Source organism: Chiroxiphia lanceolata, chromosome 15 (assembly GCF_009829145.1).
Source record: "Chiroxiphia lanceolata isolate bChiLan1 chromosome 15, bChiLan1.pri, whole genome shotgun sequence".
Taxonomy (NCBI): domain Eukaryota; kingdom Metazoa; phylum Chordata; class Aves; order Passeriformes; family Pipridae; genus Chiroxiphia; species Chiroxiphia lanceolata.
The window spans coordinates 9,961,774-10,032,868 of NC_045651.1; the positions used below are offsets into that span (position 1 = coordinate 9,961,774).

The window sequence follows — 71,095 nt, forward strand, 5'->3', positions numbered from 1 at the left end:
ATGTATGGAAGAAATTGTTCCCTGTGAGGGCGGTGAGACACTGGCACAGGCTGTCCAGAGAAGCTGTGGCTACCCCGTCCCTGGGAGTGTTCAAGGCCAGGCTGGACAGGGGTTGGAGCAACCTGGGATAGTGGAAGGTGTCCCTGCCCATGGCAGGGGGTTGGAACTGGATGGGCTTTAATGTCCCTTCCAACCCCATTGCCTGATTTTATGAATTATGTTGAATCATGTGAGTACTTTGTTGAATTCCATTGCAAAGAATGCTCAGAGAAAAACAAATCTCTACCAGCAGCAGAAGGGTGGGGCTTATTCAGGGAATCACTGACTGTGTGTGCTGCAATATCCCATCAGCTTCTTTCTTCCTTCTCCTTGGCATGAGCTGTATGTTTGCTACCACCAAAACCTGCCTCATTTTGAAACCTTTGTAGGGGTTCAGAGATGAAGGTACATACTTGGCCAAAGTAAAACTGAAACAATGGAATTCAGGAACCAATGTAAGTTCTGAGCTGGAGGAGCTGACACTGGAATACAAAACAAACTCGATGAGGTGCAGACTGAAAGCTGGAATCTGAGCTATTTTTAACTAGACAGTTGCAGCTGTGGTGAAAAGCTGAGATGTTTGTTCAGTGATAAATACAGAGATAGTGGCCAGCTGGTAGTCAATTCACACGTGTGGAAAGGTGGATGAAGAGCAGCGTGCAGTTAAAATAGCTGAACTTGACAGATCTGCAGATAGATTTTAGGTGACGTTGATTTTTCTGAGTAGCAACAGATCCTAAAAGGGATCTGAGCTGAATTTGCATTTGAGATCAAAGTCCTGGCAATGTGCTGTTGGGAAAAGTAGACAGAATGTGCCACACGAGGCATGTGTGTTTGCATTAGCAGGGTGGAAGCGTATTCTATAAATACAGGTGCTGAGAAAACCACTGATTTGGCAGCTGTGATGCCCTGACGAGGCCGGAGGAAGGAAGCATCCTGCCAGCTGGCAAAGGCAGCTCCTGCCCGGGAAGATAAAGCAGCAAGTGTCCCTGCACAGTGTGGGGACAGTCAAGGAATGAATATGGGGCTGGTCAGGTTTATGTGTGAGTATTCAGTGGGGGGTTGTGGTGTGGACTGGGTTGTATTTCAGCTAAAGGAGGGATTTCTTGGCCAGGGCTGTGTGAGTGAAGGACTTGGGGAAGTTTGTACACCAGGACTGGTTTTTGATGAAGGTTTTGGGTTGCTTCTCTCTGGGTTTAATCCCCCAAATTGAACTTTATGGCTGCCACCTCACTGGGACAGTTGGTTAGTGCAGGTCTTTGCAGAGAAGGAGGGAGTTTTGGGATTGGGGAGGGGTGGAGTTGAGAACTGTAGAAGCATAGAATATCCAGAGTTGGAGGGGACCCACAGGAATCTTCGAAGTCCAACCCATGGCTCCTGAGTCCAACTCAAGGCTCCTGACTCGGTGGCTGTGTCATATCTCTAACCTCCTTTTTAGTCTGTACCCTTTGGAGCCTGCAGGAGATGCCCTTTTATAATGGGGAAATAACAAATTACTCAGGCGAACTGTCAGGCTGTGCCTCTGCGAGTTGTTTTTTCTCTTTTCCAGCTGCATACACAACATGCCTTTTTATGACAGTGTGTACAATAGCTGGGAATCCAGGGATACTTGGCAGGACGGTGCCGTGGGATTTTTCCCGGCCCGGAGCTGCGGGACCGGGACAGCGGCGGGTTCCGTGGGAGCGGCCGCCACCTGGCGGGGCCCGCCCGCACTGCACCCGCCGGCCGGGAACACGGGATCTGGGAATCACGGAGTCACTGGGGCTGCAAAACACCTCCGAGATCATCGAGTCCAACCTGTGACCCATCCTCACCTTGTCACCCCGCCCAGAGCACTGAGTGCCACGTTCCTGGAACACCTCCAGGGATGGGGACTCCACCGCCTCCCTGGGCAGCCCCTCCCAATGCTTGACAGCCCTTTCCAGGAAGAAATTCCTCCTGATGTCCAACCTGAACCTCCCCTGGCACAGCTTGAGGCAGTCTCCTGTTGTACTCTTTTCTGCTTCCCTTGTTCCCTGGGAGCAGAGCCCACCCTCATCTGGCTCCCCCCTCCTGTCAGAGAGTTGTAGCGAGTGAGAAGGTTTCCCCTGAGCCTCCTTTTCTCCAGGCTGAGCCCCCCCAGCTCCCTCAGCTGCTCCTCATAGGACTGACTCTCCAGACCCTTCCCCAGCTCCCCTGCCCTTCCTGGACACACACGGACCCTCAGCCTCCTCAAAGTCTGGGAAGGACCTCAGTTTGCCTCGTGGTCTCTTGGGATCCATTCCCAAGGGTGACCCATTGTCAGCACCACTCATATTGCTGGTGCTCTTACAGCAATTAGAAAAAAAGCGTTTTCATAGAATTTATTGTTTCTATTTCGCAATGCTGCCCCTCCTCCAGGCAGCCAAGGGTGCTGAAACTCTGGGAAATAATCCACAGCAGTATTTCAGTGTCAAAGAAAATGTAAGTGGGACTTGATGTAAATTCTTTGCTGTGAGGGTGGTGAGGCCCTGGCACAGGTTGCCCAGAGAAGCTGTGACTGCCCCATCCCTGGAAGTGTTCAAGGCCAGGTTGGATGGGGCTTGGAGCAACCTGGGATAGTGGAAGGTGTCCCTGCCTGTGGCAGGGGACTGGAACGAAATGATCTTTAAATCTCTTCCGACCCAAACCAATCTATGATTCTATGACTTGTGCTCTTAAGTGGTTTCAGAAATCCAGTTGTCATTGTCCATATCCAGCAAAACCCCACTACCGCAGTGGGACATGTCTCTGTCGAGCACCTGCGTTGGTGGGCTGACCACGCCGGGCGTCCTCTCGGTGTCGCGCAGCTGCTGCTACCTGAAGGACAACACGACAATAGGTATTTAATGTTTCATTACTGTTCAGCAAGCGGCTGGAGCAGGCGGACTGTCTGGGGTGCAGGATCTGCAGCAGCACCCGCACCAAGGAGGTGCCGCTGGTTCCTCTGCTGTAGAGACCAACCATGCACCAACCAACTCTCAGCCCGGAGTCCGCCTGTCACTGGCAGGAATAGATCAATATCTTGCATGAAATGTGTCAATACATGGCTTCGGGCAGCAGCACTATGTGCTAAACCCTAGCACTGGCCGGAGGAAGAGGGACACCCACTCCCCCAGCCCCGGCTCCCCTCACCGACCCCCCGGCTCCCCTCAGCCCCCAACTCCCCTCACCACCCTCAGCCCCGGTTCCCGTCGCGGACCCTCAGTCCCCGGCTCTCCTCAGCCCCGGTTCCTCTCACCGCCCCTCGGTCCCTGGTTCCCCTCACCGACCCCCGGCTCCCCTCAGCCCCGGCCCCCCTGGCCGCCCCCGCCGCAGATGGAGCGCGGCCGCCGCAGCCGCCCTCCCGTGCCCCTCGTGTATGTGAACAGCTTCGGCTCGCACCGCTGCGGCTCCGTGATCCGCCTGGGCCGGGGCTCCCGGGGAGGCTCCGGGCAGAGTCCCCCAGGCTCGGCCAGGAGCCCGAGGGCCGCCCCGGAGCCGCAGGACGAGCCCAGCCCCGGCCCGGGGAGCTGCCGTGCGGGGAGACCCAGCAGCCGCCCCCCCGGTAGGTATCAAAGATCCAGGGCCCGGCACAGCTCAGGGCTGTGCCCCCGTGTGTCGGGAACTCCTTTCCCAGGGGTGGCCTTTGGATATTGTCCCACCGGGGCTCCCCTCGCTCTCTGAGAGGTGGAGGTGGCTCAAGCATTGTCTCATTGTCTGTATCAGCAATAGTGGGACTGCCTCAAGCTGTGCCAGGGGATGTTCAGGTTGGACATCAGGAGGAATTTCTTCATGGAAAGGGTTGTCAGGCATTGGAAGGGGCTGCCCAGGGAGGTGGTGGAGTCCCCATCCCTGGAGGTGTTCAAGGAATGACTGGATGTGGTACTCAGTGCTCTGGTCTGGGTGACAAAGTGGTGTTTGATCAAAACTTGGACTAAGAGGTCTTAGAGGTCTTTTCCAACCTCAAGTGTTTTGCAATTCTGTAATTTAATGTGCCCAGCACAGTCAGACTGGGTGTTAAACTTACATCGGTGAAAAATTTAATAGGAATGTACAATCACAGAATGGTTTGAGTTGAAAGGGACCATAAAAATCATCTCATTCCAAACCCTTGCCATTTGCAGGGACACCTCTCACTAGACCAGGTTGCTCAGAGCTGCATCCAACCTGGCCTTGAACACTTCCAGTGATCAGCTGCTTCCTTAGGTATATATTGTAAGTTCTCAAAAAATGCTTTCTAATTTCTCTTTCTAGGTGACCAAGAGGCTAAAGCTAAGGCTCACACCTTTGACTTTCCCATCCCTTCAAAACATGTTGATAAAGTCATAAAACGAAAGAAGAAAAAGGTATAAAATGGGGAAGCTGAATTAGTTGCCTTGGCATTTGAGAAAACTGCTTCCTGCTTATTCTGTGTGTGAGAGAGCATGAGGGAGATTAAAAGATGGAATTGGTAGCCTGTTACTGAAATCCTTACTTACAGAAAAGAAAAAATGGTATTATTTTCCCTCTCTGGAGGCTTTAAAATCCTGGCTCTTATTCAATAAAGCACTTAAGTGTGTGCTTACCTTGAAAAATGAGAGTATGCTGTTGACTTAAAGCCTGTGCTGAAATGCTTTGCTGGATTTGGGCCAGGGCACTGCACACCTTGTGGGTGAAACCCAGCAGGAAAAAGCTCTGCAGCTCTTCTTCCTCTCATGTTTTGAACAAAGAACTCCCACAGGTTACAAATAAGCGAAGGCAGGAATCAGAGGTATTAACACCATCCTTGTAGCAATGCAAAATTGCTTTCTGCTTCACAGATGTATTTCTGTTCCTGTTCATTAGTTTTTCAAATGCTTGAAATTTTGAAAGGGACATTTATTAAGCAGTAACTTGTTATGAGATTTTGTAATGTGTGAAGTACAAGTAATCAGCCAGACTGGAATAGAGTAATGTCATAGATACTTGATTTGAAAACAGTAAAATGCTACTGACTGCAGAGGAACAGCTAATAACATCCTAGAATATCGCTCTGCTGGTACATCAAATAGTCTTCAAAAAGAATGAGGAATATGTGATATGTTTTAGCAATAAATGTCCACGAGAAAGGAATTATCTTTAAACTAGTTTCACAAATGGGGTCCAGCAAAAGTCCAAACTTCAGTGTATCAACAGCTATTTCTGTTTGTTAGGCCACCTCTGTCTGGGTGCCTTTATCAACAGTTCCAATTTAATCTTTTCAATGCACGAGTTTGAAATGTGCCGACTACAGACAGAGCTTTATGCCTCTAAAATAAAGGTTATCAACATCTATAAAACAGATTAATATGGATTTGATATGAAATAAGCAACACCATTCTGGAAGCTGAGCATGGGGCCTGAGTTATGCTGCTGTTGAAGGATCACATGGAAAAGGTTTTGCTCCTGGAAAAATAAACAATCTTATTTTTCCCACCATTTTGGGTGGCTTTGAAGAGAGCTTAATGGCTCTACACACATTTTCCTAAGCTTTACTTACCTAGAAGGGTATTTCACAAGTCCTGGATAAACACTGAGTTCTAGGCAAGAAAGGAGGAGGAGATCTCATGTGGAAATTTGTGGAGGAATTTATGGCTTTAACTTATACATAGAGGCAATTCTTCCAGTATTCCACATATATATCTGTACTTCACTTCTCCTTCCCAATCCTCAACAACAAAACAAAGAAACAACAGCTGGGCTTCATAGTCATTGTGTAGAATTTAAAGTTCTGCCCAGTAGATGTTTTAATGCAAACTTTTTATATGCTTCACATTTTATCTTTCAGTCCAAAGTCTGGCACAAGGTCTGGAAAGTCATTTCGAGAATGCTTGAAGAAAATGAAAGGTTCAGAAGTCGACTGTTGGCCTGCAGTCAGCTGGATGGAGAAGGTAGGAAATAAACTAGAAATAAACTAGAAATAAACTAGTGTTTTATTTTACTAGAAAAAACAAATTATTAATACAACTGGTTTGACTCAGGATCCCAAGGTTTAAGGTCCATTCAGCTGTTTGTTTTGGGTAGTAGGTTTTACAACTCACAAATGGAATTCATTGCATACTTTAGACACTTCCAACCTTATTTGAAAAGCCCCTTATGTTTCATTGAGGGTCTTTTATGCATTAATTTGGAGGAAGGATGGTGGAAGTGTTTGCTGCAATCTGACATTAAAGACATGGACATAAAACATCTGCAAGTTTTACTGAACATGTGAAGTGTGTAACTGAACTTATTCAGAGATTGGTCCAAGGCACTACTTGTGTGAATAACAATTTATTTTTCCACGTAGGAAAATAGCAGTTGGTTTCATACAGACAATAAATAAATGAGATGCTCCCCAAAGGCTGCTGTAACACAATTTGACATAACCAGCGAACATGTTCTCACACTGTGCACTGAATTCAGCTGTTTCATTACTGGAAAATGACTCGGGAATTAAAACTGGTGCTGTGCATTGAGCCAGCGTCAATTAGAGACATTGTAGTTGCTGCACAATTTAAGATAATACAGTGTATGCTTACAAATGGAATTGGAATTTCTGGCCTCACAGTCTGATGAATTTTTAGGAAAAAGAATATGCTAATCCATGAAGAGTTACCAGGCAAGTTACAAAATGACATGTTCACCCACAACACTTCTGCTTAGCTCGCATTTGTGTTGATGGAAGTTTTCCACATGGAGTTAGGGTATATCCCAAAATGTAGGCCAATTTCTGCCAGTATCTTATCTTGTAAAATGTTAGATTAGATTTCCATGTAGGTGACAAGAAAATATTCCCTCAAAAATTTTCTTCATGAGAACAAAAGAAGTGCAATTCCGGTTCAGAACAGAAATCTCTACCCCAGTGAATGTCCCCTGCAATCCACAGTGGATGTTGTTGGAACAGGTGAAGAAATTCCACAGTACTTCGACAATGTATTCTGCAATTATTTTGTAAATATTCTGCATTATGTGGAAAAGCATTTCTTTGTTGGCTTTAAAACCAATTCCTGATTAATTCTGGAGTTATGACATGCTGGGTGTTCATTATGTGCTCTTCATATTCTTTATATCAGTTGAGATTCCATTGGCCTCTGTCATATTTCTATGCTAAGAAGTCCCAGTCTACTAAAATCTCTCCTCGTATGGAAACTGTTCCACATGCTTTCTCCTACAGCTTAGATCATTGCAGAAGTGTTTGTGCACAGCTATGAATGTATATGTTGGACAAAGACATATATGTAAGACACACACATCTATGGATATGTAGGATAGTGAATTAAAAAAAAAAAATCTTCCTGGATTTTTGTTTGTTTACTGTCAAGAAAAAAGAGAACAAGGGACAAGGAAAAAGGAGGAGAAATCTTCAACAGGTTATTGCCTCAAACATTTCAAATTATTGTAAAAAAAAAAAATCCAAACCAAAATTCTGCTTATATATGACATCCTGGGTGGATTTACCATCTTACCATAACGGTTTCTCTGTTTGTTATGGATAAACAATGTGCTGCTTAAGCTTGTATTTATGGACAGGGCCTGTTCCCTTCTCAGACATTCATTTCTTTTTCGAGGGAGAGCATTTTCTTTATAGATAATTTCCAGTGACTTAAAAAACCCCACCAACCAGCCAACCAACCCTTTCCCCTCTCCACTTACTCTGTCCTTAATTGTAATTGTAATTGTATCTCCTTTTCCTGGAGCTTCAGCTGAGAATTAAGCCCTATTTAGGTGAAAAGCATCAAGTCTAATAACTTCTTTCTAATTAGCAGATTTTGCACAACATCAAATCTAGGAGATAGTTCTCCTATTGATCTGAGTTTTTCATTAATCAAGAAGCAAATGGAATCATACGAGCAGACACTTAGATATGGATCAACAAATTTAAATAAAGTGGGTTCATTTTTACCTTTTTTTTTTTACTGGATTAATAACACTTGAAAATTAATGTTGCATTTTACTGTCTATATAAATGGTTTTCTTGAGGACAAAAACAAAAAGTCTACTTGAATTCTAATGCTCCCTATTTACCCCTCGGAATGTTGCAATTAAGATTAGATTCAATGTGACTGAAAATGATGATTTGCCTCCACATAATGTTCTCCCACAGGCTCTGGTATGAACCAAACTTCACAGAATGGGGTATACCTGGACAGGGTATGTATACAGTCCATTAACTGCCAAGCAAGCTTAAATACTAAAAGAAATAAATTAATATTAAAAGAGATGCATTGATCTTGTTTAATGTTATAATAATAATTGCCAGTTAGAAAATTATTATTGACATTGAACTCAATTTTTTTTTCAAGATTTCAGTGGTGTTTGGGGACTAGAACAGCTCCATCCTCACAGGAAGGACTGTATGCTTTGCCAAGGTGGGGAGGTGGATTTTGTCCTATTATTGTGCTAAATCCTAAAGTAAAATCTGAGGAATCTGAATATTCTTTATTTGACACACTTTAAATAGAGACTTTTTTTCTATTGAAGGGAATGCACCACTTCACTTTTGTCACTTTTTTCTACAGGAGGAGTCCATCTTTGGCTGGGTGTAGCAAGAAAATAAAGGAAGATAGAGTTGAAAAGGAAATGTAAAAGTACTGAAAGCTCTTATTTTGATCTAGTTCTTTCTGAAGTCAATGGTGAGTCTGCAAGTGACTTCAGTGAACACAGGTTCTCTGTTGTTTGGTTGGTGTTTGTGCTTCTGCTGTTTCAGAGGTTTGTTTTTACAGTGGCTTAAACAGCTCTGTTGCAAGATATTTATTTCAAGCCATTAAGTCTAGTGTTTCACTGAGCTATTACTTTTCAAAAGCTTTTTAATGAGCATAATATTGTGACAGTTTTCTTGCAAAAGAAAAGATACACATTTAGTGTTGTCTCTGTATTTATAACTTTTATTTTTGTAGCTTGTCAGAATAATAAACAAACACAAATTCAGTAAGGCAGAACTCCACACATGATAAAACCCTACTTTTTTTTCTTACTGATTTGAATAAATTTGACTTTCTTAATATTAAAATATTACACAATAACCCTCTCTGTTCATTCAGCCATTTATACATGAATCTCAGCAAGTATTTTGAATATGAAACCAGGTGAATGTTTTCTGTGTTACTGTTCACTGTCAGGCACACAATGGTATCATCATAATCAGAAGGTGTTGTTCATCTATCTGACTTCAATAACACAATATAATGTTTTTGTGTTATGCAGTTTAGTACTTGAACTCTTGATTGACCGTTAAAGCCTTTTAAACCAGCAATTTGTGTAAATGGAACATGAAAGCTGCATAAAAACAGTTATGTATATGAATTTCACCTCTCGAGCTAAAACATTCACCTGTCACAATTAGACATCCTTAGTTTCAATAAAAGAATTGTTTTCTTATGGCATAATATCTTGGTGTTTACAGATGTAAAGACTGGAATGTCAGAGTGCTGAGCTTTAACAACATGCTGGTGATTGTGTCATTAAGCAGCAAAGCATTTGGAAGGGTTTCATCTCTGCTTTTTAATAGTAAAACTGAAGGTGTACAACTGAATGTGCCTTTTTTGAGGACAGCTTTGGCATCAAGGTTCTTTTCTGATTTGTGGTTGAGTAATATTCTGATTTTACTTAAAATAGTTGACATTTCAGCTTGGAAAAGGAAATGAGAAGGCAAAGTATTCAATCAAGATGTGATCATTTTTCTGGCAGAGCAAAAATGTCATAGTTCTTTGGTATTTTCAAAATACATGTTTGGAGTCACACATGGGGTTTCAGTGTTTTGGTTTTTTTTTTTTGACTAAATGAGATGGTTTCCCTGTCCCCACAGTTCTATCAATGAAATATTTGTGTGGGGAGTTTTTAGTTTATAATCCTGGTTTGTAAATTGGAAAGTTGTTGCTCTAATGTTTCTTTTCTTGTAAACCACAGCTGCAGATGGTACTTTTACTGGCACAGACTTAAGGGGCCTTGGAAACAGAGCTTTTCTTCCAGATGCATAATTGCTACTTTAACAGGATAGATGAGGTGCATTAACCTTAATCTCTGAATGAAGTTTAGCAAACACATTAAGATTCTTTGGATAAATACAGACCTCTATCTGTGGGACTATGCTAAATCATTTTAAAAGGAAGAAATTATAAAAGATGGATATGGCCCTAGATCATCCCTATCCATTTACCTCTTGCAGTCTAAAAAGGTCTGTACAGTGATGATGATATAATTAATTGGTTTGGATCTATTAATTGAAAAGAACTTTCAGCTGGCAGTACTTTGAAAGGACTCTTACATTTCAAATCACTTTGGGCCACAAAAGCTGTTTGCAGTGGGGCAAAATGCTGATTCAGGTTCCATTTCTAACTTGTGCAATGAAATGCAGCTTTCTACTGTAGTGACCAGATTTCAAAGGTGCAGTTGGGAACAAGGGTAGTCAGAGCAGTTAAACTGCTGAAAAAAGGGTCTGGAGAAGAACCCAGCTCAAGCTTTACAAACCAGCCAGCCATCCCCATCCACCTGGACCCCTGGGCATTCTTTTTTTAATTCAGGTGACCACTGAAGTGTAAACTGTGAAAGAAAAGTAACTGTAATGTAGCATTAAAATATTGTATATGGTCCAAGTAAGTAACGTGGTTGACAAGGAAAAAAAAAGGTTGATGAAAAACTTTATTTAAGCCCTCTTTGTTAAAAGGAGTCAGAAATAGATAAGGGAACCTGAGGGCATTGGATCATATAGCAGAGATTCAGAAAACAACTGTTTCTCCTCTGAAGTCCTTAATCATCACTGCAGAACCAAAAGCAAGTGTCACATCATACTGTCCTGCTGCGGTTCCTGGGCAGCAATTGTTGTTCCTTCACATTCTTCAAAACACAGATCAGTCACCTGAAGTTTTTAATAACAAATCTCACTTGGAGTGTGAACTGAAGCAGATGTGCAAATACAGAGGTCACACTTTGTCTTTGCCTTGCTCTCAGTGCATAATTTACCTTTCTACAAGGAACACAAACTCTAACTTATTCTAAAAGTTTGAAATTTTTTCATCTCAGCTCAGTGAACAGTTGCCAAGAGGTCTGAGGAGGTTCCTTGTGGTACAGAGTGGGGGAGGAAGTAGCCAGGGCACACAGAGGAGCTGAAGGCATTGCTGCTGAATTCTTGTTATCCATAAACAATGGTGTCAGTCACTTGTCTCAAGGTCTAAAAATTGGTCTGGATAAGTGCTTTCTTACCTGTGTTTCATAAATACAAATGACTCTGTATGAAGGTAAGCAATGGAGAATAAGGCCTTTGGGGTTTATATCCCTATTCCCTGCTAGTTAGAGATTTATTGGTCACAGTTTAGCTGGAAATAGCACATCATCTGGGCTTCAAATATTTTGGTTGAAGTTATCCCATTTGGGGAGTTCTTGCCAAACTGAGCTCCTCTGGTTCCTGGAGCACTTCTTGGCAGGTCAGCCCAGGCAACTCAGTCTTGGAGTTCTCTGTCCATTGTCACCAAGGACTGTGGCTTGGTGGCTTTTAGGCTTGAAACTCCAGCTGGTGGTCTTGGGCTACCACTTCCAACCTGCTGTAAAGATAAAAGCAAAAAAGTCCTGGGAGCTTTAACTCCATGCTGATTTCCATGCCTGGAAGTGGTAAGAGGCTTGGCTGAAGCAGGACTGCAGGAGCTCCTGCCCTCCCTGACATGGAGCTGTGACTTTGGGCAGGCTTCCCAGGGTGTCCTCAGCATCCAGGCTGCGCAGGAGCCAGAGAGGTTTGGGAGCTCCCACAGCTACTGTGTGGAGCTGGTGTTTGCAGATGCTGCTGCTGTTGCCAGAGACTATGTCACTGATCAACCACAGGCTTGGGAACTTGGGAATTGTGTTTTGGAAGTGTTTGGATGTTTCTGAAGTGACCTTTCTGGGAATTTCCAGTTTGTGGGCATTTTCAAAAGGATTTGTTTCCTGCTTGATTTGGACCAAAGCCACCAATTCAGATAAAACCACATTTCCTGCAGACTGGAGGCTTGGCTTGCCAGGCAGTTCTTCTGCTCATGCCCCATCTGCTCTGGAGTTGGGATGAAACAGATTTCTCTGCCCCAACAGTTGAGGTTCTGCCATCTCATGGCCACTGAGGTTATCATAACTTGGCCATTACAACATAGTCAATCACCAAGGTTAATAATATTTCCCTGCTGATTCCTTCAATGAAAAGATTTCAACTCTAAAGCAAAACTGAGAACAGGATGTGGAGTTTCCAACATGGTCAGATTTTGGGAAAGTATAAAGTGACCTTTGTCTTCACTGAACATTTACATCCAGTCTTTGTCTTTAGGGCCCTCTCTGGTAGTCAGTGTTCATGTTTTAACTTCAAAGCTTCTAATACAATTTTGCATGGACTCTGACTAAAGAATAGCCTTCAGCAGGCAGTTGAATTCTAGTTTTCTTTTTTTTTGTGGGGGAAGTGGCTGAAAGCAAACTTTGGGCTTATATGACATTTTGTATGTGCAGTAGGTCCTTAAATATAAAGCAAAACTGGATGAAACTTTGATTTATAGCTCTTGTAAATAATTCTCAGTGACATGGGCAGGTTTGTGTATCACGTATATTTTTATTGCATAAGCACTTATATAACTGTGATGGTAGGAATTTGCATAAAAACCAAAGCAACCATACTTGGAGGGGTTTAACATGGGCTTTCCAGCAAACTGAAGTATCAGGAGAGCCTATCAGTTAAGTGGAAGTTTACTTTAGGGGGAAAAGAGCAAATTTTATTGAAGTATATTAAAGCCACAGTGGATTTTTAATAAATAATCACAGGAAGTTTCTCATTTATTAGTGAAAGCATCAGGAGCCTCTGATCTGATGCAGAAAAATCCACGTTTGAAAGTTACTGCCTGGTGAAAATTAACGTGTGAAGCTGCACTTTCATTTTGTTGGAAGCAAAAGTTATGGAGGCCCCTAAGGAAAAAGGGAGGATGCCTTGATCCAGGGAGGCTGAAGGTGCTGAGTACTTTGACCTCCCATTGACTGTGGCACCTCTTAGACTGGGCTAGGTCATGTCTCTTGTGCTGAGTTTATGGAGCAGATTAATGAGAGGATCTCCTCTTCTTCCAGGAGGAAAAGAGGCAGATCCAAAGAGCTGTGCAGGAAGGTTCAGTAAGGCACTAACAAATTCTCCTTCTCTTCTAGAATCTCTGTAATCTCTTGTATTCTGAAATGAATAATAAATTAACATGACTTTTTCTTTTTTTCCCCCCTGTTCTGCTCTATGATTATTTTCTTGTTCCTAATGAGCGTGTGATGGGAAGTCAATGGTGCTGATGTAATTCTGTAAAATGGATGAGCTCCTCACAGCAAGGACTACGAGTAGTTAACCCCACCTTAAAATGGACCTGATCACTTTTACACCCCTGGATATTCTAAATTCCTTCAACTACATAGAAGGTGAAAAATTTTGGCTATGATGTTAATTTGTCTGTGAAATGATCTGGAAAAGAACATAAATGCCCTCCTCGCTTGACTTTTTTGTCCTAAACTAAGCCAAAAATGGGGGATGAGCAGTAAGGAGCAGTTTGGAACATGGACAAGGATCAGAGACTTCTCCTTTTACAGCTCTGCAGTTCCCTCAGGCAAACATTTTAGTGGCAGTAGTCTCATCTTTTGGGTTTAGGTTGAGCTTGTGGTGAGATTCATTCCCATGTTGCTGTGCTCTGTCTAAAGTTACTTTCCATCCACATCATGGTGTTTTCTCCAGGAAAATCTGAATTCTGACTGTACATATTTGTTAAGTCATGGAATTAAGAGCAGGGCTGGATTTGGCTTAAACCATCTCCTAAACTTCTGTTCTGGTTTTCACTGTTACATTAGACTAATTTTGAAATGAATTATTGTGAATGTTTGAGGAATAAACGAGATTTTTGGGATAGAATAGGCCAAGGTGGATAATGTTACTCCTAGGATTGCCCTACCTCAACTACTGGGACTTCCTGAATTTTGTTCTCACCTGGTGTCTTCAAGTTTTGTAGTTGCTCTTCTTAGTAATTCCTACTTCCTGTTCACACATTTTCCAATTCTTTCACTGAAAGCCTGATACCAGTATTTCAATATATCAAAACAGACAAAAATATTGTTTCTTGTAATAATGAACAGGAACATTATAGGGAAAAATGCATAGTGTGCAGGAAATGTATTTTATGAAGTGAGACTGAACATAAGAGTCTCATAGATCAAGGAGCAGGTAAGTAAAATAATATTCATTAATGCTGAAGAGAAGTTGATTTATGTGTTCAGGCTTAGAGTGGGGAGAGGCTGAACTCACTTTGACTGACATTTTGTTTACAATAGAATTGTAGAATTTACAATACAGTGAAATGTTGTACCCAAACCCTGTTACCCTCCATTCTTCCTGTGCTCAACTTCACTCCCGAATTCACTGTCTTCTCTCCCCCAGAGGCCCAGGGGCACAGAGAATGGGGGCTGTGGTCAGTTTATCACACTCTCCTTCCTTCTCAGGGGAGAACTCCTCACACTCCTCCTTCCCTCCTCCAGCATGTGTCCTTCCCACGGGATGCAGTCCTCCCTGAACTCTAACGTGAGTCCTTTCTGCAGTTCTCCATAGACTGCTCCAGCATGGATCCCTCCATAGTTCAGGAGGGTTCAGGAACAGGCTGCTCCAGTCTGGGTCACTCACAGGGTCACAACTCCTTGCCAGCAAACCTGCTCCAGTGTGGGCTCCTCTCTCCATGGGGCCACAGGTCCTGCCAGGACCCTGCTCCAGCATGTGCTTCCCATGGGGTCACAGCTTCCCTTGGGCATCCTCCTGCTCCAATGTGGGGTCCTCCAGGGGCTGCAGGTGGATCTCTGTACCCCCATGGACCTCCATGGGCTGCAGGGGCACAGCTGCCTCACAAGGGTCTGCACCATGGGCTGCAGGGGAATTTCTGCTCTGGCACCTGGAGCACCTCCTGCCCCTCCCTCTCCACTGCCCTGGGTGTCTGCAGGGTTGTTCCTCACACATATTCTCACTCCTTTCTCCTGGCTGCAGTTGTGCAGCTTCCTCCTCACCCCTCTTCTTAAATCTGTTATCCCAGAGGTGCCACCCCTTGGAACCGGTCTGTTGGACATGGGGGAAGCTTCCAGCAGCTTCTCACAGAAACCACCCCTGTAGCCCCCTCCCCCTGGCCACACAAACCCAATGCATTAATATATTGTAGGAGACTTATTAGAGGAATAAAGAGAGGCATATATTTTTGTTGACAGAAGAAATATATTGTTTATTCCTCTGGAGTCTCATGTTGCTCATATTGCGGCTGTGTCTTATTGCCTGTCACCGAGCTGTGCTGTGTGGGCGGAAATGTCAGACCCTGTATTGGCTCTGCAAGAAAATCTGTGTGTTACTCTGATTTCTCACACTCAGTTGGGTTTGCTTTAATGTTGTCCCTACAGAATGTTCACTTTTGCTGGCAACTTTAGGTATCTCTTTTTTCCACGAAGCATCCTGCTACGTAAATTTACTCCCGGTAGTTTGTTTGTTTGTTTGTGAAAGAGGGACTTTGCAAAGAGGTATTTTCAAACTGAAATGGGCCACACTGACCCTAAGTAGTCACAGGGCTGGTTCAGTGTTATGTAGGACATGGAAGTTACTGGAAGGCTTTGAAAGTTTCAGTATCTCCCTGCACACCTCCCTCCACCACATTGCCAAAATTCTCAGATGGTGCCACTGATACACATTGCTTAAAATGTGCTTCTACTGTAAAAAGTCATAAGGTAAAATGAGCAGCCCCTGCTCATCTCTTGCAGGTTCTTGCTGCTGGTGCTCAGAACTAAAAGCCTTTTAGCAGGAAAGTGGCTCCAAGTGCCAGTGCTCGAGTGCTGGCCCTGTTGAGCTGCTTTCTCTGGGTTACGTGGAGTATCTCCAGCAGAGTTAAGCTCTGTTTAGTTATCAGTAGATTTGCAGCTACATGAAAGGTATTTTACAGTGGTAGCAATGCACAAGAGGGAAGGGGATTCACCTCATTGCCCCTTAGCTTTGTTACTCTGAAGAGTATTCAAGTATAACCAACAAAAGTTAATATACTAACTCTGTGAGCATATCAGTGTGTTCAATGGAGTAGGGATGTGGAACAAGCAGGTAACCTTATTTACAGCTTTATTTTTCATTGTGTAACCACAGTTTCCATAGGTTTGCACAGGTGATTCTGGAAATTTCACATCAGTGTGTTTGTGAATCGTTGCTCAAGATCTCATGTCAAAGGATCTGCTTAGGTGTCACTAATGTAATATTTTGGCTAAGCAGGATATTCATTGCCAGTGTTGATGTGGATGAAAATGATTTGGTTTTCAGATCACAGATGCATCTGCAAGCTATGAAGGACATCACTTTGTTTTTCAACAAAGCACTCATTTGGTAATTACCAGATAAAGGTGGAAAACCACAATGCAATTTTTATGGAGTTGCAATGCACGGATAGCGATAGATCTGTGATTCTCTTTGGATGGTCAAATCACTTCAGATGATATAATCTGTAATATATTGAGACTTTGGGAAAGAGTTGCTGCAATTGCTTGGATCTGGAGAGCTGACAAAGCCTGGGATGAGACTGGGCTTCTGTCATCATTTGCAGAGTCTGTGCTTTTGGATTTTCTTACAGCCTCTGCATTTTGAATGATGACTCTGAGCCAAACCATCATCTCTGTGCAGAGCACGAGACAAGGACTTTGCAGGGTGTGTAACTTGCTGTGTATTTGCACAGATCCTGGCCCACGTGGGCATGGATGGATGATTTCTGGTATTACTACAATATTAAAACATTATATTGTAGTAATTTAATCAATAATTTTTAGTGAATGGGTTTTTTATGTAATTCCTCAGACCTACAGAGCACAAGTCCTACACTTTCCCATATCTGTGGGATGCAACCTGCCATCTTTCTTTGCAGGCCTCTACACCTGGTCTAGTCTGCAGCAACCTGGAATTGTAGTTTCAGTGGAAATTTTGTTGAGCTGAACACACCTCTGATGGATTAGATCTGCAGGAGTTCCTACTACCGAGCTAAAGAAATCTTTCCTGGATGTGAACTCCCAAAACCTAATGACATGATTGATTTTTTTCAGATGATTCTGAGAACATCAAAAAGCTGCTTGACAAAAATTTATAATGTTCCAAGAAAAAGTTGTTCAAAGTTGAGTTTTATATATGGCAGAGCCTTATTCTTAATCCCAGAAAAACTCTCTTGGATGAAATTTACTGCAGAGGTTTGGTCTTAAGCAGAAATGTGGCAGAGAAAATTCCAACCCATTAAATTCCAAGCATTAAAAACTGGCAAAACTATTGGAAACAGGGCCTTTAATGGACCATGTAAGGTGATGTTAGTAGCAAGTAGTTTTAGCTGCCTCTCAGCTCTTCCCTCTGTACTGTGAGCAAGCTTTACGACTGCATTCAGCACTTCCCCTTGCTCTGCCAAAATATGGCTTTAAATGAGTTTTCACGAGTCAGTTCTAAAAGGCTTTATTATGGAAACAGTTCACACCTTAAAGGAGTATATTTAGGTCTTGTGAAAGATGCCAAGTAGCAAGCTCTGGAGGCAAATTCTATATTTATAAACAAATCAGGCTAAAGTCATCCCAAAGTATCCTCTATCTCCAAGTGAAGTGTTCAGCCTCACACTGCAGGGGCTGGTGTTTGGGGGGATGCTGGTGGTGGGACTGTGACTGCTCATGGTGATTTCCAGTCTGGCTGCTGGAAATTGGAGTGGAATCCAGTACAAAGCTGAGCAGGGCTGCGGGCTTGGTCCTGTCCTGCTATTCCATCATTTGAGAATCATAGAATCATTAAGGCTGGAAAAGACCGTCAAGATCATCGAGTCCAACCATTAACCCAGCACTGCCAGTTCCGCTGCTAAACCATAAGTGCCACATCTACATGTTTTTTGAACACTTCCAGGGATGGTGATTCCCTGGGCAGCCTATTCCAACATTCGATCAGCCTATTCCATCATTCTTTCAGTGAAGAAATTCTTCCTAATATCCAATCTGAAGCTCCCCTGGTGCAACTTGAGGATATCCTCTTGTCCTGTCTCTTGTTGCCTGGGAGAGGAGACTGATCCCCATGTGGCTTCAATATCTTTTCAGGTGTTTGAATGGGCATCAGGGAGAGAGACTGACCTTTGAGTGGGCACTTGGGAGCCGTGACTGAGGGCCATGAAGTTCCTAAGGGGATTGGGGAACCTTCTCTACAGGGACATGGGGCTGTTCAGCCTGGAGAAGAGCAGGTTGTGTGGAGACCTCACAGCCCCTTCCAGGATCTGAAGGGGCTGACAAGGAAACTGGAGAGGGACTCTGCATTCAGGAACTGGAGTGACAGGACAAGGAGAAATGGGTTCAAAGTGAAAGAGGAGAAATTTAGGTTAGCTATAGGGAAGAAATTCTTGGCTGTGAGGGTGGTGAGGCCCTGGCACAGGTTGCCCAGAGAAGCTGTGGCTGCCCCATCCCTGGAAGTGTCCAAGGCCAGGTTGGACAGAGCTTGGAGCAACTTGATCTAGCGAAAAGGTGTCCCTGCCCATGGCAGGAGGGTGGGACTGGATGATCTCTAAGGTCGCTTCCAACCCAAATCATTCTGGGATTCTATGACATCGAGTGATGCCCCAGTGAAGCACACAGTGGTCATTGTCACCGGGGGCCAAAGGGCGGCAATGGGGACCCCATCTCCGTGCAGCCGCCCTGGGTCATCTCCACCCTCAGTGCTCTCCGTGCCCAATCTCTGTGCCCGGGCAGCGCAGTGGAAGTGTCCCAGCTCCCACTTGTCCCTCTGCATCCTTTGTGCCACCGGGACACGACCCGTCCCTCACGTCCCCCCCCTCCCGCCGGGGCAGCCGCAGCCCCTCGCGCGGCCTGCAGGGGGCGCCCCAGGCGCGGTGCGCGGCGGGGCCGCCAGGGGGCGCGCGCTGCCGCGGCGGGCGGTGCGGGCGGTGCGGGCTGAGGGGGGGGAGCCGCCGCCCCGCCCGCCCTCAGTCGCTGCCGGAGCCGCACCGAGCGCAGGGCGCAGCGCTGTCCCTTCAGCACCGCTCCCCCCGCGGGATCACCGCACGGGAACCGGCCCCGCCGCCGCCTCTCGCCGCCTGCTTTGCAGTAAGTAGTGCCCGCGGAACCCCCCGCCCCGACCCCCAGCCCCGCCGCCCCTGGGGGGAGCCAGGAGGGGGGACCCCCGAGTGCCCCCGGGTGTGCAGGGGAGGGGCTCGGAGCCCCTCAAAGGGCTGCAAAAATTGGGGGTGGGTGGGTGGATCAAAACCACCCCTAGGGTCAGTGGGGGATGGCGCCCCGTCCCCGTGTGCCTGTCTTTCCGTGTCCCCTGTTCCCGTGTCCCCGTGCATGTCTGTGGCAGGGGTGGTGCTTGGTGGCACTCCTGGCAGTGCTGGTGACATTCCCGGTAGTGCTTGTGACATTCCTCCTGGTGCTGGTGACATTCCCAGTGGTGCTGGTGGCTCTCCCCGTGATGCTGGTGACATTCCCAGCAGTGCTGGTGGCATTCCCGGTGGTGTGGGGTCCGCCGTGTCTGTGCTGACAGCTCGGGGGGGCTCAAGGAGTGTGTTTGGGATGTCTGTGTAAGGCGTGTCGGTGAAGTCCTGTTCCCTGGAACCCAGGGACCGATGCATCACCCCACAGCGAGCAGGGAAAGGCAGGAATCCTCCCCTTCCCACTGCCCCCGTGACATTGATCACCTTCCTGGTTTTAGGTCTGGAAAGCAAGGTCCAAGGATGGTGAAGCTGGGGAGTAATTTGAGCGACAAGAACAACAAACAACCATCCAACGAAGATGGTTTTCAGACAGTCCCTTTGATCACACCTTTGGAAGTAAATCACCTGCAGTTCCCGGCTCCGGAAAAGGTAAAGCAGAATCAGATGCTGCTCCTGCATGGTTGTGCACACATATGTGCCCCGTGGCTTTCAGTGGGCTCTGGTGATAGAACTGTGGCATATTTATTCAATAAATAAAAAGGGGCTATCTTTCATAGTGTGTTTACCTGTTTTTACATGGCAAATAAGCACACAACTATCCCCCAACTCCTTCCCTCTTCAAACCCTCCCTCCCCTCCCAAATATTCTTAAATACAGCTGGAAAAAGCTTGGCGTGTTTCTCTTGCGAGTGCTGAAGAAACTGAGGAGCAATTTAAAATGTGTTATTATCAGTAAGATTAATGGCCTGCACTGAGAGTAATGTGATAACTCTTCCGAAATAAGCAGCTGTTTTAATTATCTCAGTTAAGCTCCGTTTTCTTCTCCGTGGCTTTGCAAAGCTTATTTGGGCACTGAGGATGCTGATTTCTCTGGGGAGAGTGGTTGAGATCCTGAGGAGCAGCCCTGGCCAGAGGACACGGTTCTCCCCTGCCCTCTCAACTCTCTCACACCTGAATGCAGCATTAAGATGTCCAGGAATGTGTGCTGGCAATTGGCTGTGGGTTGTGGTTGGGATTTTTTGGATGCAGCATGTACTAGGAAATCTTTTGTCTCTGTTGGTGCAGGGATGATGCACATCAATATAACCTGGTGAGGACATGATGAGACTGTAAAAATCCATATGCCCCAACAGTCCTTACCAAAACAAAGCCTGTCTGCAATGTAGTTCCCAGATACCACAGAGGTGGAGCCAATTCACCTCAAAGTACAGACAGAATGATTAGATCTCACAGGATAATGGAATAACAGCAAAATTAACACTGATGTTTATTGAACATATATCCTGTTTTTACGGTGGTACAAAATGAATTTTCCCTAAATAACATTAGGAGAACATGATGATGGATGTGATAAACCTGCCTAGGTAGACAAACTGTGTTTATTTTATGGTAGAGCTGAGTCAACTGCCTTGAACCAGAGCTGTGCCAGACAAAGGAGCTGGTTTCGTTCTCCATGTGCCTCATGACAATCAGGTGCAACTTTGCTGCATTCAGGGGAGTTAGATTTCCAAAGCTATTGTGAATGAGAGGCTAAACCAGCCCTTACCTATGACTGATAAATAAGATTAAGCAAAATAATTCAGGCAAAGCAGTATGATTTGTCATAGATGTCTGAAAACCTCAGAGGCAACTATACGTGTGTAAAAGTAGCTCCTTTCATGCCACTACAAATGGTGCACTGAGATCACCCAGTGTCACAGGGTGTGAAATTTAAATGACTCCTGGATCAGGTGAGACATGGATTACCCAACAAGAATTCTTTCAGCCTGATAAAGTGGTAATGAGTGTTCTCACAACCACCATGTTCCAATTGCCTGTTGGTGAACAAACACTGGAGTGTATTGGTCTGCTGTGATTCCTTGCTGATTTTTCTGTTTAAACATGCCTGCATCAATAATTCACGTGTTGTTAGGTTACATTACCTTCATTAGCATACATTACTGTCAGTGCATCTACTGACATCCATATTTTTCTTTGCTGGAAGAGTGGGATGTATCTCCAGGCGTGCTGAGCATGATTCAGAACTCATTAGAGTCAGAGGTATTGATTTCTGCAGGCTGTGGTTCAGCTCCTGTGTGCAGCAGGCCTGGAGTTAACGGGCTGGAGATCCCTTCACTAGGAAGAGAGGTTATTTATGATAAAAGCAAAATAATTCACAATCTGTTTCCTTTGCTCTCTGTAGAGCAGGTTCTGTTGGGGTGAGTTCACTCCAGGGCAGAGGGGCTGTTTAAAGACCTGCTAATAAGGAGCTGAGCCTCAGGTGAAAAGCTTGGGCAGAGGTTAAGTGAAAGGGGGAAATTGCAGCTTTGTACTTAGGAAAGCAAAGCTGCTGCTGAATTCAGTCAGGCTGTGAGTCTGAGGAGGAGTCGACATGGATTTCAAATATTTCAGGGTGTATTCTTGCTTGGTAGTCAGGAGGCAAGGTTAAAAAAACTACCTAAAATTGACTTTTTTTCTGTCTATTCCTGAAACCTGTCAGCAATTGATTTTTAGCCTGGGAGAGTGAGAGCATAAGGTAAGGTGTTTTCTGTGCCTCCTGCATGGGATGCTGCAGGAGTGACCAGAGCTAAACCAGCCCTGATGTTGGGGTCTGTGGGTGACAGCTCAGCAGGGATTTAAAGGCTCACAGGTTTTCTGCAATGCAAACCCAATCCTGCTGACAGCAGCCACAGGGAGGCAATGCTGCCGGCCAGCTCCTGCCTCGGCACTCAACAAAGAGCTGGGCATTGTCCTGGCATTCTCCTGTGAGTGAAACCTAAAAAGGACCCCAACCCTGCTAAATACTCCCCTTTCTGAGCTTCTCTTTGCCCTTAGAAGGGATCTTCTTTTATGAAACTGTGAGCTCTCGACCTGGATCTTAACCTTGGGGTCAGGGCAATCCAGGGTGCATCAAAACCAGGGCAAGGAGGTTTGGGGCTCTGTCCTTGCTTTGACTTCAGTCTGTCATAAAGGAGGAGTAGTAACAGCTTCAGATGGTGATCCAAGAGTGTACAAGGTCTATGCTGAGCAACCCATCTGCTGTTACTGCCAGTGTGCAATAATGCCTTCACCTGCTGTATATTTGCAAGCTCTGTTCATTTATAGACTTTTTTTTTTCAGTTGAGTTTTAGACAGCTATATGCAGGTTGAAGAAAATCAAACCTGTTATTTGTCAGATCCTTAAAGCACCCCACAAAGCCTATGGCATTTACAGACTGAAAATTGTTGTTGAAGGGCTTTAAATACCTAATTTTCCTTCATTTTAAGGATATTTCTGTACCTTGAGTGACTCTCAGCATTAACCTCTGTAGGTGTTTCACCACAGCTTCCATGATGTCTTTCAAAGTGTTTTCTATGTCTGGCTCCCCTTTCAGAGAAAGGATAGGCAGAAAGAACAAAAATAATGAGGCTTTTGCTTATGTGATGTAATCCCTGAAGCCCATCTGTTTTCAGATAGTTCCTTGATTCTAAGAAGTGGGGGGTGGGAGGGCAAAACACTTTCTTAAAGGTGTGCTTAAATTTACTGTCTGTCCTTTTGGAGGTGCTTTCCTAACAGGCTTGTTTCTCAAAGCACTGTGAGCTTAGCAGCTCCCTCTGACTTCCACCTTGCTGCTGCTGGAAAAATGCAGGGAGGAATTCATGAGGGTTCAATTTGGGAATCTTTTGTTTTTAAATTAAGGGCCACTGGACTGTTTCTTTTTCCACCAAATGAGGATGTTCCCTCCCAAGGCTCGTGCTGTTCCTCCTGCAGCATCAGCATTCTCGTCCTTCTGTCAGCAGTTGTGTGACTGCGAGGGGAGAAATGTACCCAGGATTGTAATTTCCCCCCTAGGGTGCTAAACCTGCTGTGTATTTATATTTATTGACTATCTTCAATCATTTCCCTTGTCCCCTGTTCTCTTGCTGGGGCAGAAGGCAGAGACAGGTGCTCTTAAATAATTTTTGCACGGCCTTTTTGCTGAAATCCATCCGTGTAACACCAGTGACAAGCTCTTGACCTGGCTTTTTATGTATCTGAGTCTCGTTTCTTCTGATTCAAAAAGCAAAAAAACCACCAAGCCTTTTATCTTTTAGGACCAAAGGGGAAAAGACGAGGTGTTGCCTTGTTTTCTGACAAAGTGCTTCAGCTGTAATTGTGTCTCTGCAATGATAATGCTAAAAGATGTGCAGCTTTTCAGGGACCTTTCTGTTTAAATGAGACCAACAACTGGGAACCCCTTGGTCTCTGGGCTCACTTCAGTGTAATCCACCAGGAAATGCCTCAGTTCTGGCAGAAAAATCCTAATTTTACATAACACAAAAGTGCATGAAAGCTATTGTCAGGGCTGGAAAAAACATCCGGCATCTCTTTTGTGGTGAAGACTGCAGAAGGCTTATCATGTGGTCCATTGTTCTTTATTTTGAATGCATCAGGAGGCTCGAGAATTAATTTCTCTAGTGGCAAATTCCTGCCATCCAACCCAAGAAAGAGAAAAATAGATGTAACTGCTCTCTTCAAATGCCTTTCCCGCCCTGTGCTCCTGCCCTTGGCTGAGGCCACGCGTTTACACAGAGCAATCAAGAGTTCCTGAAAATCAGGGGGGTCCCTTGTGTTCACAGCCTGTCCCTGTTGGTTTAACAGAAAATAATGTTTGGTCCTGGCCAGCTGAGCAGGAATAATTAATAGTAGCTGGATGAGTGCTCTTGTACCTCGGGGACTGCTTGGAGCTCTGTCCTGAAACACTGATGTCAGCCTGCCCTCTCTGAAGCCCGGCCAGGCTGAAGGCACACGTGGTCTGGGCAGTGTAGAGCTCGTTTTGGAGCGTGTGGGGCTGTTTTCAGGGTGTGTGAAGCTGGTTTTGGGGAGCTGCTGCACATGGTGGAGCCAGAGGCAGCTCAGCCTTCCCTGCCAGTGTCTGGGAGGGCTTGAGCTATAGCTGGGGACAGGCTGCTGTGCTCCTGTTCATCTGCTGGTGAGGCTGGAGGGATGGGGCAGGGATACTAATGTGGCAGGTGGAGAAAGCAGGAGTGAAAGGGAGGAGGAGGATGCAAAGGGAAAGAAAGTGTGAATAAAAGAAAGGAAGGGAATAAAAAGACAGCATTGCAAATATAAAGGAACAGGCAGGCTGTCTTGCCTTTCCCCATCCTTTCCTTTCTCCACTTGGGATACTCTACCTAATCCCCACAAAGGCCAAAGTCTGAGCTTCCTCTCCTGTGACATTGTCCCCCTCCTACACTATGCAAATCCATTTGTCCTCTAAATGTGTATTTGAACGTAAACACCACCTCTACTCGTTAAGCTGCAATAAATATTTGCAGCATCGAACTGTCTGGCAGAGCAGCGTTTCTGGGGGAACCTTTTTGATGTTGTTTGCGTGTTTTGGACAGCCCTGCTTGTGATTCTTGGCAGTTCATGCTCCTCTCTTTTGGATATCGCTGCTGCTGTTCTGGCTTTCCCCTCACGCACCAGCCCCTCCGCTCGCAGGTGATCCGGGGCTGTGCCACGATCCAGGCACTTGCTCACAGGCACCTGGGGCAGCATCCGGAGGCCTCCCTTGCATCCAGATAACATGTTGCTGCTGCACAGCTTCACTTTGAACATCCCAGGATTTCTGTAGCCTGTGCAGAAGTCTCCCTCCTTAACTGCACTGCCATCAGTGTCCGAGTGAGGGGCTTTAAAGCCGCCTGGTTTTGTGAGCTCCATTGCCTCTCTTAAACTCAGTTATGTCTGCACTGCAATTCCTGGAGCTGCATTCTGCACAAACAGCAGGAATTGACACAGGGAAAGTGTGTGAGGGTATGGAGGTTTGGCCGAGCCTGTTGCAGTCTATTCTTTTCTCTAACATGAAAGCCAATTACTTAGGGTGGAAGCATTTCAGCAAGACTGTGAAATGAACCCCACATACCAGTTACTGACTGGTCTGGAAAGGAAGACTGGGCTGCATCCTTGACTAGTGTAAATCAGGGCAGTTTAGAGGAAATCAGTGGAGCTCTGCTAATTTACCCCGGCCAATTTGCCCTCCCTACAGTTGAGAGATTGATTCTTTTGTCTGCTTTGCTAAACCTTCTCCTGGATGAACCTACTGAAATCAATTTTCGTCACCCCTTCCCAGCCTCCTGTGGGTTCCTGCTGGTTACAGTCACCTAGGGATTTGCAGGGAGACTTAGCTGGATAAATTCCAAGCTCCTTTTGTGCTTGGAGCCCTGCCTTTCCCTTCTCAGCTTCTTTCAGCTCCCAGCGCAGCCTTTGCATTCTGTGCTGCCTTTCACTGGTGATGCCAGGGCTGATTACATTTGCTGTCTTTGTCCTTTTGTGATGTTCCTTATGCCTGGAATATCCTCCTGGCACTGATTCAGGAGACCACTTTTTTCCTACCAGCCTCTGTGAAACTCATTTCCAGCACAACACCCATTAGATGAAGAGTAAAAACAGCAGAGTACTGACCCTGGCTTTCTCTAGTGACTAAGGATTTGATCCAGGGGACCTTTTTCTTAAATTTTCTTCCTTTTTTTGCCTTTTGCTGCTTGATATTTCAGACATGTTATGTATTCAGATAGTGACTGGGATGCTGTGGGCACATACATCCCAAATGCCAATTTTAACACTAACCTTTGGGAAATCTGCCTGCTGAGATGTGTCCATCCTATAGATTTGGAAGCATAGCTGTCTATCCCATGGGAAGGGACATGACTATAATTATTTGGGAAAGCTTTTAAAGACCTAATTCTCTAAAAATCTGGGATTTTGCAGCATGGTGTTTGCCAGGGAGTCTGAGAATACTGTTTCACCTTTTCCAGTGTGTCCTGTTTCTAGCAGTAGCCAGGGCAACAATCAGAAGGAGGTACAGGAGATGCTCCATGGAGCTGCTCATGCCTAGCAATGTTTCATCCTAAGCCTGCAAAGAAAAGGATTGTTTTAAGCCCTGAAACATGATTTTTCCATCTCTTCTCCTACATTCTTTTACTGCTAAGTATTTTAACTTAGCAGTATTGTGTATATCTCATTTGCTCTTTGAAGCTGGCTCTGTGTGAGGATTAAGGCTTGCAGGTCACTGGAGAATTCTGTGTGAGCAGGTGGTGAATTTTGGCCATTCCTTGTCTTGGAGCTCCAGGGGAGAGAACTTGCCTCAGTCCCAGTGGGTTTAGTGCCAGACTGGAGGTCACGTTTTGCTGTCACCAGACACCTTGGGCAGGTGCTGCATGGGGGACTCAGGCTGAGGTCCTGCTCAGCTACTGATGCTCAGTTGGGTAACAAAGGCAAAGGAAACCATGACATTGGTGCCAGTGAGGAGTTTATATTTTTCCTTCTCTCTCTGCAAGGAATGAAGAAAGGTGTGGAAAGGAATGAAGCTGAGTCTTATTTTCATTTAAAAGAGAGCCTAATCCACATGGATTCTGAGTGGGGGTGTTACAACCATTTTGTGGGACTACAAAGTCCAGCTTTGAACTCAGAAGAAACCTTTCTCCTTGGTAGCAGAAACACATTTTGTTTATCTCTTCTGTCAATCCGACAGCCACTCCGAGTGAGAGACTCTTCATTATTAATAATCCCAGGAAGTAGTATTTTAAATTTTTATGGCTTGTGCTTTGCAGCACCTGAACCACAATATATTACATGCACTGTGGCAGTGAAGTGGGAATTACAGCAGGGCAACATGTCCTTTTCCAAATGAATAATTTAAAGTTTTCACAATGCCTGTTATGTTAAATATTATTACTCATTTCTTCAGGGAAAACCATAGAGCTCAAACGCAAATATAAAGTGGCAATAAATGATGTTAAGTTTAGCCAGTTGGACACAAGACCCAGAATTCATATCAGTTCATTTTCTGAAACACTTACTTCATCCCTTTGCAGGAAAATCCTTTTTAAGGTTCCATGCTTAATGCGATATTTTTCCATTTGTCACATTTCACGTCTACTCTGCTCCTTCCTCCTCAAAGCAAATGCTTTTAATATAACCCACTTGGTTAGAAGCTTGCTTTCTTTTTCATTTCAGAGTCCCAAATCTCTAGACTTCCCAGCACTCTCCTACTGTTTACCTTCTCAAGGTTGTCAGTGATGGATTTCCTGCTGGTGTAGGCAGACTCTCATCTGTTGTTTCTCATCTCAGCACACCTATAATTTTCCAAAGCATCACTACAGAGAAGATGCCTGGTCCTGCATTCATTAAAGCCAAGGAAAGGTTTCCTATTGATTCCAGTCATGGCACTAGCATTAAGCCTGGAATAATAAGTGCATTTAGGTTTAGGACTCAATGAATGTATTAGCAAACAGTATCATTACAAACGTCTTGCTTGTGTGGAGCAGTGTGATGGATATGGCTTGTGGTCCTGTCGTGTTGGGGTTTTATAGCTTTCACAGGCCATTCCCTACAGACTGCTCTGAGCTCTTCCAGAAGAATGAGGGATTGGAATGAGGAACCAGAAGATGCAAGAAAAAGAATAGAAAGTCAGAACCTTTCCAGATATGGGGAGTGTTATTACATCTGCTGACCTAGGATGGCTGAAAAGGACAACTCTGCAGAGAGCTGCCATTTTCCATAGAGCATATGACTTCCTTCCCACTCCAGTCATACTTTGTTAATCCCAAGAATGTTATATTTGTATGGAAAATCTGCTGGAACTATTATTGTCAGTCATTAATGAAAGCCTGAGAAACACGGTGCACTGTAAGTAGTAGCAACCTGTGGTCGGAACTCCTGACTCTGCCACCAAATGCTGGTGTGACTCAGCACATTATTGAGGTTCTTTTTTTGTCCTTTTTTCCCCTCCTCCTCTATCAGTAATATGGGATCTTGGGGTCATGCTGGTGTGCACAGCACCTTGAGCACTTGACTAAGAATTCCCAGGATCCCCAGCCAGCAGCATTGGAACTGGCTGTGGGAAGGTGCCTCAAGCCAGTTGAAGCTCTGATCAGGCAAAGCACTTGAATGCACACTTAACTTTAAATATCCAGCTAATCCTGCTGATGTTAATAGGACTACTTGCATGCTTAAGTGCTTTGCTGAATTGGTAATTAATTAGTTCGAATACCAGATAAACCTGGTTAAGGAGGAAGCTTCAAGGACTGCAGTGTGGATTCCTGTCATTAGATTCCTCTTTTTGGTGGTCCATGGAAGCCCTTTTCTCTCCTCTTGTATTCTTACAGTCACTGGGCAAACCTCATCTCGGAGGCAGCTTTCAAAGAACAGTTTTATATCAGATGTAAAATGAAGAAAGTCACGGGTAATTTATTTGTGTCCCCTTTATTGCATCTGCCATAAACAGCACAGTCTCTGCAACCTAAAGGTAGAGGATCTCTGGGAAATAGTGTGAAAACTTTTAAGAACAGGTCACAGCAGCAAGTTAATTTGCAGGGAGATCCCCTGAGCTATATTCACCTGGGCTCCATCCCCAGTACAGGCTGTAAAGCACTACAGAAGGGCTGGACTAAGCTGGCAGGGAGGCTGCTCTCTTTGGTGGACAATGACAGCACACCAAGTGGGGCACAGTTATGAGCTGGTGCTGAATCAGAGCCTAGATAACAAAACACAGAGGCTGACAAGTGTCCAGAAGGGTTCTAAGGGTTTTTATCCAGCAGTCGCAAAGGCTCAGACAATTCAAAGAGCTGTTGGGACTGCTCTTGCTTTTTAATATTCATTTGCAGGTGTGCAGGTTGCTTCAAAAATAATAAAACAATAAAATAAATAAATAATAATAATATAATAACACAGTAATTCTCTACTCCAATAAGCTTATGGTTAGGGATGCCAGCTTAGACCAGCCAGAGCCTTCTCACCAGGAGGACTGAGTTAAGACAAGCCTGGTGGAGCTGGCAGCAGGAGCTGAGAGCTGAAGGAGACAAGTGCAGAGAATGGGCAGAGAGGTGTTTCTGCAGTGGGAGTGGAGAAGGGGCTAATTGTCTTTTCTGTGAGTATTCTAGAGATTTCTTGACCATTTAAGCACTGGTTTGATTCAGTTTCTTGTCAGTACTCAGGAGGCCCGAGCACAGCCAAGCTGCTGCCAATTCTGGAAGTTGCCCCCTTACAGCAGCTTCCAACAGTGAGAGCATCCCAGGGAAGGGAACGAGGAGACGAGCATTTCTTTCACTTCAGTTGGAATTGCAGCCTACCCAGGAGCCCGGTTTTATGTTCACTTCCACTGGTTTCAATCCAGAGTGACTCTGCCCAAGTCAGCAACGCTGCAGAACCCACAAGGAGAGGGAATGGGGGTCAGTGTGTTTGCTGTGGCTTGTAATAAACGCCGGTAGCTCTCCCAGGAAGGCTGTCGTGCTGTGAGATGAATGTACCTTGTTTGCATGGAAACAGTGGGATCCTGGGCTGGGCTGGAACTGCTCCGGGGCAGCCGGTGATGAATGAACGCTGATCATTGCGCCCACCGTGGGGTCGGGGGGTTTATTACTCCACAGTCAACAGCAATTTGGGTAGCATTTCTGGAACTTTACTGCTAGGAATTTTTTTCTCACTGACAAAATGGAAAGAAAAGGTGAAAAAGGAGTGATGGCAGGGAACGGTGAGGGTGGGGAAAGCAGAACCTTCCCACCCAACTCAAACAGAGAACTGGAAAATGAAAACAGATCAACCAAAAAATTAGTAAAAAAACCCAGTAACGCTTAAAATACAGAAAAGTTTCTTTATACGATTATTATTCCTTTTCTAAATTTGCACTTTTAACTTTGTAAGAGTTTGCTCAGGGTGATTTATTTAGGCTACAGGGGACTGAGCAAGAGTTCTGTTCTTCTAAATGTACACCCCATGCCCTCAGCAAAATTGCATTTTTGTCATTACTGGCACAATATTGAATGCTTCCCCCCCCCCCCCCGCAGGTTTTCAGTTTTCTCTTTGACCTTTGTCATTTGATTTCTGTGCTCTCCTTTAAAGAGGAGACCTCACCGACTGCCCTGTCTTTCTTCCTGCTGAGTAGTTCCACCAGGTGTCTGACAAAGATGCTTCTGGAGAGCAGACTTTTAGCTTTTGCAATGCCAGAAGGCATTTAGCAAAGGTACTTCTTACCTCTTCTACTAAAGGTTTTTGATACCTCTGCAAATTTCTCTGAAAAACACTGACCAGCAGGATGACTCTGGCTCTGTGCACACACATTTTGCTGCTGGCACAGTCAGCAGGTTGTGTTTCAAGTAGCTTCTGATCTGGCTGGGGACTGAGCTTGGTTATTTATTCACAGACATGATAGAATTGCTACTGGACCTGAATCGGATGCCTTGTGAAGGGCTGTGTGGGTTTATTTTCAGTCTTGTGCTGTATCCCTGCAGACAGCATAATTCAGGCTTTCCTGCTTGTAGGGTATTGGTTGAATGTAACAACAGTGGGAAAAATATCCATAAAAAAACTGGTGTTGATGGCAGAGAATGGAAAAAAATTAAATTGTATGTAGAAACAAGTAAGGTTTTAATCTGATTTTCTTTCTTTTATTCTGGCTTCATGGTCCTTCCTTAAGACCCAGTGTTAGAGTTTGTGAAAAAGCCCTCATGTAAATTTAAAAATTATGTCTGCAGCTAAGATTTATACCAAGCAGGAAGCATGAATTTGGGGGAGTTGGATATTGTTTGAAAACAGAATGACTGCAATTTCTAAACACTGGTTGGCAGGTGTTGTTGGCTGAGACTCTGTAATTTTCTATACTGGGTTTACAGAAGGCCTGCAAGAGGACTGGAAAGCTGGCCAGCTGCATGAGTCCTGAGTGCACTGGCCTCCTTTTGAGGGAGAAAATGAGGTTATTGCTTGTTTGAAACTCGGAGCTGACCTGGGCCAGATGGTCTTGGTTGGAGAGTGAGCTTTGCCTTATTTTGGCTGCAGCGTGCTGGACATAGTGGGCAAAATGGGGTTTGATTCAGTAGTAGGTTCAGAGTGTAGTGCTAGGATTTATCCCAAACCTGTCAAATCAAGCTTGTCCCCATTTGTCATTTCCCGTCATCTGTGTTGTGCCATCTGAAACCCTGAGCTACAAAATGCTGATATAAATGTGGCTTTTTGTCCCCCCTTCTTCCCAAGTCTTAATATTGCAAATGCTACTGTAATAAATACTGTTGAGAGAGATTCACTGAAGGATGTAAATATTCATCAGTCTTTAATGATTTGCATTTGAATCCAGAAAATTGGCTTATGACTCCTCACTGGTTTTCTGTCACTCTGATTTTCACATGCATTAAGTGCAGGAGGATTAAATACCTGGGGTTCTCTTTGGTCCAAACCAGACTTTGCTGTCTTCATTTGGAAATAAATCCTTGATTAGCTGGGAACTCAACCTTGTGCATCACTTAATCTTTTTCAATCCTTCACAGTGTTTTTGTTTCTAAGTAAGGGCTTTAGGATTAGTCTTGTCACTAATGTGGACCAGCCACCACTCCTGGAGTATTTAATTTTCACCAGGCTGCACATCCTGCAGCTCAGAATGGGGGGCCAAAAAGTGGAAGTGTTGGCCCTGGGATTGAGAGCTGCAATGTTCTTTCCATCCTTTTTTAACCTCTCCAAACCTTGCAAACCACACTAAAGCATCAGCTGCTTTGTGGACCTTGTCCCTGGGTTGGGAATCCCAGGCAGAAGCTCAGCAGTAGTGTCTTCTCCAGGGATGAGCTCCAGGTCTTGGCAGTGCATGAACCTGTTTTGTCTTCTTTTGCATTTCCCGGCTGGAGTGAGACCATGTGGATCTGCTGGAATGCTCTCCAGACACTCTTTAGCTGCATGGGCTCATGGATGGGTGGTCTTTCAAGATTCTCCTGCATAATGGGTTGGATACACTCACTCCTCTGAAGGGCTGTTTCTGAGTACAGCCCTGACACTCATCCCCTCTGGGAGCAGTTGGAATTAGCTGTTACCTTCACTGTGTTTGCAGTGGGTGCATTTCACCAAAAATATTTAGGGTCATTCTAGATCACAGTTAAATTCAGTGTAGATTGACAATGCAACAGAGGTAATTTGACCAAACCCTTTTAAGAGCCATTTACAGTTTCTCCATTGGCAGAAACCACCTCATTTTTAAAAGATTAATAGAACCTGGATTAATCAGCAACTGACACAGATCTTCAGGGGAAAACCCAAGGTGATAATATCAGATTGATATTGATAATCTGGAGCCCGAATGAATGAGACATCAAATGGCCTAAATTTAAATTGGCTCCAGTGGAGCTTGATAGGTTGGAGCTTTTAATTAGTGAAGCTCTTCTTTAGGATGGGCTGTTACTGTGCCTGTTGAACACGATATAAAAATTAAATGCCTAGTCCTAAACAAAAGTGGGTGTGAAACATTTTGCTGTCAGCTATTTTAAGACTCAGTGTGATAAGCTCACTGTCCTAGTTCTGTGTATCTGCCTGACTGTTTATCTGTCGCTCTTATTCCTGAGGCTATGATGAGTTTGTGTTAATTTATGGTGCTTGTGTAAGTCCAGGGGATGGTTTATATAGGAAAGCTTAGATAACAAATCCAAAATGTTTTGTTCTGTGGGCAGAAACCTTAAAAGTGTTGATATTTTCCAGGTAATTGTGAAAACAAGAACAGAGTATCAGCCTGACCAGAAGAACAAAGGAAAACTCAGAGTGCCCAAAATTGCTGAATTCACAGTCAGCTTCACTGATGGTGTAACAGAAAGACTAAAGGTAAGAAATGGTTATTCTGCTGCCTTCTGATGCAAATGCCATTCATTGTAAAACAACTGAATCAAAGTGACAGTAAAGACATAACAAATTTAACACTCCACTCATCACTAGGGTCAAAGAGAGGTTTATCTGCATGAGTATAGAGCTTTTTTTTTTAGGCTGGGCATAAAAATACCTTCTTAACTACATCTAAAGTAGGAAATCCTTTTCTTTCCCAGGAAAAATTATAAAAATATTTACAAGCCCAAACTGAAAGTAAAACAAATTCGAATCTTCTTTCTCCTCAAGCTTTTGTGTTTAGAAAGAATTTTAAAAAATCACAGTGAATGTTGATTGAAACAATTTGTTTCACCTTTTAATTACAACCCTCTTCACATTTAAAAAGTTATTATTAGAGATTTAAAGCCACTTGAGACTGCATAGAAGAAGAGATATTAGAGAAGTATCCAAGCATAACCTGCCCTGTAAGCAATTTTGATTCACAGGAATTGGAATTTTCTGATGGAAAATGTTTCCTTGAGAGGTTTTCAACAGGCTCTACTCAAACGTGGAAAGAAACTCATGAATTATTGAGTGCCCTGAGTTCCTGTTGACTGCAGCATATTAGAATGGTTCAGTTCCTCCTAAAATTAGACTCCAAGTGTGTAGCTGCCAGTATTATCTCCCTTTCCACTGGAAGACCTGATGCTTTTCCTAAACCCAAGAGCATGGCAGTGATAAAAATGCGAGACCTAATTTTACATTTTCAAAGTCAGAGGAAACACCAGTGATTTGAGTAGAAAACACGGGAAGTAGGCAATGCCTGGTTATAGTCCTGCTCCTTGGAAAGCTCAGATTTAGAAATTTTTGTGAAAGGGTGTCATTCTCAACAATTAATAGGAATTGACTCAAGGAACTGAATAGTCTTTTATTTGCCCAAATTGTTCTTAGTTGCAAGAAATAAAGAAGTTTATTATAATTATTTTCTAGTAATTTAGAAGAAAACCATCGCTTTTAAAATTGCAAAGTGATACAGGAAAAATTGTTCCCATTCATCCTTAATAAGCTTCAAGATAAGGTTTGTTCAGCTTATTACAAGGAGAAATGTTTAGCTGCTCTCTCCTGAAACACTACAGAACTGTACCATTTCTGTTTTTTCCAGAAATTCACTTATATATATTTCACAAGGATGACTCTTTTGCTTTTATCCAGCATACTTAAAGCCATAATTTATTCTTAAAAAGTGTTCTTTATTCTTAAAAACCTATTCTTATAGGTTCTTGGAGGGTTTTTTTAGTGGATATCACGTTTTGATTTAAATTTACTTACCAGGGCCTTACATGCTTTTGATTTTGACTGAATTCTTCACTGATCTTATTGTGTGTGTACTGTCAATTTACCACCAGTGGTAACTCTCCATTGGTGTCACTAGTAAAGGGAACAGTGAATTAACCACAGTTAAATCCCAGTCTTGGAAACCACAGCAGACATTTTCCAGTGTGAGCAACATACAAATCAAAACCAGACACAATGTGCCTGAGAAACAACAGTAAATGTAGAGTCTCCTGGAAATGATCTGTTGGTTTGGGAGCTCCAATAAACAGCATTGTTGATGTTGTAAGTAGTGGTGCCTCACTGGGTGCTTAAAACTCAATCCTGCAGCCCTGTAATTTTCAAAAAGCAATCAAGAACATCTCGTCCTTACACACTGAGTTAATATATAGCTCATCCACTGCTATGGATAAATCTCATTTCTTCTTCTATAGAGTATCTTATTTTTCCTATTCTTGAAATGTCCAACTTGCTGTTGTATTCAGACCTCTGCTTTCATGTATTTTTTCCTCTCCCCTTCCTGTTTTGGGTGCAGTTCTCCCACCGCTCTCTCCCGGAGGCTCCAGCTGGGAGCACAGCCCTGGCAGAGGTGTGAGCTGCCTTCCCCTCCCTGCACACTGGGAGCTGCCAGTGGGAGCTGGGCCTCTTCCTCTGCAGCCTGGCAGCATCACAGTTTCATTTTTAAACTATTTCCTTTCCCTGAAGTCCATATGATTTTCATTCTCTGCTCTTCAATGTCAACTTATTAATCAGTCAGCCTCCCGTCTAATACTGGATAAGACCATAAGCCTCTCCCAGCCTGCTTTTCATAAGGCTTCCATGTATCCCATTAAGTTTGTAGTATTATTTCCTGACAAAAGTCAACTAATAGGTAATATTTATTACCTTTTGTACTTTTTTTTTTTCTTACTGCACCACATTTTGGTGCCAGTGCATATTGTTAGTGAAGTTATTAAAAAATCCTGCCCTCTGGTTATAAGCTGGCCTATTAGCTGATACTGATGAAATCATTTTACATTTGTTTTCTGTAAGAGGGAATTATAGTAAATACTTAACTTTTATGATCTCAGTTTGGCTATACTTTTAAAAGCTTTGAAAAAGATGATATAACTGTGATCATCAAACTTGCTTTTTTTGGCTGGTTGCTTTGTATAGGCTTCTAAGTGTGTGGTGTGTTGGAAATACCATCCACAACGTCTTGCTTACACACTGAGGAAAATTATGAGCTGGGCTGTTGGTATCTGTACACTGGCAGAAATAGGGCAACCATCCCATTCAATTTTGCAAGAGAGATGATTTCAGAGAATTTCACAGAATCACTGAGGTTGGAAAAGACCTCCAAGATCATCGAGTCCAACCTGTGACCCATCCCCACCTTGTCAACCAGACCAGAGCACTGAGTGCCACATCCAGTCATTCCTTGAACACCTCCAGGGATGGGGACTCCACCACCTCCCTGGGCAGCTCTTTCCAATGCCTGACAACCGTTTTCATGAAGAAATTCTTCCTGATGTCCAACATGAACCTCCCCTGGCCCAGCTTGAGGCTCTTTCCTGCTGTCCTCTCACTGGTAGCCAAGACCAGAGCCTGACCTCCACCGGACTCCAGCCTCCTGTCAGGTAGAAAATGCTGGAGGGAAAGGCCAACAGTCCATCCAAGTGTAGATGAAGTATAGATGGTCCACTGGTTTGGTGCATTCCAAATGTGTGAGACCTGTATGGGAAATGATGTACAACTGGTGTGAGTCCACAGCAGTGATTAATTAAGGGTTTTCCTGGGGACCTGTTTTGCTTCTACAGCTCTAATGATCTGTGTGTGAGAAGCAACATCTCAGAACATGGTAATTGTATGCTGGGGAGAGACAGGACAGTAAAGGGATGCAAAGACATATCCAAGAGGTCCTCTCCTATCTGCTACTGGAGAACACAAAGTGAGATGTCTCATATTTTATTTTTCACCCAAACAGTAGAATTATCATCAATTCAAACAGAAATGTGGCAGATTGAATATCATTAATGAGTGTGTGTGTAAAAATGTTGCTGGACTACTTATGCCTGTGCTCCCCACCCACTAGTAACCTCTCTGGAGAGGTCTTTAACGTTTTTGATTCAGTCTATGAATTGCCTTTCTCTTCTCTCTACTTTTTGTCAACTGGTATGGGAATATTCTCAGGGAAGAAGGAAACTCTCCCCAAGTTCTTGGGGGTTTTTTTGAGTCATGTAGTTGGTGACCAGAGGCAGGATCCAGGGAATGGCTGGAGCTGTGTCAGGGGAGGCTTAGGTTGGATATCAGGAAAAGGTCCTTCCCCCAGAGGGTGGTCGGTTCCCCAGGGCAGTGGTCACAGCCCCAAGGCTTACAGAGCTCAAGGAGTGTTTGTACAATGCTCTCAGGCACGTGGTGGGATTGTGGGGATGTCCTGTGCAGGGCTCTGATGATCCTTGTGGGTCCCTTCCAACTCAGGATATTCTGTGATTCTGTGATATAAAAGAGCAGGATATCTGGGGGACATTTTGGGACCATGTGAACCTGGCAGCAAAATCCACAGATGCCCTTTATTCTTCCTTTTGGGTATCTTTTATTGAAGAGACTAATGAATTATTAGACAACTTTCTCACATGAACAAGCCAAAGCCAGAATTTAAGCTTATGCATGCATATTTTTCAACCATCCAGAATAGCACAGATCTGAGCTCTTTAATTATCATAAAGAAGAGACTGTCCCTAGGCAACGGTTCTTATTCCACACTAGCTCTTCCAGGAATTTGAGATAGCTCCTGCATCTTGTCACATCTCCTAATAGATGAGATTATGATTCTCTATAGCTCAGCACACAGTGTCCTGAAATTTTGACCAATTAGGCTGATTCTTCAGCTGGATGAGTCACCCTATGCATACTTTATAACAAGTGTTTAAATAGTTGTGTGTAGATGGGTTACAAGAAACTGATGTTAAAATAGCATTATAGTTGAGCCATCCATACATAAAAGAAATGCCTTTTATCTTTTTACTTCTCCACAGAGAAGCAAAGACAACATTTTTTCTAAGCTGACTGGCAGTGATTTGTAGACCTTGCCTTCTCCAGAGTGTTTATACCTTTAGAGTGTGTTCCTCTCAGAAGTTTTTGAACTGCAAAGATCTTTGCAGTCACGCTATATTCCGAGGCTTCCCAGTCTGAAGGGGAATGGTGCCTGGTGTTTGCCTTTCATTCTGCTTGCTTTCAAGGCAGCTCACGTCCCTCCTATTCTTTGCCATCCAGTGACAACACCGAGGTGCTTTAGAGAAGGTCTGCAAATGTGATGACTCTCTCTATGATTCCTTTGTGGGATGACAGGTCTAACCCTTTGCATCTGAGGTAGGGCTTACTGCTTCTTTTCGCCAGTGATATCCTATTTTACAGCTCATAAGAACAGTCTCTCATATGTGAGTATCATCATTCCTGTGAGTTTCTGCCCTTATTTCTTTCTCTCAGTACTGAAAAGAGATCAAATGCTCTTTTGCTTTTCAAGCAGATTATCCATCAAATGGAGTCGTGTTACTTCTGGAGAACAGGATTTCCAGGGACTCCTCTTCCAGCCAGTCCAGATAACACAGAAATGAACCAGAAGCATTTGTTTATTCAAATAGCAGTAGAAATGGTACTGGAATGGTCTTTAAGTATAGGCTTATGGAGTATTGGGTTGACACATGTAACTGCTGGTCCATTACTGGTTTTGCATAAATTGGTCCCTTTATTACACAAGTAAGTGCACATACAACCAGTCTGAGTCCTTTATCACTAAATGCCACAGAGCTGTTCATTATTTTCAGGGAGACAATGATTTCCTGGCTGTTAGCTGGATGATAGTTACCTACCATAGTTACCTGACTTCACAAGTCTTCAACAGTTCTTTCCTTTTCGTGGATCATTTTTCTAAAGGAAGTTGAAATTTTCAGTCTTTCGGAGTTGGAATAATTAAACTCTGTACTTGTCTTTAACAGAGCAAGTTGGGTGTGGGTGTACGGGGGAGAAGTTGAGATATTTAAGATGTTTTCTTACAAGCAGTTTATCTACCTGGAAAAATCATCTGCAAGTATTGATCATTACTTCAGTGAAGAAGGCCGTGAACTTCATTCTTCTTGCTACAAGTTGGCAAGATGCATTTTTAGAGTCACCAGCTGTGTAATCTGTTCCTGTTGAGTGTGCTGTGACAATCTATCTCTTATCATTAGATCAGCCCTCTCCTCCCTCCACTCTGAAACTGCTCTGACCCATGCAGATCCAGGAAACAGTGGATGTAATTATTCCCCACACTTTTCATCAGGTTCTTAAAATATAGCAGAACCCATTCAAATGTTGCTGTTATTGAAATGCTCATACTGAAACAATTATTCTCCTCTGACCTAATGTGAAGGATTTAGAAGAAAATTGGTTTGTGTCCAGCCACACCCTGCAAACCAGACATTGATGCAATAATTGTTCATAATCAAAACCAAGCCAATATCTAAACACTTGGCTCCTAACTGAGAAGGATTTTTCTGGGCCAGGGCCAGGCCTTGATTTCCTGTTGGTATCAGCTTTGCTCAGTGGAAGATGCTTCCTTTGCTTCCCCCACTGGAAGGTGACCCAGCAAACCCCCAGGTAATTCAGTTAGATCTTGTGGAAGGACTTTCATATGACAATTTAGAGGAAAGGAAGGTCCTGGGCATGTGTGGAGGAAGGTGGGGAGCGGGTCTGGATCATGTTCTTCCCATCGGTAAGATCTGGGACGTAAGCACAAGGAGTCTTGTACAGTGTCTTGTGCAGTGTGGTGAAGAATTGCTGTGTGACCCCTGGCCTGCCAAATGCCTGCACCTGAGCACAGCTGTGGGAAACACCTCCTTTCCCTCAAATCCATGCATTTCTCTGCCTTCCCACCGTGCCCTTGTTTTCAACAGGCACATCACTGCAGCTGTGTGGGTGGCAACTGTCCCTTGCTCTGCTGCACACACACACAGAGCCCCAAATGTGGCATTCCTCTCTTCCTGCTCCTACTTCCAAAACTCCCCTTCCATGCCCTGGTTCCTGCAAACTTCTCCATGGGGTGTTGTGTTTTCACCTGTAGACTGTTGCTGTATTCTGATAGTTCTTCCTCTAACCTGCAAAGAAACGAATCCCGGGAAAAAAGGTGTGGGCCTTTTCACTGTGCCCATTCAATAGCCAGATAAATTTAAAGTCTCCTATAATTGTTGAGTTACCACAGGGCAGGAGTAACTCATGGAGAAAGGACTCCTCTGAGTATGAGCAGGACAATTTTCTGTACTGCTTTTTAATACTAACAATAACAGTGTTACCATGGCGACTGCCACATCACATCGGTTATCTGGGAGATGCAGAGTGGCTGCTGAAGGATCCCATTACACTCACTAATGTGAGTGGTGCTCCAGGGAGGGAACATGGGCTCATGCACAGAGATTTTTCTCACTTTCATGATAATTGCTGCTGTGGCTGAGGTGTTGTTTCTAGGTTGCACAGCACTCGGATGAGCCAAGTCGGGAGAAAAAGGGACAAAGCAGAGGAAACCCAGAAAGGTGGCAGGCACAGGGGAGCAGTGGCAGTAGCATTGGGGCTGGTGCAGTGCTTTCCTGTTGAAACTTGCATTCAGAGAGGGGCTTGGAGAGGTGTCAATATGAAAGGGTTAATTTGAGTCCCCAGGGAGTGATTTGGAGGCTTATTCCCTCCCTTTGGGAGTTCTCAGCTGTCATCAGGAACCTCCTTTCCCACGGGCTCGGAAGCAGTGGGCATGTTCTTGCGGGGGTGTCAGTCAGCTCTCACTGCACCAAAGTCTTCTCAAGACAGTGATGGAGTCACTTGTTTCTGGAGCCCAAGTTTTGCCTTATCTTTGGAGGTTGAATATTTCCCAGTGCAGTGCAGAGGGTCACAGTTTCTCTTTTCTGAAAAAAACACTGCTCATCCCTGCCTGGCCTTCTGTCTGCTTCTGTCTAATGCAATGTCACACCTGTGTGGATTCAGACTCTCACTTGTGGTGTGTATGCTAGTGAGAAATGTTGCTCATCATCTTTCTGCCTGTGCTCAGAAATCATTCTTCTCCTCTGGCTGTAATGGGAAGAGAAGAGAACAGGTCATATCTGTCCCACTTGGCCTCACAGGCTGCATGGAGGCAGATTGATGGAGCCATTTGTGATCATCAGTGGCACTTTGGAGCTGTGAGGGTGAACCGAATGTGGATTTGTGGCTCAGCTGCCAGAGAACAGATATTTCTGATCACATCCCCAGGTATGACACTATAAACCCTTCAAGGTTCCCCCTGTGGATTTTGTAAGAGTTCCCAGCTAATACCTGGCTTTGTGGTACAGGCAAGGTCCCAAGAATGTTATGTCCATGTCTAAAACATATGCAAGAAAAGTATATTTTGATATAACTACAATGCTCTATACAACTGGCTTAGGGACCACCTAACAGAGCAAAGAAAAAGCCCAAAACGTGGTTTTTATATGAAATGGATCATTCCTTATAGTGCATTCTTGTTTTATATTAGATTTTACAGAAACACACACAGACATACTTTTTTGCAAAGTCAGGAAAACCCTCCAAAATATGTTTTATTTCTGCCATCTGCAAGCACTACCAGAGTAATCAGCTGAAGAGATTTATTTGTGGGTTTGTTTTTTGTTTTGTTTTGTTTTGTTTTAATTTAATTGATTTTTGGAGAGAAGAAGAAAGTTAATTGTTATGCAGAAAATGTCTAAAAATGGAAGTCACAGAGAATATTCAAATGCCTATGGGTTTGTGGGGTAGACCTGCTGGAAACCCTGCTTGTTGGGTAATTTACTTGTCAGCATTTGAGGTGAAAAGAAAGATGCTTAATGCTGCTCTGGCTAAAGGGACTGAACAGGATAGAGGAGGAGGAAAGAGTTTTCAGCTGATGAAACCAAGGCAAAGTTTATTGAGTGTTGTGAAGTGTATTTTGAAGTGCATTTGTAGCCAAACCACTGAATGCTAAAAAAATAAATAGTCAGGGAAGTGAAATGCTTTACTCATACATATTTTTCCATGTAATGTTTCACTCTCTATTTCTAAAGCAGCACCAGCTGTGATTGAATGTTAAACAAACCTGAGCTCCCTCTTGTCGGTACTTGCAGATGTATTAAAGCCTGTTGGGTCAGATCCACAGCTAATGGAACTGGCCTCGTGCCTTTGAAGGCATCATAATCAGCTCGATTGTTCATTTTTGTTGTTCGCTTTTAAAAGAGTAGATCTTGTAAGTCATTTGCAGCAATAAAGCTTCATATTTCTAATTCAAAATGGAAAGGCTTTTAATTCTCAAGTTACCCAGGGACGTTGCTCGCCAAGTCCTCACTTTGTCCTCGTATGAAGCACCCACATAATAAGCTTTTTAAGAGAGATGGGTGTACCAGACCATGAATGCAGGCATATTATTAGCTCTGTTTTCTACCCATGATGGTAGACACAGATGCTGAAATACAGGTGAATTTGTTGGCCCTCTTGAAGAAACAAACTTCCAAGGGATTTTTTTTTTAACCACAAGACTGCACTGAACAAAGAGGTTTTAATTTGCGCAAACCTGACCCTTGATTTTATTTTATTGATGTCCAAGGGACTGGGGATTGGTAGGGGAAAGATATCTTGTGCCTTGGCATATAAAGAGCTTAAATTATTCTGGACATTTTTAAATCCAGTCTTCTGTGGTTGATGGTTCATGAGGAAAATGGAAAATCAAACTATAAGAAAATGATGGGAGAGGCAAATACACAAAAACCAGGGCTGGAGGATAAGGCTGTTACATCAATACTCAAGTTTGAAATTGTTTTGAAAATTGCCCTGCCTGTGGAAGAAGATAATTTCACAAAGCAAACTCACCTCAGCTTTTCCCTAGAGCCAACCTGATCCTTGGCCGTGGGATGGTGTTGGTGTTTGGGTGGTTTTGTCCTAGAAAAAGCCAAGATTTGGGGAACTTAAATGCTTGCAGCTTTGGGTGGCTCTTTCTGGAGTGTCTGTGAAGCTGGACTTGGGGGTGTGACAGGTGTCAAAAAAATCAGTGGCAGAGCAAGGAACACAAGCTCAGGTGTGTCCTCTGTGCTAATCCCTGAACCCATTCTTATTCAGGGCTCCTAATGCTTTCCCCACACCAATTCCAGCATGAGAAAAGAGGGAGAAGGGAGGATATTGTATGTAGGAGACTCTTCAGGGGGTTGAGTCTTGCAGGCAGAGACTTTACTGATGACTTGATTTATCTTGTATTCCTGTTAATGCATTTAAAAAAGGCCCTTGATGAGCCAAGGTATCCATGGTCATGTCCCACGTGGAGTGATTGGAGGAAATGTCACAGCCAAGGCTTTGCACATTGCAGTGGGAAATGGCAGCATGTCCCTCTGGAGGGGTTGGAGATGATGTTTCTGTCTGCTGCAGTCCCACTAATTGCAAAACCATCACAAATTAGTGATCTGGGAGGAAGTGTCTCCCAGCATTGCTCATCTCCTGAAATGGTATGCCAGGTGTTCTTAGGGCCGTGGGTTTGGGAAGAAAAGCACCTTTATAAGCAGTGTTCTTGGGTCCCCCCACTTTAATTTGGGGTGTTTGCTTCTTTTCTTTTGAAGGTAGCAGAGTCAGACATAGAATGGCCTGGGTTGGAAGGCACCTCAAAGATCATTTAGTTCCAGAGGGAAGGCCTAGGACAGTTGAAAAAGAAAGAAAAAGACCTTTAAACACCTGTATGGTCTGCCAAAAAGGTCGTATATTTATTTGGTGTTGCTAAAACCAAAATTATTCCATCTCACTATACAAATCTATTTGATCAAGGAATTTTTTTATGGCATTAAATGGCGGAAAAGAGAAAGGAAACCAAACAGAGCTTTTTATTTACCCAAGTGGAAATTCACTAATATTCACTGGCAAAAGCATCCTTATTGAAAATGACATTTAGAACTTCCATAAGGAATGGGGGCTTGGAAACCGAGCCATGAATTTTCCATTCAAGGGGTTTGACTTGGCACAGAGAGACGTCATGCAGACCGCAGCTGGCACCAGACACAGTTAAAAAGATCTGAGGCTATTAGTGCCTAAACAGCCACTAGAAATTATATTACATGATGGAGACTGGCTAATATAATTGAGCCAGCTAGTTATTGTGTGCATAATTTAATTATTTGACAAATTGCTTAGAAACACGGTGTTCTCGTTCCACACTCGAGCTGCACTCACAGCTTTATAAGGCACAGAGCAGAGGAATTGCTGGTGGGTACATGGTTATCTCGGGAAATAGATATTTCTTTTTAAGATTAACAAACTTGGAGAGGTTCACTGGTGGTGTCATGGTGGGGTGGGGTGTGTAGGAAGGGTAGAGCCAAATGGGACATGGCTGGGAGAGCAAACTGGCTCGGAGACAGCCAGTTCTGTTACAAGTGGATACCCCTGAGTTGCTCAGAGCTCCATCCAACCTGGCCTTGGACACTTACAGGGATGGGGCAGCCACAACTTCTCTGAGCAACCCGTGCCAGGGCCTCACCACCCTCACAGGGAAGACTTCTTTTTCTAATGTACCATCTAACCCTGCTCGCTGTCAGTGTGAAGCCATTCCCCCCTGTCCTGTCACTCCAGACCCTTGTAAATAGTCTCTCTCCATCTCTCTCATTGGCTCCCTTCCGGTACTGGAAGGCCACAATTAGGTCTCCCTGAAGCTTCTCTTCTCCAGGCTGAACAATCCCAGTTCTCTCAGCCTTTCCTCATAGCAGAGGTGCTCCATCCCTCTGATCATCTCGGTGCCTCCTCTGGACTCACTCCAAGCTCGTGTCCCAGCTGGGTCCCAGAGCTGGAGGCAGCTCTGCAGGGGGGTCTCACCTGAGTGGGGCAGAGAGGCAGGATCCCCTCCCCTGCTGCCCACACTGTGGGATTAGCCCAGGAGTAGATGTAAAATGTGTTTAATCCCATCCTCACAGATGGTGTTCAGTGTCCTCATGAGAATTGGGGCCAAATATTTTAATGGTTATGAATTCTAAGATACAGGACCAAAAAAAACCCATCCATGGTAAAACTTCATGTAAGAAGCCTCTCAGCACTATGGAGCATTTTCCCATAGCCCTGAACATTTAGATACATGACTAAGGACATTTCCCTCTCACAAAGCATCACCTTAAAATGCTTCTTGAGAATCTGGACACCATCTGGAATAGAGCTGTGCTGTAATAATAAAGAGCAAATCCTACATCTTCTTGAACAGTACTAAGCAAATCTGAAGACCCAATTGTGTCACTTTTTCTCAGTTAGCCTTTCAAAATTTCAGAGGCAAAGCTGTTGCCAGAAGATCAGCAAAATCAGCAACTTATAACAAAACCATTTTTAACAATGGGGAGTGAAATGTCATGTTTAAAGAAGTGCAATCAAATAATTTTTACCATCAGGATGCATCAGGCTTCGTAACAGGGTGCTGGGCGAGGCACCACACCAGTTCTTTGGGTCTGAACAGTGGGGCAGCTCTTCCTGAGGTGTATTTCAGACTCCTCATCCCCCTGCTCGATCCATCTGAGTGTCCTCTCAGCCTGTGGCTCCCTCCCTGCCTACATACCAGGGTTTTCTTGGAATAGCAACCTGGATTCAAATGATGGGGTGGTTCACACTTGGATTTCATCCTGGAATACAGATGGGAGGCAGCCAGGATAGCTGGATCTAGGAGCTGGGAGGTGCTCCTGAGTCTTTCACTTTAGCTGTACCTTTCCTGTCGAGAGCTAATGGTGTTGATCTTACATCTGATTATCAGCTGGAAGAAGTTATGGGATGAAGGGGAGAAAATTACACTCCTGAGTTTTCCACTGTCAAGCAGAAATCCTTAAAATGGATTCACAAATGTATAGATGTATATTGGGATGCCCTTGGGTGATTCTGTGGGTTTTTTTAGCTTGAATGCAAGTTAACTGGGTTGTCAATGGACTGAGAGGCTTCCAGGTGTGATGGCATTGCTAGAAGCTGTAGAAAGAGCCTTGTTGCCAAGCACAGCTCTTGTGCTCATCTCTGAAATAACCTTGACAGAATTTCTGCCAATTTTGTTCATAACAAATTTTGCCTCATTCTTTGCCTTTCTTCTTCTACCAAGAGCTAATTAAAACCAAGGGAGTTTCTTCAACTGAATTCCCTACTAAAGGTCACAAATTACCCAGCAACACTGAAGGTATCTTGTGGAATGAGAGGCGGCATCAGCAGTGGAATCCTTTCCTGACAAACTGGAATTTTGTGAAGAGGGTGAGACTGCAGTGCAGGAACGGACAGAGGTGCCAGATGCCTCTGAGGCCCCTTATTCACATTACAGCTGCTGAGACTAGGAAAACTGTGCAGAATTTTGTAGGGATTTTCCCATGGTAAATGATCTTTACCTGGGAATTAAACTGATCTCCTTCACAGTAACACACAACTCTACACTCTGAGAGCATTAGCTTTTCTCTGGGTGCTGCTGGCCTGGCTGGTTTTCCTGTAGGCAGCAATGCTTTTCCTGGTTGTGGCATCTTCTTGGCTCTGCTCCTGTTTTGAGTGTATATAAGTGTACAGATTGTGTGCTCTGAGCGGTGGGAAAGGTGTCCAGAGTCAAACATTTATTTACCAGGCTTAGAAAAAAAAAATCATGCCTGACATCTAAGAAGTGGCACCCACACTGACCTGAGCATGGAACAGGTAGTCTGTGCTGTTTCAGACAGACTGATGGAGATCACATCCTCTGTTTGGATCCTGAGAATTGCCCTCCTTAGGTGGCAGATGGAGGGTGGTTTCAAACCCCTGGGCAGCTGCAGTTTGCCTGATCCACAAATAGCAGGTGGTACTTGTCTAGTTCCTCCAAAGCTGTACTGAATGGAGTACTTTTCCCCTCAGAGAAAGGTAAGCACAGTGATTTTCCAAAGGAATTTTACACAGCAGAGGATAAGGCTGCTGCCTGAGTATGAACAGGGACGGGTTTGAGCATTAGCAGGGAAGCATGAGGATTGCAGTTGTACCAGACTAGGTGATCAGCTCATTTAGAAACCATTTTTAGTGACCCAGAGGCAGAGCCAGAGCAATGAACACTGGAAGTGCTGAAACAGGACTTTGGGATATGGTTTAGTGGTGAACATGGGGGTGCTGGTTAATGGTTGGACTCAATGATCTCAGAGGTCTTTCCAACCTTAATAGAGAAAGACTTTACAGGGACATGCAGTGACAGGACAAAGAGCAGTGGCTTCAAAACTGAGAGAGAAAGAAGAAAGAGAGTAGGGATAGATTGGATATTAGGAAAAAATTCCTCCCTGGGAGGGTGGTGAGACACTGGCTTGGGTTGCCTGGAGAAACTGTGGCTGCCACATCCCTGGAAGTGTTCAAGGTCAGGTTGGACAGGGCTTGGAGCAACCTGGTCTAGTGGGAGGTGTCCCTTCCCATGGCAGGGGGTTGGAACTGGATGGTCTTTGAGGGCCCTTCCAACTTAATGATTCTATGATCAGGAATAAAAATGTAAAAACCTTGCAGTGGAAAAGGATATTAAATAAATGCCCTGCTGTTTGGATGTGGTTTTGTTGCCTGGTTGGCTTTTAAATATGGCTTTGCATTGTAGTGAGAGAGGGAAAAAGGGAATCTTTGATGAAAAAAAATCTTGGGCAGTTGATGAAATCAAAGAGAGCAGGAAGGATGGTTCCATGGGCAGCATGAAAGCCAGGTTAGCTGCAATTAGGCATATCTCCCTGGCACAAAAGTTAGTGGCAACTGATGTCCTGTTGCCTGATGAGGATGGATCTTTTTATTCATCCATGCTGTTGTGATAATGCAACGTGTTCTCCATCTGTGGGGAAGGGGGGAGGAACTAAGGCCAGTGTGCTGCTGTTGATGGCAGGTTGACATCATCGTTCATGGATGTTAAGGGCCTCTATCCACATTTTGGGGAGTATGGGGAGTTTTTTGGTGTGATAATGATGTTCTCTGTTCCAGCAGACACACCTCTCTTAAGGGAACCTTTGGGAATCATGTAAGATTTTGAGGAGAGGGCAGGCAAATCCCTCCCTTCCTTTACCCACTCGAGCAGTGGCACATGACAGATTCATGCCTGCAGCACTTCTAGATTTTATCTGCTCACTAAATTTTATTTCCCCTCTGTGAGTGTTTATATTGCTTAGAGACTGCCAAGGTTCGTGTTAATCATAAAAAAAAAAGTGGAGGTTTATTAGGTATTGCAGCTCTGTGATTCTTTGGTTTTTGAATGTTAATGAAGCTTTGTATGCTCTGGAATAGCTGGAGAGGTGGATCTTAGCTCTGGCGTGGCAAAATATCTGAGGGTGGATTTTTCTTCCCTTTCCTCTGGGTTTTAACATCTTACATGGCATTTCATCCAGAGCAATTTTACACCATTTATCATCGTGTGTAATATTGTCATGCTGTAATTTTGCAAGTGTATGAAAGGCAGGAGGAGGGTGAGGATGGGCTCAATTACCCCCTGGAGGGAGGGGAGGGCTCCACGGAAGGACCTGCTCCTGGGACAGAATGACTTGGATGTCAGCACTTTGCCAGAGCAGAGCGACAGAACAGAGAGGAATTTATTATTTTTAGGGACTCGGTGGGCAGACAAGGAGAAAGGAACCCCTCAAAATGCAGTTCTAATGGTCATTTCCATAGGCTGTGCATGTACGTGGAATTCAACAAAAGAACAGACATTCATTCTCACTCCAGACAGCTCAGTTCTGTCTTCTGCTGAAGGCTGGGTTTCAAGCAACGTTTCTTTTTTCGTTGTACATTGTATTTGGGACAGAGTAGCCAAACTGGAGAGCTGAGCATTTCTTTTTTTTCTGAATTTCTAGCCAGGGCTGCCCTTGAGCTTTGGCTTTGGTAGAACAAGATGTACTTCTGGCTTCAGTGCCTCCAGACTGACCTCAGAGAAGACTCGTGTCATTGTCATCGTTGTGTTGGTACCTACATTGTAATTTGAGGAAGTACCAGGCCTGACACACTCCCCTCTTAAATGGAGAAGAGTTGATGGACATGTGTGCTGTGCTCTTCCACATTGGTCTGCCAGAGCAGGGATGTGGTGACTCCTTATAGGGAGGGGCCTTTTTTTTCCAGTTTTCCTGTTGGAAAAAAGTAGAGTGTGCTGCCATTGTTAATCCACAAAGTCTTCTTTTGACTATACTTTTCCAAAGTGACTTTTAACAATTTTTTCAGGTGTAATATTATTTCTTTTGGGGATGAGAACTCGTGAAATTACATTTCCATCTTCCTTGAATCCAGCTGAGACTTCTTCCTCTTTATCAACATGAAAAGAGACATGACTTCCCCAGGTTGGGAACTCAAGACTGCCATAAAACTGGTCTGAAATATTTCTGTTCAACCATGTGGGCATTGATAGAGTGGAGGTGGATCCCAAAGTTTTTTGGTCAGAGTAGTGCAATTTATACAACTGTACTCCTTTTCCACCAGATCCCTCCCCAACACTCCAGGACCCTCTTACACATGTTCTCTTACAAGATCCAGCAGTAAGTGCTTCTCCCTCTGCAGCTGCCTTTTGCTTAATTGACCCATTTTGCAGCAGATTAGGCCCCAAGGAGGAGGTTAATACAAGCAGTAATTCTAAAAGGCAGTTTGAGGCTTCAGTGAACTGTTCATCATTGGAAAAGCCTGTTAGCCCCTTTCTTCTTACCTTTTTACACTATAATACTCTGACTTAACAATGAACTTAGGAATGTCTCCTGCTAGATAGAGTCTCCACACCTCTCTCTTTCCTGAGTTTTGACCTGGACAGGATGGGCAAGATTTAACACCGTGCATACAGATTTACCTTCTCTCTTCCTTTTTGTCTTGAAACAAGAATTGTAGCCCTGGACCTTTCAGTAATAGTCCCAGTGTGCTGTGTGCAGTGTAGGAATACATCTCACCAGGCAGTTCATCTTTCTGTGGGGTTGGTTAGAAGACTCTTTCCTGCCCTGCAAGCAATTACAGTGGCCCCTTGAGTCCATGCAGGATTGCATATCCCACTGCTCCCAGCACTGCAGCTGCTGTAATGATCGAGGGGCAGAATTAGAGCAAATTTCAGTGTGAACCAATATTAAGCAATTAGTTCATATTTACTGATACAATATTACATAATATTATTGTTATAAAAATAACATTATATTGGTGAATTCTGTAACAACAACAGGGTGGATGAAACCTGAATGACTGGATGGAGCTGAAAAATGTGTGGCTTTTCCTTGCTGGGGCAGTAAATGATACCAATGCCTTTAGTTTAGGGTGCTGCTGATACTGGAATGGGGGCATGATTTGGGGGATGAGCACACACATGGAATGGTGGCAGCATTCCTGCAGGCAGGCGCATTAGCCAGGGTCAGGCACACAGTCCCTGCCACATCCTACCACTGAAGTTCTCTTGGTGGATGGATTTTGGTGAGACTGGGGAAAATTTGCAGCACTGGGCTCAGCTTCTGGCGCCACAGTGAGAAAGTGGGATTCTGAAGCAAACAGATTGAGCCTGTGGGGAGGAAAAACATCCTGCAAAATCCGTGCTGCTGGTGCAGCCACCTCTAATTTAGGCACTGGAAATCCAGAGCCATTTATGCTGCATTTGCAGAATTATGGGACCAGAAGGCTTTGGGAAAGGGAAGAACGTGAGTGCTTTACAGACCCTTGCTCAGTCTTTAGGGAATACACAGCTCAGCAGAAATCAAGGGTCAGGGCCTTAGTCCAGACATGGAATAGGGAGAGAAAACTTGCTGTTGAATGAACTCTTCAGGAGGGAGCTGGAAGGGCTGGAGAGAAGGGAGCTACAGCAAAGAAACAGAATGGTGCAGCGAGGTAACCTGCTGGGAATGAGGAGAGGGGGAATTTTTGAGCCCCAAAGTGGGTTTTGTGTCTGCTACCTCCAACACCAGCATCTGCTCTTGGACACGCTGTGAGATTTCCATGCTGGGTTTTGTCAGTGGTTGGGATATTGTCCTTTTACAGCTTCGAGAAATAGAGAAGGATTCCCTTTCTCCCTCCCTTCCTTCTGCAAGACACAATTTGCCTTTGTTTAATCACCCAGAAGGCACAAATAGATATGTGCTACAAAGGCCTCATTCCTCCTCTCTGCTTACCTGCAGGATCTTCCAGGGTTATAAGGCAGTTTGTCCACACAGACCAGACCCCAATGAAAATTCTGGCTGCTGGAGGGTCCTGTTGGGCCAGCAGATGATGACACTGGTGCAACAGCTAAGAGCATGGGAACACAAAGCCACTGAGGACAACAAATGCTTCAGCAAAATCCATACATTTGCAAGGGGTTAAACATAGGAATGTGCAATCCTGAAAGTGTATGAGAGAATGGGAATAAAGTGAGAATTCAGGGCTGTTGGATCCAGCATTCATTCAATTACCATGCTTAGTTAAGTAGTGCACAGAGCAGTGAAGGCTGCAGTCTGTTAGAATGTCTGTTCCTATAAGTCATTTAATTATGAGGTTGCTCATATGCCATTTTAACATATGTAGAGTAACATTATCCCTCTTTTGTAGGTCACTATTCTCATCAGCCTGGCTCTTGCATTCCTTGCCTGCATAGTGTTTCTTGTGGTGTACAAAGCCTTTACTTACGACCACAGTTGCCCAGATGGATTTGTTTATAAGGTAAGAAACTTCAGATGGATGAATTGCCTGAGCTAATGACAGACTCTAATTGACTACATGGTTACAGTCCAGTCTGCTTTTTTTGACCAGGCCAAACAGAACATTTGGCAAGAACGTGTTGAAATGGAAAAAGTGTTATGGGAAATGTGGATGTGCATCTGCCTCCATCAGCTACTGTTACACTGTAATTGCTGGGATTAGCATTTGGTGAACACTACAGACAGATGTTCAGGAACAATCCCTCATATTTGTGAATGGATTTATTGCAGCTGGAATCCTGCCTTTGCTTCCCACACTTTCAAGTAGCTGAGGTTTACTGGCATACATTTTAATGCAAAGCAAACTCCTGGAGTGCTGACACATGTGTCCTTTGTGAAAGAAATCCAGATTTGCCCAGATATAGTTCACTTTTAGGTGCTTTCAAGCCTCTGTCAAGAACAAAACCGTGTAACAATTGCTAAAACCCCACTGCCCAGTGATTTTCTATTGAATATTCACAGAGAACTATTTGCCTGGTCTGTTGAGATAAAAAAAAAAGTTTGCAAAATAATTCACTGACTCCTCACTGTGAATAAACTCATAAACTCACAGGAGTCTTGACCACACTAGGGATGATCTGTAGGCTGGAAAATAGAGTAAGATGTTGGTGTATTAGTCATTGTGAATTATTCACTTAAGTTATATAAAAAGGGAGAATTGGGATTGTTCGGCCTGGAAAAGAAAAGGCTTTGGGGTAACCTAATTGCAGCTTTCCAGGACCTGAAGGGAGCCTACAAGAAAGATGGAGAGAGACTATTTACAGGGGCATGTAGTGACAGGATAAGGGGGAATGGCTTCCCACTGACAGAGAGCAGGGCCCCATCCCTGGAAGTGTTCAAGGCCAGGTTGGACAGGGCTTGGAGCAACCTGGTCTAGTGGGAGGTGTCCCTGCTCATGGCAGGGGTTTGGAACTGGATGATCTTTTAAGGTCCCTTCCAACCCAAACCATTCTATGGTTCTATGATAAAAATGATTTGGACAGTCATGAATTTCAGAATCAGATTCAACTCTGTGCTTCTGAGCAAAGCTGGCCCATTGGGCTGTGCTTGCTTCCATTCCTGACCAAGGTGCTCGTCCCACAGGTCAGGAGAACACCCTGCAGCAGAGCAGCTCATAAGCTGCTTGCTCAGCCTCAGCCTGTCCTCTCTGCTTGTCTGAGGATTAATTCTGGACTTGAATCTATAGAGCTTTTGGTCCAGCACATGAGCAGAGCTGCTCAGCCAGCCCTGGCTGGCCCCCAGCAAGGGGCCTCAGTCTCTGCTTGTCAGTAACACACCAAACCTTCCCTACACACCCCCCATTTCCCATCCAGGGCTGAAACCAGCCTGCCATCAGGGTTGCCAATAGCAACAGGTTTTGAAGGCTGCTGCCCGACTTGGTGCATTCCCAGGGGCACCGAAAGGCAACTGCAGCAAGTCTGAGTCAAACATCCTCCATGCAAACAGCCAGCCAGGAGATTTTGGGAAGAGGCTGGCGGGGTCACTCTACTTTTGCTTTCTCCCCCTTCCCAGCACAAGCGCTGCATCCCGGCCTCGCTGGACGCCTACTACTCTGCACAGGATTCCAACTCCCGGGGCAGGTTCTACACCGTCATCAGCCACTACAGCATGGCCAAGCAGACCAGCTCCCGGGCCGTATCGCCCTGGATGTCCTCGGGATCCCCAAACCACGAAACCAAGGCTGCCAAGACAGAAGGTCATTAAAGGGAACGAGCGGTGGTTGGGCAAAGAGGGAGGGTGGGGGGACAACACCGTGTCTATACTGCTCTAGCTGAGCGTGCTGTGCCACCAGCACGGCAGGAATAAATAAAACCCAAGTGCAGGAGTCATCTTAATGGATATTTCTTTTCGTGCATTGTTCTCGTTGATTTGTAACCGAGTCGAGCTCTTGTACAAAGGCATGTTTGATGTTGACTGTACCTTAACAATGTAAAAATATTTTTAAATCATTGCTTAACTATTTGTTAGAAAAATAAATTAAAAAACAAAAAAAGCAAATTAGGTAAACAGCCAGAGAGGATAAAAGCAGCAAAGAGAATCCTGCAAAGTTTTGTCATCGCTGGAAAGCTGCGACAGAGGCTCAACATGCAGTGAAGGAAGAGCTGAAATCCTTTCAAGAGGAGGTGGAAAGAACCCGGTACAAAGACATTATGATGTTGTTTAGTTGCCAAAGGGGGCATATTTTGCTGTCAAATTGAATTTAGTGTCAGTGTTCATTCGCTGATAGAGAAATAAGGCATCCCCTCATCCCCCAAACACAGACACGTGCAAACACACATGTGCCCACCCCCCTGTGCAGTGGCTCAAGTAAATCCAGAAAGATCTCAGCATTCCTAATGAGCCACCACAGTGCTGGTGATCCTGGCTGGGCTCTGAGGCTGAAATCCAAGTTGCTGTTTGGACATGGAGCAGGATGGAAGCAGGCAGAGGCTGCTGCAGTGAAATCATGAACATACTTTTGAGCACAGGACTCAGAGTCAGGAGATCAGGGCCCTACTGCTTCTGGCATACATTTCCTGCATGACCTTTGGCAATTCCACGAGGCTTTGTCCTTTGGGACCTCTCTCCTGAGGGTTACCCAGAGACAAAGAAATGCCATTATGATTTGAGGAGCCTCTCAAAAGTGGTGATAGTATAGAACAGTATTAAGCCTCTAACTTTCAGCCCCTAATTTTGTCTCACCCATGAAATGGGATGCTCCTGCTTCCCTCCTTCAGCTTCAGATACTTCAGCATTTAATGTCATTCCAGGTCACTAGAGAGGGGTGGCTGTAGCTCTCAGAGTACAAGGGTCTATTTGCTTGCAAACACAGACCAGATCCCAAGCTTAATCCAGTCCTGAGCAGTGTAAAACATCATCTCCCACAAATTTAGTGGAGACTGGTGGGATTTTAAGAAACCCCAAGGATTCTCTTTTTTTCAGAGCTGCAAGCCTTTGCTGCAGAGCAGCTCTGCTCCTCAGGAGCACAGGCAGGGAGAGCCGAGCAGCAGGAGCAGAGTGCATAGGTTCACATTTGACTAAGGCTGCTTTTTCAGATTTGTGGCTAGACTGGGATGGAAATTAGGAACTGGCCCCTTTTCCCCCCGCATTGGGCAGTTTTGTCCTCATTGTCACGTACATAGACAGTAGGCAGTGTGTGAGGGCAGAACTCCTCAGTCCTAACAGGCATCATGATAAATAACTGTATAGTGTAGCTAAAAATGTAGTGCCAAATGCCATCGTCTGATCTCCTCTCCTCCCTTCCCTTTCCACCTGTAAATTCATTTCTCACTCAAAATGTACAAACCACCCCCTCCACCAACAACCCAAACTCCAGCAGAACCACTGAACAGTTTATAATTTTGTGGTGTATTTTTTGTCAGTAGGTAGCAGAGACTGAAGTATTTTTTGGTGTAATTCTTGAACTTTTCTGACGGGATTAAAATAAAGCTAGATGTGACTGAGCGTCTCCGTGGCTCCAGCAGGTTTGTTTGGCTCCTCGTGCCCTGGGCTGGGAGGTGGTGGGTGGTGGGAGGTCTGTGTGGTGCTGAGCAGAGGCTGCACCCTTGCACCAGAACAAAGGTGACTCTGGCTTTCAGGAGGCATATTCTTGTGGCATTTTCATTCCCTGTGTTCCTGCCCATTTTTCAATTGCAAATAGAAAAACAGTAATGAAGCTGATCTGCTGCTGGTGATTTTTTGCTTTACAGTGGACCTTCCCTTCTTCCCCATTTTAAAACCAATGGATGATAGGAACTTTGCCTGGGAGCAGTGTCTCTTTTGCCACCTGCTCCTGGTGCTGCTCCGTAGGAAGGGCTGTTAAAAAAAAGAGCACTGCAGGGAAGTCCAGCAGAAAAAGAGCCATGGCTGAACTTTGGAAAAGTTGAGCTCTGTATCCAAACTCTGCAGCTTGGTTTATAACAAAACCACAACTATATTCATCTCACATGGTTCAGAAAGCAGATTGTATTTCCTCAAATCCTTCAACTCTTCGAAATGAAATGATACCCTGGCATTAAATTGACTCATTCCCAAAGGCTAAAGAACATTTTATAAAACCTTTGGATGGCTTTCCTTCCAAAAAAAAAGTGTATTCAGAGTTGTGAAATTGAGCTACCGTAGGAGAGGAATCACTCTGGTGTTAGAGGTCACTGCTGAGTACTTGTAAAATGTATTAAAAAGGATCCAGTGCTTTGCAGGATTGAGTCACAGGATAATTTGACCATGGACTTCTATTGCCAGTTTCCCAGTAATACACTAACTGTATGTTTACTTTAATCTAAAAAACCCAGGAATCAAATAATTTGAATTAAAAGGTTCTAGCTATTATTAGATAAGTGAGTCAGTGGGGATAACCATTCCTATTTAATAAGGGAAAGATCAAAATCTGTACGGAGCAGAATGAAAAAAAAAAAAAAAAGACCCAAGAAAGACTCATGGGAGAGCAAAAGAAACCAAACAACTCCAGCTGCAAATTTCATCACTGTGAGTGTTCTTATTACAGTTTCTGTACAAACTGCAGAAGAGCTTCCAAGATCAACCATGTATTTTAATCACAGTTACAGAGAGAGAGAGAGAAAATTGGAATTGTAGTACATCATCTTATTATTTCAGTCTTTAAAAGCCTCCTTCAAAGTTGATCATATGTTTCAATGCTGATTAAAGCAGCATGTTGGTGATAGCACAGACTCATCCTGGCTGTCATCTCTCTGTGGAGTCTAAAGCTCTTGATGGGCTCTAGAGAACAGTATTTTTGTGAGCTGGTGTCTGGGTGAGGGCTCAGGCTCAGCTCTGAGTGGTACTGATGAATAAGAGCCTTCCCTGTGCTTCGGCCAACATTTATGTGATGGCCAAGTCCATCAGCTCCAGCCTCTCCATCTGTGACTGACCCTGGTGAAGCAGGAGTCCCTTTTGGCAATCTTCTCCATTATATTAGAGTGCTACAGTGGGCTCAGAGTATGAATTCCCTACCAAAATATGCTTGTGGAGCACTGGGACTGGAAGAGTTGACAGTCATGCAGGGGTGGGTGCCTGGACTGTTTGTTTGTCCTACTGGAGTGGTAGGAAGGGTGGAACAAGAAGTGTCAGCACATGAAAGAGCTCATCTTGTGGGGAAAGGGAATCCTGAACAGACAGCAATCCTGTGGAATGACTGGCAGAACATGTGGAAAAACCCCCCAACTTTACTAAAGGTGTGGTGATGTCATAGCGGGAACTCAGCTGCCCCCAGTCTCGGCTTGGGAGGTGAAGGAAGAAACTCTGGCTGTTGGAGCCTGAAAAAGACTGGAAGCAAGAGAAAACGAGATTGCCACCAGCCAAGGCATGGAAGCAAGAGTTGCTCTTCTGCTGTAACCCAGTGACCCTAAAACACTGCATCCTGCTTGACTGATACAGACTGGCTTGTTTTGGAAAAGCCGCCCATTGTTGCTCCAAACTTCTGCTGACTGCAGGGCCTTGAGGGGAATTCCAGTCATCTTGGACTGCCTGCAAGAACAGGGTGAGGAAGGGAGGTGCCAATGACAGGACCTCAGGGCTGGTGGGGCTCACTCCTAAAACAGGGGTTTGGAGGTGACTTGGGGCTTTGGATCTAAAGACAGCTCAAGGTGCTGCCAGAGCCTCTGGTTCCAGATCAGAAAAGTAACAGTCCCTGTCCCTTTACATGTGATTTTTTTTTATTCCCTTTATCCCCCTCCGTGCTTGCCAGCTGTTTCTGGTTTGTAATAATACTTCCAGTGATAAGTGTAAGGGTCATGCACTGAACTGTCTACAATCACATTTTATACGATTAGTCAGGGTTTTTTTAAAGCACCCTAATTATTACAGTCAAACCGGATTAAGCTGTTCCTCTAATAGATTTTCAGTTCCTGTAAAATAGGCCAGGGAAAATGACTTATAGGAAGGGATGGGGGAAGAAAAGGCTCTTTTCTTTCATCTCTTTGGCCTTTGCTTTTTTAAAATGCCAGCAGTGGCAGGGGCATTGCAGGGATCCCACGGGGAACACTGAGTGCCCAGCAAAGTTTGGGGTCTCTGTCACTCAGCTCCCCTGCTCACCTGGACTGGTGCACTTTGAGGGGCAAAAGAGGTAAAAGCCTTTTGTTTGAAAATGTTACTTTACTCAGGAGGGTGGATGACAAGTCATTTGAAAGGTCTTGGGTTGCTCCCTCCTGGAAAATAATCCACAGTAAGCACAGGAAGGATGGGAAGTGCCGTGGTGTTATACCTGACCCGCTCCTCGCCAGGAAAGGCAGGGCAGGATTAGTGCTGAAGAGGCTTTTGTCCTGCAGCAGCCAGATGATGATTGGGAAAAAGAGAGAGGACATGGAAAAGCCTCTTAACAGCAGGTTACACAGTTCATCCTGGCTCGGCCAGTGCCCTGACATGACGGGATTGCCCGAGCCTGATCCCACTGCTGCAGCAGGACCCATCTGCTGGGGATGTGGGATGTGCATCACGGCCCTCCACCGAGGGCTCTGGGGAGGGGGCAGAAATGACCTGCCCTGTGGCTTCCCTTGCTGATAACACAGAGCGTGAGCACCACTGGGGTGAGCAGGAAGGAAAACGCTGCAAACTGAGCAGCCAGTGATGAAATATTTGCACCACGTGGGCAGTGGTGTTTTAGACGAATGAAGGTGTGGAGGTTTGCCCCGTGGCAGTCGGGGATGGATGGTGGCATTTTCCTCACTGCTCCCCAGCCCTCCTCCATCAGCAGGGCTTGGGGAAGGCCAGTGTTTGCCAGCTGCAAATGGCCAAGGAGAATCAGCCCTTTGCAGTTCCAGGGGCTACAAAGAGCCACACGGATGCCAGGAGGGGCTGCAAGGTCACAGCGAGCCCAGCTCTCCTCTGGAGCCTGCAGGTCCAGGCCAGCAGGTTGCTTTAAGTGGCTGCACAGTGCAAATCCGAGGGAGGATTTGCTGGAGGAAGAGAAGCAATCCCAGCAGGAATTCCAGCTTTGCCAGCAGCTTCCCAGCCACTGCTGAACGTGATGGTGGCACTTGGTGCCTGCAGGGGCTGTTTCTGGGGCTCCACCAGTGCCATGTCCCTGCTGGGTCAGGCCTGTGGACAGCCCCCAAATCCAAGCTCCCAAGCCTTGCAGTCACTAAATATCTTCTCCATATCTCACCTGGAGCAGGGCCAGCACAGGTTGCCTGTCCCTGTGTGGTGGAAGCAGCTGCAGCAGCCCAGGGTTCTGCAAAACACTCACTTGCTCCCAGCCCCTCCAGTTGTGGCCACATTTCAGTGGTGGGTAAATTGATTTCTGTGTATATTTTGTATGCCAGGTTATTGCAATTACTCTTCAGGATCCTTTGGGATGAAATGCTATTATAGAGATGAAAGCTCATTAACAATAAATATAAAGGGTCAAAACTCCCCATAAAAATGTATTAGAAACAGATTCTAGTTTGGAAATGTAAATATAGCATTTGGCAGCAGTCCGGACTGGCTAGTCTGGTGTGCAAGACAGCTTAATCCACTGGGAAGATGGGGCTATTTTTATAGCAGCCATTTGAATTACTGTGTGAATTATGGAGTTTTGGCTCACTGTAAAAGCAACTTCTGCCTACCATCAATAAAAAAAAGGAATTGTTGCAGGGTGGGGGGAGGAGGAATAAGATGATTTCTTCTGCTAAAAGTAGAATTTTTGTAGTAGAGCTGGAGAATCCTTGGGAATTTACAAGTTTGAATGCTAAAGAAAAAGAAATATAGGTGAAGGGAATTTTGAAATGACGGTGGTAGGAATGAAGGTACCTAAACAGTGAAACACACACCCCCCATCTTTTCCAGATATGTTTTCATAAATTCAGTTAATTATGGGCTCACTGTCCACCCAACACATGGCTGGGGGGAGGCACCATGGTTGTTTCTGTGCTCCTACCACAGGAGTGGATCCATGGGGATGGCAGTGGTTTGGGGACAAGAACTGCTCCACACGTCTCAGCAGGACCAGCGTTCAAGCACCCCCTCGACAGCTCTGGGGTGACAACGGCTACGGGCAGGTTGCAGGGTGCAGAAGCTCATCTGAGTGCAGTTTTAGTTTGATACCTCAAGTAATGGGTATTTCAGTAGAACCATTTTCCTCAGTCTGATCCTCAGGCTGAAGGTCTAGAAAAGAACAACAGAGGGAGAGAAGTGGGTTTATGATGTTTGCTGAGGAAGAGGCATTGTCAGCAGGAGTGGCTCCCGTGGGGCTCCAGCACCGCTGTTCAGGCTCCAGTTCATGGAGGTGTTGCAGTCACTTCGTGTTTAAAGATGTACCATTCCCTCCTTGCTCCATGTTATCCCTGGAGAAGGCATTTTTCTGATGGTTTTGATCAACTGGCATAATCACTGAGACCCTAAGATGAGTAATTAAGATGTTAAAGTCTTTGATTCATACGAATTACATTAATCTCCGCATGCTCCACATCCACCCTGTCCCCCCTCCTTGCAACCTACCCCACTTCTGTTTTGACCTTGCTTAGAAAAATATCAGTGAAGCTTTTTCTTAAAAAAAAAAACAAAACAAAACAACTAAGACATGCCACTTTAACCCCCTCAAACTAAATAAACAAAGAAGGGGTGAAAAATCTATTCCATGCCTTATTCAGCTCCGGGTTTATTGCTTTTCCCTGCTGCATTCAATCTGCACAGCAGTGACTGCCTATAAAAAGGGATGCCTGGCTGTCTTGTCAGCCCTTTTATTTTCAGTAATATTTTGGCATGTACATGATGGAGAAGCTGTTGATGTTTGTGCGGGCACATGTTAATATGTGCCATGGGCAGGGACACCTTCCACTAGACCAGGTTGCTCCAAGTCCTGTCCAGCCTGGCCTTGGACACTTCCAGGGTTGGGGCAGGAGAGTGTGAAGGGTAAAATCTTATATTTCATAAATATATATATATATACATGTATTCATATATATATCATTAATATTATTATCTCTTGAAGGCACATAGAGCCATAATCCACCTGCCAGAATTAATTCTGATTCAATGGGGATTTACTGCTACAAAAGAAATGGGCTTTATATGGGGCCTGTGTATGTTTTATAGCTTCATAGTGGAAAACATGACAGTCTTAACTGAACTCAGGGTTTCCCTGTGCAACCTCTGTGAACACACTGCCAAAAGGCAGTGCCTCAGAACAAGGGGACTGCAGAGGTGGGTGGGTCCCTGCACAGAGGGAAAATAACTCACCCAAGGGCTGAGTGATTCCTGAATACAGTAGGACTGTGAGAAAACAAACTCACAGCATGAACCAGACACTGGGCAGTGAAAAGTCCTCTTGGAGGTGAACTGGTTTTAAAGCCCAGAGGATTTGTAGCTGTACAAAGGACTCCCTGCTCAATGCCCCAGGGGAGATGTGCAGTGAGAGGCACCATGTGTCCACACTTCTCGGTTTTTCAGGGAGTCTCAGCAAGGCTTTATTTATTTCAGTCCTTTTCTTCAGCAAATGGCAGTGACTGTGGTGGTCAAATACTGTAAGGAGAGAATGAACTTTGCAGGAACAATGAGCCCCACGTACTCGAGGTCATGGTGTGTCTCTGGGCAAGAAGAGAATGGAAGTGTCAGTTCAGAAAGCAAAGGGTATCCAGGACTGTTTTCCTTGGTCATCACCCTGCTAGCACAGCTAATATTACACCTGATTAAAATGCACAGAACACAATTATTTGAGGGGCAGCTTTTCACCTCCAGACTTGGCAAATCCTCTGCACTTCCAGTACCTTTTGCCTTCCCATTTGTTCCTCAGGTTATTTCATCCTTTCTGTCCAAGGCAAATGAAAAAACCTATGTGAGCCAGGGATTGCCACCAGCTACAGCACAGTGCACACAGCATTGGCAAAGCCTTACTGCCTGTACAAGGCGGGGGGGGGGGGGGGGGGGGGTGTCTGAAAATGCTGCAATTCCAAGGTATCCCAAAACCTGTGTGGAAATGTGTGGGGCTGGACCCTCACTCCTGCCTCACCAGCCAGGGCTGAGCCTCAACGCCGTATTGAGCAGCCAAGCATGATCTCGGTGATTCAGTGGTTTCCCCTCCCTCCCTCCCTTCCTGCCTCCCTTTAAAGTGTGCACATCTATGAAAAAAGGCTCTATAAAATGCTCAGACAGCAGAGTCCTGTGTTATCTAACTCCATCTCAAATCCCACCGAAACCAGGCCCTCAGGGAGAGCCCTGCAAACAGAAACCACAGCTCCATGAGGGGGAGAAAGGCTGTTCTGAGAATCTGAGCGGCAGCTTCGACTGAGTGTGTTTAAATCTGCCTCCATTCTGCCACGGGTAATAAAATTGTACCTGGGGGACCCTTTAAAATTGACATAAGACAGCGAGATGCAGGAGAGTGGTGATAAGGGGGAAGTTTACGTGGAGAACAACCACAGGATGGTATTTAGAGCTTTATATCTCAGCACTCCATACATTGGTCAATACAGCCTGAGCAGTGATTACAGAGCAGAGCAGGCACAGCCCTGCACTGAGGGGGAGTCTGGGAGCAGCTGCTGTCAGCAAAACCCCCGTGCCCAGAGCTCCCCAGGAAGGGGGAGGATCAGGCTACCCTCAGTCAGGAAGAGCTCTAACAATTATTAAATACATAAACCAGACAAGAAATTGTGTCCCACCCAACCAGTTGCCTTTTATTTTGGTGCTGTTGGAGGTCTACTTTCTGTGTCCTTGAGGCTCAACTCTGAAGCCTGAGAACTTCAGCTGGGCAACCTGGTTGTGTGGTGGGAACCTCAGGTGTGATGTGTGTGGGTGTTTAATCTCAGGTCTGAACTCAGCCCACTCTCTCCTTTGCCTGGATTCTGCCTTTAGAAAGGGGTTCTCCCTCTCCTTAACCTGACATGAGTTCTTAAGTCCTCAGATGGGAACAAAAAAATGTCAGTTTGTGCCATTTGTAAGTGAGGAATGCTGGTCACCCCACAGCCTTTGGCTGGGTGGCTCTGACTCACATTTGCTGCCTCTCATGGGATTACAGACATTTAAATGATGGCGTACTCATTTCCAGGGGTTTTTATTTCTTCCTCTTTTTTTTTTTTTTTTTTTTTTTACCAAATGGCAGCTGTCCTCCTTTGCTTATTAGGAGCTGCTGAGGCAGGGAGGTGTCCTGCAGTGTAAACAGTACAGTGCATTGAAGTGACATGTGCTTAAGCTTTGGTGTGTATTTAAAATCAAACAGTACAAACAGACTCCTGAAATGCACCAAGGCTGTAGTGAGGGTGCTTTTATCTGGATCTGCTGTGGGTAATTTCACCACTCACAGAAGTTTGAATCTCTCTGTAATCACTTGTGCAGGGACTAAACAAGACAACCTAATTACTTTCAGGGAGAGCATTTTGCAACATGTAATTGGGCAGAAAGATGAGAGAAAGCTGGTGTGGTGAGGCTGCTGTCCTGGGATCCCTGATTACCTACGATGCAGCTTTTGTCTGGGAGCTGCCTGCAGAGAGAAATAAACCACAGTAATTTAGGACAACAGCCTGATGCCACAGTAGTTCTTGACTGGTGAAGAAACACACCTCGAGGTTAAAGGGAGAGGTAGAGGCTTGTGCTCCCAGAGGGATTATTGTTTCTGGCTCCCAGGGGCTGTAAGACCCTTTGGAAAGGCAGGGTGGGAACACAAGCAGGAGCTGAAGGCCAGCAGAGCTCATGGCTGACCCCCCTCCATCCACAGCAGTGGGATCCTCCGTGTGCCAGTGGGGGATGGAAAATTTCATTTTGAATTATATTTCTGTGGGCTGACTGAAGACCACTCAATTCAGCTTCCACTGGAAAGAAGAGCATTGTAATTGAGATTAAATGCTCCTTATGTTTTATTTTCTTTCTTTCTTCCTTCCTTTTTTTCCAATTGATTTTCCTCCCTAGCTGCAGCACGGTTTCATTTGTTTCAGCAGAAATCACTTCTGTGCTGCCCTTCCCTTGTTTCCCAAGTCTGTTCTTTTCCTTTCCTGTATTAGGACTTCATACAGCCCAAGGAACACAAGGCAAAGGGCACCTGTCAGTCCCAACCAGGTGGCCTCCTGGCCACCAATTCCTTCAAACACAAGTGAAAAAACACAAGTGAGAAAACACAAGCAGAAAATCTGTGGCTCATGCAGATCCTACAGGGTTAACTGCCCTGGAGGGGGCTGGGTGCTCTGATCAGGGGTTTTCCTAAAGCCAGGTACAGGGATGGCATCTTTTCCCTGGTGAAGATCAGGAGTAACCCGCTGAATGATCTCACCTGAGACTGGATTTTCTTAATTTTGACTTAATTTGTTAATATTTGTGAGACATGAAATAAATCCATAGAGACCATTTCTATTTCCATTTCAACCCACACGTCCCCTGTCCAGGCTGCAAGAGGCATCGCTTTAGTTCTGAGAGCTGGTGAGGGCTGCTCACAGCAAGAAGCTGAAGGAGAGGGATCTCTCACTTATCTTTCAGCCTGGGATCCCATCCACTTGGACTGCCAATCCACTTGGATCCCATGCCACCACCAGCCACAAGAACAAGGCTTGGCTCCAGAACTGAAAAAAAAATCACATTTAAACCTCTCTTACCTTTGTATCATTTTGCATTGACTGTAAAGTCTGGCTGAAAGGAGCTGAGGGAAGCGTAGGGGAGCTTTTGTTGTTGCTGTAAGACAAAGAGGTGTGTTAATGGCTCCCTGCTCAGGCTGTGTGCTCCTCGGAGATAACAGCAGACATATAGGCATTATCGGATTAATTATCAATGTAATGAGTGTGTACTATAGAAAAGAGCAGATACTCTATAACCCAGAACGATGTGAGCACCTGCTGACAAATGGCTCTGTGGAGAAATAAGAGGATGTGACTGTTTGATCCCCCTGGATACAGAGTTTGCCAATGCTATCAAACGGATCCCAAACTAATCCCACCTCCAAATTGCTCTGATGGCAAAAGGGTGGGTGGTGACTGCTGAGGCATGAGAGGAGTGTTGCTGCCCAGGGATTTTTGGTGACAGTCCTTACACACTCCAGCAGCTGGCTCCGTGCTGCTTCCTAATTTGAATTCAGCCTGGCAGCTCCTGGGGAGATTCCTTTCCTTGTGTGAAGGCAAAGCCCACTGAGAACTTTACGGAAAACAGGGATCAGTCCCACCCCTTTGAGTCCCCGTGGCTGGTGGGGCAGGAGTGCCTGCCCACTTCTGCAAATGCTGTCATTTCATAGAATTGTAGAATCATGGAATGGTTTGCATCAGAAGTGGCCTTAAAGATCATCTTTTTTCACCCCCTGCCATGGGCAGGGACACTTTCCACTAGATCAGGCTGCTCCATGCCCCATCCAACCTGGCCTTGAACACTTCCAGGGATGGGGCAGCCACAGCTTCTCTGGGCAACCTGTGCCAGTGCCTCACCACCCTTTCAGGGAAGAATTTCCTTTCACCAGGGAAAGGGGGAATTTTCTCCAAGAAACCCCACTGTAATTCCAGGCAATTATTCCACAGCTGTCCTCAGTTATGAAGGGGGTATCCAGATTTTCAGAAGACTTGAACAGCCACAATTAGGCATGAAAGCATGGGGGAACTGAACTCTTTGGAATGAGCTTCTCTGTATCTTCACAACAGTGGGAAGGGGAGAGTCTCAGCTTTCTGAGTAGCTGCTGTTCACTTACCACTGTGCCAGGTCGCCACAGCAGGGAATGTTACCTCAGCACAGTTCTTGAATGTGTGGAGATCAGAAGGAAATCTTCCATTGACTTAAAATCCCAGAGTTTTTCTTAGTAATTTAGGTACCAAATGACTATTATTAAGTAATTTCAGGTGTTTCAAATGCTTTTCTTTGATTTCTGCCTGATGCTGAGAAACTTCACTTTAGGGTTTAGCAGTAAATAGCACAAAGGATGTATTTTTAGTTTTCTAAAACATTTTCAAAATTGTTTTTAGTTAAGCATTTACCACACACAATTTATATGACAGAGCAGAGTGGCTGAAGAAAATCTTCAGCTTATTGTAATAGTCAGGATGATTTACTCCCAGCCTTCCAAAAATGAATACTAAGCTCATCCCAAATTATAATGAGAGAGTTTTTGTCTCATTCTTGTCTTGCCCTTCAAAATAGTCTTGCTAAAATCTTGCTTCTAGTTCTCTATATATCATAGCAATGCTAAGGACCAAGCAGATTCATATTAATGGAAGATCTGGCCCTCTGGTTTTTAATAATTCACACCACTGATTTTTTTTCCCCCTGTCTGTATTCCTGCAATCACCTGCAGGTTTTGAAAATTACAATATAAACTGAAACTGGGCTGCACTAAGATCTGTTTGTCTAATATAGTCCCATCATTTCTCCTCTTGAAGGTCTGTTTATGCCAGTTATAACTCTCTTTAATAGTCTTGTCCATTTTCAGCAATTTTCCTGCTCAGGAGCAAAGCAAACTGAAAAGAAATGATTTAACTTAGGGAGGTTTAGAATAAAGAGCAATTATTCCTCCTGTTCATTAAAGTATTTTATTCTCTACTCTCAGCACCTACCTGTTGTCAAAACACCAAGGTACCAGAGTAAACACTTTTATCCCATATTAATTACATTAATGTTTGAGGTTAAACGTCTGGCATTCCTGAGGGAAAATGCACTTAAAGGATTGCTGATGAGGCCTGAAGTGACCTGAAATGACACATTTCCCCTGACCTTGGGCTCTTTGCCACAGCCATGGGAGTCTCAAACTGAGCTTCACCAGTTGTGTTCCCCAGAGCAGAATTCCCAGTCTGCGGAGCCTCCTCTTCCCAAACCCTACTCCCGTGGCAAACCAGGATGTGCAGTCCCAGCCTTTGTGCCTGGTGCCACAATTCAGTGGGAGAACCTCCCACTACTTCTTTTTGAAGCACAGTTGATTTTTTAAGTCTGAAAGTTCTCAAAGACTGTGCTCAAGAGCACGTGTGTGGGGAGGAGGCGGTGGAGGGGAGTACAAAGTCGGAGGAGGAGCTGGAAATGGAGGATGTTTCTTTGACACTCTCCTTTTCACATCACCATTTCCCTTTTTCCAAGTACCGGAAAGTTTAGCGCTTTCCACCCACTCCCAGCGGGGGGTTAGGAATAAGAGAAAGATTTTTTTTGTTGTTGTTGCCTTTGTTCTGCCACGCAGAGACTGTGTCAGCCCTAATGTCCCCCAGCTGTTAATCAGAATGAGGTACAGGATATTAAAAAGCATTTGTGCTTCTCTGAAGTTCGGGGGGCTCCAAAAATACCCTTTGTCTAAATGTCGGGGGCTCAGTGGCAGCCCCAGGGCAGCCCATTGATGGAGAAGGGTGGGCAGGACATGGCCTGGGCTCTGACTGGGGTACAAGGGAGAATCAAAAGAGCAGAAGCTTCCTGCCCTGCTTTGCCTGTCCCTCTGAGGCTGGACGTGACCCTACCTGTGGAGGTTGTATTGCAGCCCTCGGATCACCCCCTAAAAAAGTCACTTGTGATGGAGTTTGCACGCTGGGCTGTGACACTGCAGTAGATCGAGGAGGAGGGACAGGGAACTGTGCCATAACTTGTCTTTAATCCTTCAAACAGTGTGAGTCAAATACAGAGGGTTTTTTAGAGGGGATCAAGTGCTTCCATCCTGTGTTGTTGTGGAAACCTCAGGAAGGCAGAAAGAGCAAACAATAACCATGATCGGCATTTGCATCACAGCTTCTGGGCCTGCAGCACAGTGGGCGGAGGGTGAGAGGACCCCTGACCACCTGAGAGACAAGAGTGAAGGAGGTCTGGCAAAGCTAAAGGGCCTGGACATGGCTGTGAACAACATCAATCACAGAATCACAGAATCATTTGGGTTGGAAAAGACCTCCAAGATCATCAAGTCCAACCTGTGACTGATCCCCACCTTGTCACTCAGACCAGAGCACTGAGTGCCACATCCAGTCATTCCTTGAACACCTCCGGGGATGGGGACTCCACCACCTCCCTGGGCAGCCCCTTCCAATGCCTGACAACCCCTTCTGTGAAGAAATTCCCCCTGATCTCCAACCTGAACCTCTCCTGCACAGCTTAAGACTATGAAATGGATAGGAGAGGGGGAGTGAATTAAAATCCTACCCCTAAATCACAGCCCCAGGACTGCAATTGCAAAAGCTGTGCACCCAAAGCTGAACAGAAAATGCACAGAGAAACTCCACTCCCAGAAGAATCAAACCCAAGCTGACCCCTGTGATCCTGGCTTTGGCTTTCAGTGACTCTGCACGACAAGGTGACACCCTTTAAAGTGAGTCAGGCAGCTGTACCACATACCTATTTATTACCCCAGCTTGCAGAAAAAGCTGCCAGTTTTATACAAGCACATCTATAATTTAACAGAGTCCCTTTCAGAAAGGGATGCAGTGGGAAGCCTTGACCCTCAAAGCACTCGGCTGATATTTATAATCCAAACAAAGGCTACGCAGTCACGGTGCTTTTGTTTATAAATCAGACATTTGTGCACCTTCCATGGGCTCCTAAATGTGGTTTTGAGGATAAGGCTGTAGTAAATTGTACCAGCCAGTAAATACGGATTGCTGAGCATGGCATTTCCAGATGCTGAAGCAGAGTCTAATCACCAGACTGGGAGCAAAGGGAATGGCTATAAATGTGCAGTGTGGAAGGGCAACATCCTCCAGTGATGCTTTCCCTGTTTCCAGTCTGTGTCACTACCATGACATACACATAAGTCATCATCATCAGTCCCTGACTGTTATTGGGACACAAGCACAGGGCAAGGCAAGCCAAGGAATCCTGTTGAAGGCTTTCCTCCAAGTTTTAGACACTCAACCATCAGCACAGCTCTCAGAAAGGCTTGGTAGATCCAGTTTCTCCATTGTCTGGTGTGATAACCTCTTTCCTGAGAGCTGAGATGTGTGAAAACAAGTGGAAAAAACCTGGAAGTATTCAAGGTCAGTTTGGATGGGACTTGGAACAACCTGGTCTAGTGGAAGGTGTCCCTGCCCATGGCAGGGGGGTTGGAACTGGATGATCTTTGAGGTCCCTTCCAACCCAAACCATTTTATGATCCTATGATTCTAAGTGGTACAATTTTTATACTTCTCATCTTTTTTTACAAGCCTGTAGGAAATATTTTAAGAGAAGCAATGAATAAGAAATTCCATTATTCTTATCTTCTTATTTCCCTATCATTTTGTCAGGCTCATAGTGTAACACGTAGCTCATACTGGCAGAGTGTCCAGTGCTCAGTCCTGCCTCATTTGTCACATTGTGCTTCATACCTACCTCTGGCTAACTTTGCACATCTCCTGTAATGCCACTAATACACCCTGGAGCGTGTCTGCAGAGTTGGGATTACATCTTTCTACCTTTTATCTTTTCTTTTGCATATTGCTACAGACATGACTATACTTGTAGTTTCTTCTTTCAATCCAGCTTTGACAAGAATTTAATTTGCTACATTATTTTTTAACACTTTTTTTCAAAGGAAACACCACACTGTTTTGGTTCCCCCCCCCCCTTCTTTTAATTGTGTATTTCTTGCCATGGTCTGTGTCTCATTTACAACATAGTCCTCATTTTGTGTTGGTACTAGAACTAATTAGTCTGTTTTCCATCTATGATATAGTTCACTATCCCCACACATTCCAATTCTGCAGCACTCACACATCTTTCCCACTGACCTTTCTGTCATCATAAAACATATCTTCATATAAATTCTCAACTGTGATTTTATACATTGTGAATTATTCCTAATCCTTCTGTTTGCTCTGTCCAGTTTACTCTTGTATCTGAATATCATACATATACCTCTTCCCTTGACCATACTGGGCATGTTAGACTTATAAATTTATCTTATTAAGACTTAATTTTATTTTACGTAGCAGTTTTTTCCTTCTGAGGAGCTTCTAAATGATTATAGAAGTCAATTCTCTCAGTGTCTCCTAATATCCTGTTAATTGGTCCTCCACCACATTTGTGAAGGGTATATTAGTACCCATATTGGTTTGTGGGTATTTCCTATGTATTTCAGAAGTTAAAAAAAAGAAACTGTCTGCAGTTTTAGCCATTAGACTCACATAATTCCAGATTTGCTACTAAAAAGAATTGGGATTGGCCTCTTTTTTAGGAATTGAATAGTCCTTCTTTGTATGTATGAGCACTGAATCCAGTATTTAACTTTGCACAATTATTGTTATTATGAATGCCACTGCAGTTATTGTTTCCCTTAAGGAAAGTCATGAAAAATCCTACCCATTTCTATTCCTGGTATAATTTACCTCCCATCTGGTGAAAGCCCATTGCTATGGTGATGGCACCAGGAGGGATGTGCTGTGGGAAGGAGCCGACACAGAGAAGAAAAGGTGTGGTCATGGCACCGGTGGAGAGACTCCAGTGAGGGGCAGAGTGTTAGGACATTTTGGTCCTTACTGTATTTTGCCGTGTTAGAAAGTCATGGACAACAGTTTTGGGTGAAGACAAACAAACTTAGCATGGGGCTTAGGGGATGGAAAAGTGGATGTCCCTAATCTGCTGGTGCTTCTGCCAGGCAGGGGTGAAAGATATTGTATAAACAGGGAGAACTCCAATCTCTCTGAACTATTTGGTGCAATGGCTGTTCACAGAATCACAGAATCACAGAGTCATTAAGGCTGGAAGGGACCTCCAAGATCATCGTGTCCACCTTGTGCACGATCCCCACCTTGTCAACCAGACCAGAGCACTGAGTGCCACGTCCAGTCGTTCCTTGAACATCTCCAGGGATGGGGACTCCACCACCTCTCTGGGCAGCTCCTTCCAATGCCTGACAACCCCTTCTGTGAAGAAATTCTTCCTGATGTCCAACCTGAACCTCCCCTGGCACAGCTTGAGGCCATTTCCTCTTGTCCTGTCCCTTGTTCCCAGGGAGCAGAACTTGACCCCACCTGGCTCCACCCTCCTGTCAGGGAGTTGTAGAGAGCGAGAAGGTCCCCCCTGAGCCTCCTTTTCTCCAGGCTGAGCCCCCCCAGCTCCCTTAGCTCCTCCTCCTAGGACTGATTCTCTAGACTCTTCCCCAGCTCTGTTGCCCTTCTCTGGACATCCTCCAGCACCTCAAATTTTCACTAATTGCTTCTGAATGGGGCTGTCCATTATGGAAACACCATTCATTCAAAACATGCCTTTTCTTATGACAATTTCTCTGGGTTAGGATGATGTTTTACCACCCCGGTTCAGTTGTTCCCTGATGTTCAGCCCTCCAGAGCCAAGCACAAGAACTGTCCCTACAAAGAGAGGGAATGTCAAAATTAAGCCTGATGCAGAACGAAAAATGTAAACCATTCTGCTGCAACTTTCAGGATGGTTAATGATGAGAGCATGGATTTATCTAATGGGCCACTTTGATCATTTAGTTCACACACTGTCTCATCCTGCAAAGGGCTGAATGCATCCTGCCATGAGCAGAGGATCTTACACTCCCTGCATGGAGCTGAGGACACTCGACATCACACAGAAAGGGGTCCCCAGATCTAATTTGATCCTGACAAAGAATTCTTGTGGAGAAACAGCCCTATAGAGCTTTGCAGGCAACAAGGTAATTAACAGATCATAGGACCACTTGGGACATTAAAGACTCAGCAAACCCAATAGACCAAAATGGCTGTAAATTCTGCTAAGGCTAATTCAACTGGGATGCATTAAAATAAGAAGGGAGAGAACAGAAATGAATAGGTTCAGAGTCTCTCACACAGCAGCTCTGAACTATTGCTTTTTTCCTACCATCTGAAATCTTATTAACCTGCAAGTAGGGTTTTTTTATTATTATTGTTTTTTCACCCCTCTTTTTCTTGATTGCTTGGTTTGTACTACATCCAAATGACTCTGGGCTGTATGAATTCCAAGAAAGCTTTTGAAGTAGTTCATAAATGCAGCAGAAAATAGTTGTAAACAGTAATTGAAAAAGGTAAGAAGAAAGCACCATCTGCCTTTTTAAAAAGCATTGTTCACTAGGAAGATCAAATGTATATTTAGCCCGTTTTGCATGAAAGAATTAAAAAGAGGAAAACAAAAATCTTCTTGATCTTTGTTCTGCTTCTTGTGGCAGGTATGGAGAGGACTGAGCTCTCATTTGCCTCCCTGGTCTAATCAGCTTAATTACAGTTAAATAAGTGGAAAAGTAGCTGCCCAAGATCTCATCTTGCAGAAGAACTGCTGCAGAATGGAAAGCAGGGTTCTGCCCAAGGTGCTGGGGGATGTTGAGTGGGCACTGGCAGAAGCAGGGCAGAAGCTGCCAGGGGCAGAGGGCACTCTCTCTTCGCAGAAATGGTACCTCTTGAACCCCTATCCATCTTCTCC

The 71,095-nt window shown here is 44.7% G+C and overlaps 2 protein-coding genes across 2 annotated transcripts; both read left to right on the forward strand.

The window, feature by feature from the left end:
- Positions 1 to 2,400: 2,400 nt before the first annotated feature.
- C15H5orf47 (chromosome 15 C5orf47 homolog) lies at positions 2,401 to 9,385 on the forward strand. The gene is made up of 6 exons (XM_032703374.1): positions 2,401 to 2,481; positions 3,097 to 3,583; positions 4,273 to 4,364; positions 5,804 to 5,906; positions 8,102 to 8,148; positions 8,517 to 9,385. The coding sequence occupies exons 1-6, from the start codon at positions 2,401 to 2,403 to the stop codon at positions 8,541 to 8,543; spliced, it is 837 nt and encodes a 278-aa protein (XP_032559265.1). The 3' UTR covers positions 8,544 to 9,385.
- Positions 9,386 to 18,904: 9,519 nt separating this feature from the next.
- NSG2 (neuronal vesicle trafficking associated 2) lies at positions 18,905 to 54,356 on the forward strand. The gene is made up of 5 exons (XM_032703167.1): positions 18,905 to 19,074; positions 19,679 to 19,829; positions 32,850 to 32,969; positions 50,760 to 50,870; positions 52,421 to 54,356. Exons 2-5 carry the CDS (start codon positions 19,701 to 19,703, stop codon positions 52,610 to 52,612), a joined length of 552 nt encoding a protein of 183 aa, XP_032559058.1. The 5' UTR covers positions 18,905 to 19,074; positions 19,679 to 19,700; the 3' UTR covers positions 52,613 to 54,356.
- The last annotated feature ends 16,739 nt before the right edge of the window (positions 54,357 to 71,095 follow it).

Coding starts and splice junctions, on each gene's coding strand:
- C15H5orf47 (XM_032703374.1), top strand. CDS start 2,401: ATGCTGCCCCTCCTCCAGGCAGCCAAGGGTGCTGAAACTCTGGGAAAT. Junction 2,482..3,096: donor ATTTCAGTGTCAAAGAAAAT/GTAAGTGGGACT, acceptor GGCTTCGGGCAG/CAGCACTATGTGCTAAACCC. Junction 5,907..8,101: donor CAGTCAGCTGGATGGAGAAG/GTAGGAAATAAA, acceptor GTTCTCCCACAG/GCTCTGGTATGAACCAAACT.
- NSG2 (XM_032703167.1), top strand. CDS start 19,701: ATGGTGAAGCTGGGGAGTAATTTGAGCGACAAGAACAACAAACAACCA. Junction 32,970..50,759: donor GTGTAACAGAAAGACTAAAG/GTAAGAAATGGT, acceptor CCTCTTTTGTAG/GTCACTATTCTCATCAGCCT. Junction 50,871..52,420: donor CAGATGGATTTGTTTATAAG/GTAAGAAACTTC, acceptor CCCCCTTCCCAG/CACAAGCGCTGCATCCCGGC.